The sequence below is a fragment of the Sabethes cyaneus genome, chromosome 3 (genome assembly GCF_943734655.1).
Source record: "Sabethes cyaneus chromosome 3, idSabCyanKW18_F2, whole genome shotgun sequence".
Lineage (NCBI taxonomy): Eukaryota > Metazoa > Arthropoda > Insecta > Diptera > Culicidae > Sabethes > Sabethes cyaneus.
In genome coordinates this window covers 28,040,943-28,113,031 of record NC_071355.1, presented here as the reverse complement: position 1 = coordinate 28,113,031, position 72,089 = coordinate 28,040,943, and the positions used below count along the sequence as shown (strand labels likewise).

Genomic DNA, 72,089 nt, shown 5'->3' with positions numbered 1-72,089 from the left:
CGAATGTTGCACAATATCGGTATGAAGCTTTCCGCTAACGTCTTTGGTTTGGTTCGTCTTCCGAATCATTACTTAGACGTTTATGTATCGGATTCTACATGAAATCTGTACTTCGAGACCCGGTGGGAGTTTTATGGCATCTCTACTCTTTAGTGTAACTGAAAACTGATGTTAATTCGCACGACAGTATTCGGAGCTAGCGGCACCTACCGACTTTGGGAGTTTGGGAGGAGAACTTTCTTCTCACGCGATTACTGTTATTAGCGCTTCGTGATGTCTAAACCCTCGCCGTCTTTATAGGCAGCCTCGTTGCTCGAATGCCGGTCAGCACTTTTGATCGCGGGATGTCTGCCTTATTTTACGTGTTCGTTTTAGAAGAAAAACACATACACCACGATAATAGCAGCCCTAGGGGTGGATTTGACTACCCGCAGCAGGGTGGGGAAAGCTTTGTTCAAGTGTTGAGTGCCAGCAAAAAGCTACATCAAGCAACCATTTAGCCTCTTCAGTCTCAACTTCACAATTGATGGCGGTGAGATATGGAGTAGGACGGAACGAAACATGCCGTAATTTGCCGTTACCAGAGGTACCAGGCGATTATGCAACCGTTTCTGCAAGTTAATGTGACATATAAGTGGGTAAAATGCGGCGACAGTTGTTATGCTTATTAGAGTGAGAAAACTGTTGCCGTGCGAAATGGTGATGCCATCTTCATGTTAGGCGCTAGAATGTCAACACCGTTTGTGGGAATAATGCTCGGTGAGCATAGTTTATTTCAACTGTACTAAGTGACAAGAGAATTTCTCTTTAAGTACACAATGGGCAAAGGCTCGTGAAACATGACACTTAATGACTTTTCGTTGATTACGAAAATGAGCCATAAACGTTATGTTAATCTTTATAGATCCTGTATTTTATATCGCTCACTGCTCACTGCAATCCGCAAAGTATTTTTTTCTGAAATTGGATCATTATATTGCTTTATTGACTAATATACCTACTTTATAGGACAAAGTTTTTTAAAGAAACTTTACAATCGAAAGAATTTCTGTATTGATAAACCCATTTGTCTTCACGATCGCTACTGGCGGGCTGGTAATTCTATTTGAATAACAAGCTGAACTTTCACGCCGGTGCATTATCCAGTCAGCGTATGCGAAAAGCCTGCCGATGTTCGCTCAGCACTCCGGTGCCCCGGTGGTGGTTTGACTACCTTTTTGCGCACAGCTGGGGTTAACCGTTGGGCACAAAGGATCCTCCGAAACATGACTCGTTCGGGTGATGATATAACTTATACCTCAGCGCAATGTCTTTCGTCCGTCCGACTGAACGAACGAGGTAGTTTAGACCATGGTTGGTTGGAACTTTGCAGCCCAGAGGGTCTGCACGCGTATTCGAAATGTTGCCTTTCTAATAGCTGTTGATGTTTGTTCAGTTGGGTGCCGGTAGGACGGTCTATCCACTCTACGAAGCAAGAGGTCAAACAAGCGAACGCATCGGCAGCGCAGATCATGCGCGGGTGTCATTATGATATGGGTATAATGTACACTGGATCGTTAGCGAAAACATAGGTCAGCAGACGATCGTCACAATTATCAAAAGTAGTAGCGATACAAACGAATGTAGGTTTTATTGCCTTTCTTATGTAACTTCGGGACATAAAACAACTATGCCACTGGGTAGCAGCTGAATCAGATGCGATTCTGTTTTGTGACAGAGATTGAAGGTTTTGTACGGACGAGCATGTACGGTGTATCATGAGACCTTGTATGCGTAAATTAAAAAGCGATAATGCAGATGCTGTATAAATTTTATGAGAAGATGCTATTACTAATAAATTTTCTCCACAATTGATATCATTTTGTACACTTCTTTGATAGAAACGCGTACTTACGTTAAACAAAACGCTTATGTACATTAATTGTCATGTTGTAAACAAGCCTGTTAAACTAAAGTACTTTCTGAGCTTCAGGTTAAGCAATACATGTTGGTATAGCATGCAAGTCAACGAGTACTTTGAAGAGATTCCTTTTTTGAAAACTGGATATTTTGTTTTTAGCATCGATGCATGAATCTACATGATGAATGTGCGAATCTCGATTGACATAGGCTGTAAAAGTTAATAGGATCGTCATTACACTATTACTTCGCAATTGTCCTATAAAAGCAGAATGTCAAATTTCGAAATCGGAATGTAGTTTAGTTATTTCAAACAGTGGGAGGTTGTGGAGAAGAGATTCGGCGACCAATCGGATAGTTGTAGACTTATAGAACCCTTGGGAAGGACTGACTACCGGTAGAACTTTTGTAAAACGGTAAGGAACCACTAGCAACGGCACTTCCTTGGATAATTTCCTCAGGATTGGGGAGGGGAAGAAACTACCGGAGGAGTGGATGCAAGGTATGGTACCTTTTTCCAGCACAGAATCCTACACAAGTAGGGAAATTGTGTATAATGTGCCCGCCCTAAGAATAAATGGATATATCTCTGTTATGCTTCCCCAAATTAACGTGACAACTACGAGTATATGTTGATATTTAAGTTGACAACCAATTGCAATTGTTTATTTCATTTAGTATTGTGGAATAAATATGCTAGGAATTATTTAATAAAAGCACCTAAATGTTGTGTTTCTCGTCTGCGCGGGGTAAAATGCCCCACCTGCGGTATAATATGCCCAATGCGGTAATTTGAGTATTTCTACCAGTGACAGACCAGCTCTATTTTGTAGAAAGTAAAACTATTTCCTTTGTTTTCAAAATATCGTATTTTTATATAAAATAAACCTAGTTTCGACCTTCTGGTGCACTTTTTCTTTACTGCATGGGGCACATTATACTGCAGCTGTGGCATTTTGCACCGCGTAGTTGAATTACCTGGCATTTGGACGTTGGTAATAAATTATTCCCACCACGGTTACTCTACAATACTAATTGAGTTAAATAATGGCAATTGGGCTGGTAAATGGCTAGGTAATGCGTACCATCGGTGCCTTGTGCACTGGGCATAAAATAGACCCCACAGTGGTTCACAGCCTCTTACCTAGCAACTCCTACCCCAACCTCCTCGTGGTACCAGCCGGGATACGAGCAACCTCGGGTGGAGATCGGGTAACCAACCCCGGTGGAAACCAAGGTCGTATGCTGACAGGGGAGGAGGGCTCCTTCGAGCTACGTTGGCCCTCCGGCGATACTGTGGGGTTGGTTGCGGGCTTTGCAAGCCTGAACCACTAAAAAAACCAAAGCAATGGACTCCGTAAGTAATAATAATAACTCTAATCGAAACAATCGGCAAAGACCCAGGCGACGAAAACGGACTAACGATTGGAAATTAGGAACATGGAACTGTCGGTCTCTAAATTTCCTCGGAAGTACCCACGTGCTTTCCAAAGAAGTGAAGAGCCGCAAGTTCGACATCGTAGCGCTGCAGGAGGTATGCTGGAAAGGAACGATGGTACGTACGTATAGGGATGGTCATACCATCTACCAGAGCTGCGGCAATACACACGAGCTGGGCACAGCTTTTATAGTGATGGGCGAGATGCAGAAGCGGGTGATCGGGTGGTGGCCGATCAACCCCCGAATGTGCAGATTAAGAATCAAGGGCCGATTCTTCAATATAAGCATAATGAACGTGCACAGCCCTCACCTCGGAAGTACCGATGATGACAAAGACGAATTCTACGCGCAGTTGGAGCGTGAATACGACCGCTGCCCAAGACATGATGTCAAAATTATCATCGGGGACTGTAATGCTCAGGTTGGTCAGGAGGAGGAATTCAAACCGGTGATTGGACGGTTCAGCGCTCACCCGCAAACGAACGAAAACGGCCTAAGACTTGTCGACTTCGCCGCGTCCAAGAACATGGCCATACGTAGTACCTTCTTCCAGCATAACCTCTACCATCGGTACACCTGGAGATCACCCAACCAGACAGAATCACAAACCGACCACGTTCTGATAGATGGTCGGCACTTTTCAGACATTATCGACGTCAGAACCTATCCGGGCGCTAACATTGATTCGGATCACTACCTAGTGATGGTAAGGATACGTCAAAAACTATCTGTTGTAAACAACATACGATACCGCCGCCCGCCACGGTATAATCTAGCGCGACTGAAGCAACCAGAGGTCGCCGAAAATTACGCGTTATCTCTCGAAACCGCGCTGCCGGAAGAGGGAGAGCTGGATGAAGCTCCTCTTGAAGACTGTTGGAATGCCGTGAAAATAGCCATTAACAGCGTTGCGGAGAACGTCCTAGGCAGTGTGGCACCGAATCGACGTAACGAATGGTTTGACGAGGAATGCCAGCAGATATTGGATGAGAAGAACGCAGCGCGGGTACAAATGCTGCGTAGAGCCACCCGTCAGAATGTGGAGCGATACAAACAGAAGCGGAGGCAGCAAACCCGACTCTTCAAGGAAAAGAAGCGCCACCAAGAGGAGAAGGAGTGCGAAGAACTCGAACAGCTGTACCGCTTTCACGACACACGGAAGTTCTATCAGAAACTCAACGGATCTCGCAAAGGCTTCGTGCCGCGGGCCGAAATGTGCAGAGATAAAGATGGAGGTATCTTGACTGATGACCGTGCGGTGATCGAAAGGTGGAAGCAGCACTACGATGAACACCTGAATGGCGTGCAGGCGGAAGACCATGATAGCGGAGGAAGTGACCACATTGGTGCAGCAAGCGACGAAGATGTGCCACCCCCATCGATAAGGGAAGTTAAAGAAGCCATCCAGCGGCTGAAGAACAACAAAGCAGCGGGAAAGGATGGCATTGGAGCGGAACTTATTAAAATGGGCCCGGACAAGTTGGCCGGCTGTCTGCATCAATTGATTGTCAAGATTTGGGATACGGAACGACTACCGGAGGAGTGGAAAGACGGGGTTATCTGCCCTATCTACAAGAAAGGTGATAAGCTGGATTGTGAGAACTACCGAGCCATCACTATCCTGAATGCCGCCTACAAAGTGCTGTCCCAAGTCCTCTTTCATCGACTATCGCCAATAGCGAACAGATTTGTGGGAAGTTACCAGGCCGGCTTCATGGAGGGTCGGTCTACAACAGACCAAATCTTCACCCTGCGGCAGATCCTCCAGAAGTGCCGCGAATTCCGAGTCCCCACGCACCACCTGTTCATCGATTTCAAAGCCGTATATGATAGCGTAAACCGACAAGAGCTATGGAAAATTTTGGACGAAAACGGCTTTCCGGGTAAGCTTACTAGACTTATCATGGCTACGATGGATGGGATCCAGTACTGTGTGAGAATCTCGGGTGGATTGTCGGACCCATTCGAATCTCGCAGGGGACTTCGACAAGGAGATGGTCTTTCCTGCCTGCTATTCAACATTGCGCTTGAAGGTGTTATAAGGCGAGCGGCGATCGAAATGCGGGGCACGATTTTCAACAAATCCAGTCAATTTATCTGCTTTGCTGACGACGTGGATGCTGTCGGCAGAACATTTGAGGCGGTGGAAGATCAGTACACCAGACTGAAACGCGAAGCAGAGAAGATTGGATTGCAGATAAATACGTCTAAAACGAAGTATATGCTGGCGGGCGGGACCGAGCGCGACAGGGCTCGCTTGGGCAGCACCGTGGTAATCGACGGGGATGAGTTCGAGGTAGTCGACGAGTTCGTATACCTTGGCTCGCTGGCAACAGAGGGCAACAATACCAGCCGTGAGATTAAGAGACGTATTATCAGCGGAAGTCGGGCCTACTACGGACTCCACAAACACTTGCGGTCGAACAATCTGAGCCCCCGTACAAAGTGCACACTGTACAAAACGCTAATTAGACCGGTTGTCCTCTACGGGCACGAAACGTGGACATTGCTAGAAGAGGACCTACGAGCACTCGGAGTTTTCGAACGGCGGGTGCTCAGAACCATCTTTGGCGGAGTGCAAGAGAACGGTGTATGGAGGCGAAGAATGAACCACGAGCTCGCGCGTCTCTACGGCGAACCAAGTATTCAGAAAGTGGTTAAAGCTGGACGGATACGTTGGGCAGGACATGTTGCTAGAATGCCGGACAACTATCCTGCAAAAATGGTTTTCGCATCAAATCCGGTAGGAACAAGACGAAGAGGGGCACAGCGAGCGAGGTGGCAAGACCAGGTGGAGCGAGATCTGGCGAGCACTGGGTGCCCGCGGAACTGGAGATCAGTTGCCATGGACCGAAACAGATGGAGAAATTATACTGCGCAGGCCTTGTCATAAGACGTTAGGCCAATTAAGTAAGTAAGTAAGTAAGTAATGGCAATTGACTTCAACTTAGATCTGTTTACCTATGTTTAGAGCAACATTTGCAAAGGGGGCATATTGGCCTGCTTTTACTTATTTGAAAAAATATTAAATGCTATAGCAAATCAAGCGTTTCATACCGTCATTTTTGGCAGGGATGTCTTTTTGAAGTTTATTTTACGCAATCAAATCGCAACAACCGGTTATTTACAGATTTCGACAAGAAAATATCTTATGGAAATGACGCCAAAAGTTACATCGGAAGCTGCTCAGAAACAAATTTATTTTTGTTTTGTTTTTACAGCACAACTGTCATAGTAGGCTAGTTCCATCAAATACTATGCACACTTCGAAAAAATCATGTAAATTTACGTTTTTTGACATGCACATAAATGGAGCATCGCAAATCATATAAAATTACGTGTTATTTCACTTAAAGGCTGATTTATTACACTTGGATTGATGTAAAAATATATCTTTAAAAACGGGTTAGGCTATTTACGTTTCATTTGATGCAAAAATATGTCTGATTTTGGTTTACGTCGAATGTGAGATTCATTTTTTCGTTCTGTGTGGTTTTGCATTTTAATTTCGCTTGTTTAGGGAAAAACGAAGGGGGCACATTGGCCAGGGGGGCACATTGGCCAGGGGGGGCACGTTATACACAATTCCCCTACACCTTGAGGTCACCAAATCAGACAGAATCTCAGATCGACCACGTTTTGATCGACAGTCGGCACTTCTCACTCAGGCATTATCGACGTCAGATCCTATCGAAGCGCTAACGTTGGCTCGGACCACTACCTAGTGATGGTTAGGATGCGCCTAAACTCTCCGTTGTGATGTGAACAACATCCCGTACCGTCGTCAGCCTCGGTTAGTTCTCGCGCGGCTGAAACAGCCAGATGTCGCCGCAAACTACGCGTATTCACTCGAAGTTGCGCTGCCGGAAAAGGGCGAGCTGGACGAAGCTCCTCTCGAGGACTGTTGGAACACCATCAAAACAGCCATCAGCAGTGTAACGGAGTGCTCCATCGGGCACGTGGCACGGAATTCAACGGAACGATTGTTTTGACGATGATTGTAGGAGGGTGATGGATGAGGAGAACGCTACACAGGCGGCCAAATTGCGCAGTGCCACACGTCAGCACAAATCTTTCGAGAGAAAAAGACCTACCTAGATGAGCAGGAATATGCAGCATTGGAGCGGTTGCATTGTCGTCAGGAAACGCGAAAGTTCTACCAGAAACTGAACGGATCCCGCAAAGGTTTTGTTCCGCGAGCCGAAGGCGAAGTTAAGGAGGCCATCATGCAGCTAAAGAACAACAAGTCAGCTAGGAAAGATGGCATCGGAGCAGAGCTTATTAAAATGGGAACAGAGAAGCTGGCCATTTGCATGCTCCGGCTAATTGTTAGAATTTGGGACACGGAACAGCTCCCGGAGGAGAGGAAAGATGGGTTTATCTGCTTGATCTTTTAAAAGTGCGACAAGTTGGACTTTGAGAACTATCGAGCGATCACCGTTCTCAATGCCAGCCATAAAGTGCTGTCCCAAATCAGTTTTTGCCGACTATCGCCAATTGCGAACAGATTTGCGGGAACTTATTAAGCCGGCTTCGTCGAAGGACGGTCTACAACGGATCAAATATTTACACTGCGGCAGATCATTTGTTCGTTATCTTCAAAGCAGCATATGATACCATCGTCCGGAAAGAGCTAAGGAAAATTGTTAGCCTAAAACTGCTCAGCGGTTGGGGAGGGGATATGCAGATGGGAGCGGAGGTAGGTGTCGTAGCTAAATTAATACAATCATTTATTTCACTCGTAGACAGCGAACGCCGAATTAAACCATTAATCATGGGTGTTAATCTTACCAGAGGAAAAATATAAGCACTCGACCTGATGCTGTCGAGGACCAATCAGATAACCATTCAAAATTGCGAATGAAAACTCAACGACGAGGACTGACAACTCCGTTTTGAGTTCGGGAAGACGAATAGCAAATCAGACGTAAAATTGGGGAAAATGTTGCTTTTTGTGGGAAAGACTTGTTTAAAACTCTTATTCTACTGTACTTGCGCTTTTGACTTTGCTGCTGTACCACTAAGTTGGTTTTGGTTTCTATACGATGCTCCTCTACATTCGGCGATGATTCCACCAAAATGCTAGGTCTGTCCAGGCCCCCGAATGGTTCTCTTCTAAGCTGGCTTCAATAGCCCGTGGACGGTCGATCTCCCTGGTCGCGGGCGGTGTGAATAACGTCGAACGGCGCCGATGGTAGACGTAATCGTCCCTTGCCGCCATTGACGATCAATACGGTGGCGATTAACCAAGGCACTCCGTTTACACCTCAACTTTCCTTAACTCGAACTGTGGAATAGAACTGAGAACAAAAAGGCCCTCTAGGACCTATCGGAGGGTATCAGGTACAGTATCACATTAACCATAAACTTAGGTTTATGTACACCAGCAACAACTTTCAAACTTTTAAACTTAATTTACCTTTTGTTTCTATAATTTGGGTTCACTAATATGGTTCTTTAGTTTCCCTTTTGTGGGTTTTGTATCGTAGCACTTCAATTAAAATTATTCTTGACTATTAGCTATTATTGTACACCATCCATTCGATTGTATTTTTTTTATTCTATATTTGAGAGGTTTTCAGCCTGCGGCTGGTTCGCCTCTTCGCGATTATATTCTTTTACAATTCCACTTTAAACTGAACATTTTTTCGTTGCACAATGAAACAACGTTACATTTGTTTTTACATCACAATAAATTCAAAAAACTTTTATTACGACACACCGTGCACACCTCTAACTTCGTTAGATTTTCGAGATCGAATTCAGTTTGAGTTGCGTTTGAGTTGTGTTTGCGTTGACCCTTTTTAAAGCTTCTCTATGTTTGAAATCGGGCTTTCAAAAGCTTTCCGATTTCAAACAATAGGCCGTTTTTGGTAACAATTCCCTCGGCAGTGTCACCCTGTGGTATTGAATACCTTAGTTGTATTTTCGACGGATCTGTAAGCGACTATGTGTGAGTAACCCGTCCGCCCAAAGGCTTGGAGGGTTATCACCCATACTGTTGTGAGTCTTCGTGGTTGTATTTAAAAAGCTTTCTCCCGTGAGTTACCGCTCCGTCTACAGACATGGAGTGTTTTAACCCATACGGTCATTGTGTTCCATTTGGTAGAGCCATCCCGCCTGAGTTATCGCTCCGTCTGTAAGACGTGGAGCGCTATCACCACACAGATGACAGCTCGCCCAGCGATGGATACTCGCTATCCACATCGGAGCAAACTTTCCTCTCGGAATCATCTCTCCGTCTTGGACTTGGTGACTTGGAGAGCGCTCACTCCAATTGTCGACAGTTTGCTCAGAGGTGGACTTAGGAAGGGGCGTTTTCGAGCAGATTGAAATAGCATTCTAAATTGGCGGAGACAATACAAAAACTTGTAAAATCATGGACGAGAACAGCTTCCCCAGAACGCTCGTCAAACTGATCCAAACTTCTATTTTTTTTGTATGCCAGAAGGGCATTAGGTTAGAAGGCAACTGCGACAGTCTTAATGATTGTCTTTTGTGGCAGGCCCCGATTGCTGTACACAGTTTACGGATCGCTCATACCCATTGATGGAGTAATCCTGTGCTCCAATTCGGTACTACATGGTTTATAAAGCCAATGACCGTTTTGGGATTACGGCTCCATACCTGATATGGAGTAAGAAGAAAACTTCCTAAGAAGTTGTGCCTTGATAATGCAAGAGCTCCGCAATAGTTTACACTGGCTGGTGCACCATGGTGCGCTTCTAGTGTGGACTGGGAGTGCGCCGTAAATACTAAAGATAGAGCAATACTTAGTTCAGCAATCTTATGGATAATAATTTATTCTATAAATGCCCCATATATAATATTTTCGAAAACGTCTGACGATAAGCACAACGTCATCGGCATAAACAATGGTCTCATAACCAAGCTGTGATTGCTTGTGAAGGAGTGCGTCGCCACCAGTGACCAGAGCAGGGGGGAGAAAACTCCTTCCTGTGGACATCCTTTTATCACCGAAATCGTGACCGACGTATCTCCCAATGATGGTGTAATTTCTCTGCTCGAGAGCATTGCTTGAATCGAGCTCATTGTAGTGTGGTCGATTCTCTTTTGACAGAGAGCCGTATTAATTGACGCGAAGGACGTGTTATCGAAAGCGCCTTCAATAGCAAGAAAAGCACAAAGTGCTGCTGTTTTGCAGTCGGATATTAGAGTTCAGGACGGGTTACGGGTCTAATGCAATAGTCCCAATGACTTGACTTCGATGTTGTAAGGCCATCATCGTACCTTGAAGCTAACTGGTCGGTTAGCCCAGTTTTGCTTCTTAAATATATACCTATTTTTCATATATATTAATATTATTAAACAAAAATTTTACGAAATGTTTTCCAATTTCTGGAGTAAAACAATATGCAAAAATATTTATTAAATATATCGTACTTTTATCGTTACATCAAGAACAAACCCTCGTTGTTTCCCAGACCATAGCCTCCATCTTTTAAGTATTCATGGATATTTTAGACAGTTGCATTGGTCTAAGTCAATTAAAGACAATTGATTAAGTCATCACTAAAGACGTAAATAAATAAATTTTGGAAGCCTTACGGGCGAGCTGAAATTTGTTTTCACATCTTCGAAGGATTAACTTTTTTGTGAGTTGACCTTTTAAAACCCTTAAACTTTGTGATGGGACTCGAACAACTTGAAATCAAACGAATGTTACCTGGCAGGTTGTCAGTGTTTTATGCATGAATAATATTTAATATACGTAGGTATGTTTTATGTATTGTGATACAACCCGCGGCATGCAGGAAATTTGATATATTAACTGCGTTTACTGCCGTTCACTTAATTACTAGAGCTTCATCGGTACCGGCTCGAGTCGGTTGTAAAGAATTTTTTTTTCGATATTGACTAGTTATCACCGAGACGCACTTGAAGTGGTACTGTCACCTGTAATTGCTGGCGTAAATTAACTTAAATAAACTATTTTTTTCGGATGATTGCTTGTGTCTCTTAGCAAGAAGTGGCGGCTGTAAATATTGTACAGAAGTGGCAGCAATAAAATAAAATCCATGTTCAATTATTACGATTGATAAGCTCTTTCGAAACCGTCAGTTTCGAAAGTCTGTAGCAACTATGTACACTGTACCGTTATCAAACGGCACTCATTTCGTTCTATTACCATATCAGATGAGCAGCAAAGAGGCCTTTTTTGAGCTTGCCTATATTTAGATCAGGACTTACATGAATCTACATGAAGAGGATCATCAGTCTTGGTTCGTCAGCGTAAGCGCACAATCGTCGCACAAAGTCGATTAAAACAGAACGTCGCCGATGTGTCTATAACGTACTATCAATGCAAGCAATTGCACTAGAAGGAGATTGTTTATACTTTTGAGGTGTTGGCAATCACTCTTTATAAAAAGAAATTATGACCACCCATCGGAGTAATTAAGATAGTGATTTGCAGTGATTGTTACGTGAAGTTTCAATATACCTAGTGTTTGGAACAAACTTTGTGTGTTTTCTATAGTGCTAGGATTGAGACAAAAATAATGGCTAAACAGATCACCGAAAATCCGTACGGTCAGTTTTCGACCGAGGACTATACGGTGTTTGCGGTGATGTTAAGTGTGTCGGCGGCAATCGGGGTATATTTTGGTTTCTTCCAGGGGAAGAAACAGCAAACCACAGAGGACTATCTTCTGGGTGGTCGACAGATGAAAACTTTGCCGATTGCGGTTTCATTGATTGCCAGGTGAGTTGATTCATCAAATTATAATCCAGTGGTTTACAGTGGTTAGGTTTAGGGATGCATTATTCCGAGTTGGGATAACTCTGGCGGAATCAATTCTAAAACTTTGTAATAGTGAGCAGAAATTAAAAATATCAATTTAGGTCAACACAGTGCAAATTACGAATTCCGATATTTTCAGTTTTGATTAAATTAAATCATCGTTCAATTATTTTATTGAGTGATCGGTTGAATGATGATAGGGCCTGTTAATGAAAATAACATTTGAGTTCTAAAACATCATACAAAAAAAAATGTTGGTAGAGTAAAATTATAACGCTTTACTTTTCATATTTCAATGTATCAGGTATGCATTCTTGTGTTATATGTTTGTTGTAAGACAATTAATTCAGACTAATTTCTTAATGTGTATATTTTTCCGAGGTTGCTTCGGATTACTGTTGATGGATATTTGATGAATAGCGACAACTTGCTAAATCGGGCCAAAAAAGCACTCAACCTAATATTGTTCCACAAAGGGCTCTTCTTGGTTTATGGTTTCAGAAGTTTCGAAAGCTGTTCACTGTTCAGTCCACAACTGCAGAATATTTACTAAACGAGGAACTTTTTCGGGAACTTCAACCTTTTTTTTATTTTGCTCTTCGAGGACACTCAGCCGATCGTAAAATTCTCGTCCAGAAATTTGTCCGAAAACGGTACGGCGATACGTTTCATCACAATGAAACAATCGTATTTCGCCAGTATTTCTCGTAAAATTGCCTCGAGTGTTTCTTTGCCATCCGATTTAGTTTCGCGTTACAGTTCGATAAAAGCTATGATCTGAAATTTCTTCGCTTTTTGAACATAAGTTTGCGAAACTCCAGCAATTTTCACCGCGTCCCTCGACTATAACTTCAGGTATCAATTCGAGAATAGCCGCTACGATCCTATTCAGTGGGACCCGATGGAATCCCTGCTGTTGTTTTTAATAAATCCGCTTGCAGTTCCATTCTGCTGTTTTTTTAAATAAGACTTGTGTGCAAGCGAAAAATTCCCGGAATACGGAAGATTTTTTTAAAAATTTTATACACTTTACATCGGTGATGCATTCGTGTCTGCGAATATGGAAGAAGTCTTTTATGTTTTCAATGTTCAAATCTGGAGATCGACAGAACGTTAGAAATTACCGTGGTATCACTAGCCTGACACATTCCACCCGTATCCGGTGGGTTTGGATATTTAAATCTTTATACCCGACCATCTCTATTGCACATATTGAACATTAAAGATGGTCCCGTACCGTACCCGATGGGTTAGGACCGGGTTCGGGTATCTGAAAAAATAAATTTACGGGTTCGAACCGGGTACGGGTCGAGTTCGAGTATTCAAATTTTCATACCCGACCATCTCTAGTACTAATTTGCTAGAGTTTACTTCGTCGTGCGTATTGCATATGGAGAAGAAAGCACACATTGATGTCATTTACACTGATCTAAAAGCAGCTTTCGGTCGTAATTTTGCGACTTGGTGCTTCGAGTCAATTCGTGGTATGGTCGATAGGGGCTCAACCAACGCGGTAAAATCCTACGCGTTAAGCTGGGTATAAGTATATCTTCACTATTTACTAATAATACTGGACTTTTGCAAGGAAGCAACATGGGACCCTTGCTATTCATGCTGTTCTTTAATGACTCTGTTGCTCGCATTTGGCTGTATATCAGTATATGCTGTCGACCTAAAATTGTTTTAATTTATTATATTATATCTTCGACTTGCAGTTGTACAGACTATTTGATTGAGTCTAATAGTTGTATCCTACGCTAATAAACAAATTTACTGATATCGAAATCATACACGTCACCGGCATCATTGAAGACACGGTAGCATATGGGCCAAGGTTCGTTGTACCCGTATTTTGTACTATAAAAAGGCTGCCACAGAAGGATATGATTCCGGAGTTGCCTTCGGGGGACACGAATATTTACCTGTATTTGTATTTGAATGCAACTGTGAACAGGTTGCTTTCAGTCCAAATATCCAAATATGGTGCTAGTTGTGGGAACAGGGCCGTAGCCAGAAATTTTTCTTAGGGGGGGGGGTTTACAGAAAAAATTGACATAGCATAACCTTAGAGACTTTATTCAGGAAATGGGGAATTATTTTCAATCATCATAAGCAATTTTGGTTTATACGCCGGATTCTTCATTTGACAAAAAAAAAAATTGTTATAAATTAATATACAAGAAGGTAAATGTTGAAATTGCGCCTCCCAGTTGACATCATGGTACGTTGTATATTCAAACTTTGGCTGGGAGAGACTATCAAAGTCAATAGGATCGAGTCCCTTCCAGGCGCGGCAAAAGTCGAGACAAGTTGACAGCTTAACCTGCATGCTTTTCAACATCGCCCTTGAGAAGATGAACCGGCGAGCAAAATCGAAACGAGAGGCTCAATTTTCAGTGAAGGGGGTTGATACTCTCCCTGCTACGTCGACGCTCACCGATAACTCAAGGTTTTGTAGAAAATAATCAGACAGGCTTAATCGGGGATAGCGCTACAACCCTACAACGGACCAAATTTTCACCATTCAACAGATCTTGTAGAATTGTCGGAAATACAACGTACCCACGCATTATTTATTTTTCTGATTTTAAGGCAGCATATGATACAGTCGATTGAAACAAGCAGTAGCAGATAATGTACAAATACGGTAAATGTTGACCATTCCACGGATGGTAAACGTTGACGGTGACGGGCTACAAGTGGTAGATATGTCCGTGTATTTAGAAACGCTGGTGACCGCGGATAACAACGCTAGTGAGGGGATCTTATGGCGCATTCAAGCAGGAAATCTGCCCTACTTTAATTGACGCTCATCATCCGCCTGTAATCGTTAGCTTTTACCGGAATCTCCAGCACGTATTCATTGATGATTCTGATCCTTCCGAATTCGACTTTCAAATTCGCGGCGATTATGATGCGATGAATGCAGACCTGCAGACAATTGACTGGACATTGATTATAGACCTTTCCATTTATGTGTGTATTGGTGCTTGAAAATGAGGCAAATAGGCATTAGCTCTTCCCCTAAATGAGGCAAATATCGTGTATATACACGCGTATTCCATGTTCGATAGTGTGGGTGCTTGAGTTGTCAGAAGGCTATATTACCTACCAAATGAGACTAATAGCGCATAAATCGGTTTGGCCATCTCTGAGAAACGTTCGACTAATTGGCACCTTGAAAAAGCACATTTTAGGCATAACTTTCGAACCGCTTGATTGTTTTCGATAAAACTCTCCTAAAAAAATCAGAGGGGTTGTGTACAAGACACGACCGCATATATAGGTGACGCAGGACTACGTAAGTATCTTTGTAGTGATAGTAGCTTGTATTCATGCTTGTAATCATTCGATTCTTCATGTATACATGCTATATGCAACATATATGCATGCTACACGCGTTGTATGTAACATTTATCAAAGTAGTAACATTGCATACGTTCAATTCTCAAAAGATTGTGCATTTGAAAACACTTTAACAAAATCAAGAACACAAACTTTTGCTTTCCTGCTACCTTACTGAAATTAAAGATTGTTTTTATTATCCATGGTTGCCCACGTTGAAGGGATTTTACCAATTCAATCCTATTTTATCAACAGCACATCTTTTCACTACAGTTCTAATGAAACGGCAAGCATGCGTATTCATACAGAGTCGTATTGTAACCGAACACTACAGCTGTAGCACATTTTTCCAACACAGATATCAAATTCGCCGAGGTTTAATCGTCTCGCAGTAAAGAATTTGCGATCTGTTGGGACAACGAACTTGTGTCATTTTTTCTGGCACACTTCCCTAACACAGACATCAAATTGGACTAGGTTTAATCGCGTTCGTAAGAAATCTGTTGGCATGAGGGGGCTTTGTCACTCTCTGGCGTAGTTCCCAAGCAAGGACATCAAAATGGTCTAGGTTTAACCGCGGTGTTAAGAAATATTGTTGAAATGAGGCGACTTCGTCACTTGTTTTGGCTTACTTCCCAAGCACAGATATCAAATTGGTATTGGTTTAGATCATCCTAAAGAATCTTCCAACCAATCACGAAGCGAGAATTCTGGTAAAACATAGGTTCATTATTTTCAATTTTTCAATAGTTCAACATCAAGAATCCATACTTTTCTTCATTTAGGTCAATTATTAGAAGATTTTCCGATCGATTGGTGTAAGAATATTGAAAATCGATCGGAAACCCGCTGAGCTATTAGCGCTCAAAACCTTTCATTTTTCGTGACGCATTTTTCGATTTTTTGGAATGACACCCTGTCTCAAAACTTGCCGTAAGACGTAGTCCTACGTCAAAAATTTGCAGTAGCAAGAGCCTTTATTTGATAATAAAATTGTTGAAATCGGTTGAGCGGTTCCGGAGAAAATCATGTCACGTAATTTTTACATTTTTGCTTATAACTTTTAAACAAAATGTCGGACCGCAAAACAATTCAATAGTGATCTACAAGGTGATAACACCTTTCAAAAAAGCGTAAAAAATAATGATTTTCATAAAATTTTTAGTCGTCGTTTTAGTCGTGTCCCCTAAACCCTTCTTTATCAATAGACTTTGCAGCCGGCTATTAGAGTACAGGATGGTTACGGGGTTAGTGCAAAAATCCTACTGACTCTTTCTTGCAGCACCGCCTAGCCGAGATACGAACATACGACGACTGGCTTGTTAGACCAGCATCGTACTTCGAAACCAACTAAGCGGCTCTGTTGACAAATTCACTTTCAAAATTTACGAGGCAATCAAACGACAAGTTCCCCGAATGCGCTCACGTCGTAAGCCCGCATGGGGCAACGCTGAACTCTCCCGCCTTAATCGTTTGCGGAAATCTGCTCTTCGTGCGTATTATAGAAGCAAAAATTCTTCCAATCGTCTACGCTTTACAAGAGACTCTACCGAATCTATGCACAGAAAACAGAGTGCAATCTTTGGCTTACGCCGTTTTTTTTTTGGAAGTTTGTAAACTCAAACCTTCTTGTGTGTATCTGGAAAACGCTGAAGCTTCTACCGTAAACCGTAAATGTGATCTGTTTGCTCAATATTTTTCAGAAATGTTCAGTAACGAGTGCGCTACTTCAGAAAGTATAGCAACAGGACTTCATTTTGTTCCGAGTGATGAGATTGTAACTGAAACGTTCAACGTTACTGGTGCTGAAGTTGCTGATGCCGCTGGTAGAATGATATAGTGCTATTTGGCAGAATGATAGGGTGGTTTTGAAATTGCCAATCGCTTTATTATGCAATCTCTCCAAGCAATGTCACCAATTTCCTCGTATTTGGAAGTCTTCCTTTATGCTTCGTGTGTTCAAGAAAGGCGACAAACGGAATGTTTTCAAAAGTTTTCGAGGCAGTTGTTTATAAGCATCTCTGGTTTCATGTTAAGAACTACATATCTACGTCCTAGCATGGTTTCTTTCCTGGAAGATCCGTTTCAATTAACCTTCTGGTGGTCACCTCTCTAAGCCTGCACGCAATAGACCAGCGTTGTCAGGTTGATGCAGTCTACACTGACTTGAAGGTAGCATTTGATCGCGTGGACCATGCAATTCTGCTGGCTAAACTTGATAAACTGGGTATGTCCGCTGGCAAAACTCGGCAGTACCTCAGGGTAGCACGTTAGGACCTCTACTGTTTTCTTTGTTTATAATCGATATATCCCGACTATTACCGTCCGGCAGAAGATTGCTTTATGCGAATGATGCCAAAATCTATATCGTTCGCTACTCCAACTTCAAACTTCAAGACTTCAAAAACTGATTGACCGGTTTTCTGAATGGTGAATGTACCGTCATCACGTTCTCCCGAAAAACGATTACCGCATCGATGATCAAGTTTTGCAACGTGGTGATAGGGTTACTGATTCGGAGTTATTTTGGATGAGCAAATAACGTTTAGACAACATTACGGGATGATTATCAACAAAGCAACTCGACAATTGGGAATGGTACTAAGGATTGGCAAAGAATTTCAAGACCCTGGAACATTGCGTGCTTTGTACTGCTCGCTGGTTCCTTCGTTAGAAACAAGTTACGCTGCGTGGGTCCCCCACAATGACTACTGGTCTCATCGAATTGCCACTTTGAGCGTGATTTGGGCAACTCAGTGTGGCTTGTCCCAGCCAGCATTCCATTTAGACCAATGGGTCAGTTGAAATTATTTAATAAATTTCAATATTAATATCAATGAAATACATACTCATTTGACTATGAATATAATATTCACAATTCTTAAACACCGATGTCAATCAAACTACAAACTACAAAAGTAGTCCCGGTACTTACCTTCATTGATCATAACATAGTTTGGTATCTGGTCTAATTTTGGAAGAAATAAAGTCCGGTGATGCCACCCACAAATATCAATCAGTTCACTTTTGTGCAAACATTTATTGATTTAACTTTGTTACTTGCTCGAACAATTATTATTTGAATTTTATTCAGCCATATTCAATTGTATTGACCAGATTCTCTTTTCAACACCTTCCAACAGCCAACTATCCGGTGTCTCCATCATGTCTGTCCCAGCGGAAATGTACTCCTACGGCGCACAGTACTGGATTATCGCGCCGACGATGCTTTTCATTGTGCTGATTATCAACTATGTGTTCGTACCGGTATTCTATAACAATCAAATCGTCAACTGCTATCAGGTAACCGCTAGGATAATTTTAGTATCTTTTTTAAATAATGCAATCCTTTTCTTCACAGTACCTCGAGGATCGGTTTAGCCCGACGGTGAAAAAGTTCGTTACCGCAACGTACGTTCTGAATATCTATCTGATCCTACCGATTTTCATCTTCATCCCTTCGTTGGCTTTCGCCCAGGTTACGGGCACTAACGTGCATACGATCAATGGAATCGTGTGTTGTGTGTGCGTTTTCTATACCATGCTCGGGGGTATCAAAGCCGTCGTGTGGACCGATGTAGTGCAAGGACTTATCATGTTTGCTTCATGTTTCCTGGTGGTGGCGATCGGCGTTTATAAAGTTGGCGGCTTCTCTGAGGTATTCACGAGAGCAGCGGCCGGAAATAGGCTTGAACTATTCGAGTAAGCAAATCCATTCATAGACGCTGACCTAGCTGATAACCTTATACTTGTTCTTTTACCCCACTAATTGTTCTACAAACAGCATGAATCCTAACGTCATGGCGAGGCAGACGTTCTGGACTGCCAGCGTGGGGAATATATTTCTGTGGACAGGTTATCTGGGATTGAATCAAAGTTGCGTCCAGCGAATGGTAGCGGTACCGAGTATAAAGCATGCACGGGCAGCATTATGGATTTTCTGTGCTGGATTCATTGTTATTACCAGTTTAAACTGCTTCACAGGAGTGGTTATTTTCGCTAAATACTTCGATTGCGATCCAATTAAAGTGAAGTTGGTAGAGAAAGCTGATAAGCTGTTGCCATTCTTTGTACAAGACGTTGTGGGTAATCTAAAAGGAATGCCTGGGGTTTTTATTTCGTGCGTATTCAGTGCTGGATTGAGGTAAATATTATCTGTTCAAATTAATCATTGGAATTCCCCATTTATACGTGTTGTTTGCGAACATTTCCAGCACAATGTCTGCCAATCTTAATTCTATAGCCGGAATAATCTATGAGGATTACATCCGGCCATTTAAACTGTTTAAACATTCTGATGCTTCCGCAAATTTCACTATGAAGCTATTGATCTTATTCAGTGGATTGTACTGCATCGTAATGGGTTTGGTGGTGGAACAGTTTGGCCACATCCTGCAGATGGTGGTAACCATCGCCAGTGTCACGCAGGGAGCAGTGATGGGCATATTTTGTCTTGGTATGCTCTGGCCTTGGGCCAACAAGCATGGAGCCTTGTGGGGATCGGCAGCTAGCGTGATTGGGGTTTCGTGGATCATCGTCGGTGGAGCCGTCACAAATGGAGCCCTCAGTTACCCACCGAAACCTACAAGCGTGGACGGTTGCGGCGACTATGGGTTCAACGTAACGCAAACGTTTTCTCAACCGACGCTTCCGGAAACCAGCCAGGAATTTTCTATTTATAAGATCTCATTCGTGTGGTACTCAACGGTCGGCACATTGCTGGTATTTCTGGTCGGTATGCCGGTTAGTTACTTAACAGGTTCACAGGATTTGAACCAAATTTGCGCTAAGCTGATAGCGCCCGTGGCACAATGGATGTTGCCTCATGAGATGACCGCCAGTGAACTTACAATTGAAACGGACGATGAGTAAGCTTAATTTGGTTATCGATTTGGTGGGGAAATTTATTATATTTTTTTTATTATTGTAGAAAAATTGAGGACCTCCAGATTAAGCAGCGATGGGTATTGCCCCCAGCGCAGGAGCACGATGGGAACAAAATAAGTAGAGTTGGTGAACATATATTATAACACATCTTGATGCAAAGTCTGGTAGTCTAGATAATTGTATAATTTGATAGGCAATATTAACTGACTTAGTATACTTAAACTTACTAGTAATTGTGCAGTCTATTGCCGTAGAGTTAACTTTTTTTAAAAATAATGAGATGAATTTTTCTTGGGTAACTTTCGATGGACTTTATCTGAGTGATAGCAATGTGAAAATTTGCTTACTATGCAATATTATCAACGGTTATTTTTTCAACCAAAAAGGATTTTGTGTTGTAATTTGATGAAATGAGCATGACTGCGTACAACTGCTAAAAATATTAAAAAATTTAGTACAATGTACTCAATGTAATGAATACTTTTATTAACTGGTTCCTATTCCACAGTTCTGATGATTTAATAAACAGAACTTTTGATAAACAAAAGTTGCAGTTCTCTTCTTATCTCTTACCTACTTACTAACCTAATTGGCTTGCCGTCCTAAGACATACCCTGATGAACAATGATGGATTTGAAGCAAACACCATTTTTTAGAGTGTCCGGCATTCTAGCAATATGCCCTGTCCATCGTATCTGTGTAGTTTTAGTCTTCTAGTCACAATTGCTTGTGAAGTCCACAGTAAGCACGACTTCTGCTGATAATACGCCTCTGAGTCTCACGGCTCGGTTGGTGTCATTGTCCGCCGGTACCAGTGAGCCAAAATATTCGTCAACAACCTCAAACTCATCGCCGTCGATCGTTACACAGATACCCAAGGGGCGTCGGTCAGCATGCACTTTATTTTAGACGAATTTCGCTAAGTTTATAACACCTTGTAGTACTAGTTAATGATGGTATGTTAATCATCACCTTTTGACAAAGCCCTCTGTGTGATTCGAATGAACACCATAATCCAGCCGAAATCCGAACATAGCACTGTGCACCATTCATCGTAGTTTTAAGTAGCTTCCTTGGGAAGACATTCTCGTTCATGATTTTCATAGCTCTTTTCGGTTGATTGTATCATATGGAGCTTTGAAGTCAACTAACAAATAGTGCGTCTGAACTCTGTATTCACGACCTTTTCGGTGGATTTGCCGCAGTGTAAGTATTGTACTGGCTACGCACTGGCTAGAGCGCTGCACTGGGTCATTGTCAAGATTTGGGAGGATGAGCTACTACCGGAGGAGTGGACGGAAGGCATCGTGTGTCCGATCTACAAAAAGGGCGACAAGTTGGATTGTTGCAATTACCGCGCAATCACACTGTTGAACGCCGCCTACAAGGTACTCTCCCAACTTTTATGTCGTCGACTATCACCATTTGCAAAGGAGCTCGTGGGGCAATATCAAGCGGGATTCATGGGTGCCCGTGCCACCACGGACCAGATTTTCGCGCTTCGGCAAGTGTTGCAGAAATGTCGCGAATACAACGTGCCCACGCATCATTTATTCATCGACTTCAAATCGGCGTACGACACGATCGATCGAGATCAGCTATGGCAGATTATGCACTACTACGGATTTCCGGATAAACTAACGCGGTTGGTCAAGGCGACGATGGATCGAGTAATGTGTGTTGTTCGAGTATCAGGGGCAGTCTCGAGTCCCTTTGGATCTCGAAGAGGGTTACGGCAAGGTGATGGGCTTTCATGTTTGCTGTTTAACATCGCTTTGGAGGGTGTGCTAAGAAGAGCGGGTATAGACACGAGTGGCACGATATTCACGAAGTCCGTCCAGCTTCTTGGTTTCGCTGACGACGTTGACATCATTACACGTACCTTTGAGAGGATGGCGGAAACGTACATCGGACTGAAAGCTGAAGCCAAACGGATAGGACTTGTCATTAATGTATCGAAAACAAAATACATGAAAGGAAGAGGTTCTAAAGAAGTAAATGCTGACCTCCCTCCCCGGATTCATTTAGACGGTGATGAAATCGAGGTGGTAGAAGAGTTCGTGTATCTGAGCTCACTGGTTACCGCAGACAACGACACCAGCAGAGAAATACAAAGACGCATTATGGCAGGAAATCGTGCCTACTTTGGACTCCGTAGGACGCTGCGACCGAACAAAATTCGCCACCGCACGAAGTTAACAATCTACAAGACGCTGATTAGACCGGTAGTCCTTTACGGCCATGAGACATGGACTATGCTCGTGGAGGACCAACGCGCCCTTAGTGTTTTCGAACGGAAGGTGTTGCGCACCATCTACGGCGGAGTGCAGATGGAAGACGGAACGTGGAGGAGGCGAATGAACCATGAATTGCATCAGCTGCTTAGGGAACCACCCATCGCTGCCACCGCAAAAATCGGTCGCCTGCGATGGGCTGGGCATGTCGTGAGGATGTCGGACGACTGCCCGGTTAAAAAAGTTCTCAATAACGATCCGACTGGAACGAGACGGCGGGGCGCGCAGCGAGCAAGATGGATCGATCAAGTGGAAGGCGACCTGCGGACCCTACGTAGACTACGTGGCTGGCGAATTGCGACCATGGACCGAGTAGAATGGAGACGACTTCTTCGTACAGCAGAGGAAACCACGGCCTGGAGCTGATTAAGTAAGTAAGTAATAGCGAATTCATAAATTAACCTGGGTTCATGCTAACTGGAACCCGAAATTTATGAACGATACGGGCAGTTTGACAGATCGACCCGTAAACCGTAATGCTAGACAGTTTTAACCTGCGCTTCAAACTGAATGCTGTCAGTTTAACCGAAATGCAATCTCGGTTAATTTATGAACGCTTTGACAGCACTTCGATTAAAACTGAGTGCTAATCGACCTGAGCCAGGTTAATTTATGAATTCGCTATAAGTATTGTATCCGTTGTTGACCATTGTTCAACGACGCCGGTTTGGTAAATTCCCACAAATCTGTTCTTAATTGGTGATAGTCGTCGGAAAACGATTTGGGACAGTACTTTGTAGGCGACGATCGCTGATTGGCTAGATAATCCTTTCTTTCAACTCCTTCAAAGCTTTCCCAGCTGATTTATTGTTTTTTAGTAGCATGATGGCCTCCTTAACTTCGCCTATCGTTGGAGCTGGCATCTATTCCCCCTCTTTGGGGGTCGTCGAAATCGCTTTCCCCGCCTGGGACCTTCCCGAACAATGTTATTGCTTATTTAAGCTCTATTTATCTTTAACTTCACAAGCCAAAAGCGATAACTTTGTAAGGAAAGGTCCTAGAGATTTGCTATCTTTTGCAAAAACGTGTATTTTGAGTCCTTCAATAATCACCTACAATCATATATTCCTGTAAAATGCAACCAACATAAGCTAAGTATGAAAAACTTAGTTTTAAAGAATTTCCAAGGAAAATGCTCTATAGCTCTGCACTCGATAGAGATAGAAATGTCATTTCTTTAGCAAAATTGTTTATCTTTATATTTTCCATAACTTTGCCGAAGAAACCATGTATCTATCTAGGAACACAAAAAAATGGACGTGCATCGAGCCTTTCGCGAATGCGAAATACATAAAACGTGTGCTGGCCGTACTCTCATTTGAGTGGTTGGGGACAAGCGGAACTAATACAAGTTAATAGTGCTCGATTTAAGCTTTAAGATGAACCGCTAATTTTATAAATCCGCTTGCCCCATTTTACCCCATGGGCTCGTGAAGCTATGGAAAGTTAAAGTTTGAATATGCGATAACTCAGCAAGTAAAGATCCAAGAGATTTGCAGTCTTATGCAAAAACGTGTATTTTGAGAACTTCGATAATTGCCTAGAACATTGTATTCTTGTAAAATGCACCTAACAAAAGCTAAGTATGAAAAACCAATTTTTAAGGAGTTTTAAAGAATATGCCCTATAGTTCAGCACTCGATAAAGATAGAAATTTTATTTCTTCAGCAAAGTTGCTTGTTTTTACAATATTTACACTTTACTATTTCTATATTTCCTAACACAAAAAAAAATTTTTTTTCATTATAGTAAGCGATGACTAACTTTTCACAGTTTTAGTTTAAGGGGGATGTTCATACGAGCGTGGTGAATGACCAACTGATTAAAACCACATTAAACAACAATAAAAAAATGTTCATACGAACAAAAGTGCTGAAGATCATAAATGATAAAATGAAAGCCAAAGACACTAGGAAAAAAGTTCCACTTTTCACCCTTTTGGACCACTGTGCAGTCGTTCCGTTGATTCCGTGCTACATTCCCGAGAGAGCTCTCCGCTACACTGCTGATAACGGTTTTGATGGTGTTGCAACAGTTCTTGAGAAAGGCTTCGTCCAGCTCGTCCTCTTCCGGCAGCGCAGCTTAAGGCCCAGACACAATGCATACGGATTTTACTGCGTTGCGGCAATTTGACAGTTTTTCCATGGGGTTCTGTCAAAATTCCGCAACGTAGTAAAATCTGTATGCATTGTGTCTGGGCCTTTAGAGTGAATGTGCGTAATTTACGGCGACGTCTAGCTGCTTCAGCCGCGCTAGATTTAATCAAGGCTGACGTCGATATCGAATGTAGTTCACATCGGAGAGTTTTGGACGCATCTTAACCATAACTAGGTAGTAGTCCGGGTGTAAGTAAAGGGGTTCACTTACGGCTAGACTCGAGCATGAAGACTTACCAGAAATCCCAGGGGGCGGCCTATCTAACCGATTTTAACGATCGTTGCTTTCCCTGGACGCGCGTTTGACGGTTTGGCTAAACACGTGACCGTAGCCCTATGGGAGGATGACTTTTGGAGGCGGGGGCAATCTATAATAGCATCGGATCGTCGCTCGACGGGAGGATGCTTGTCGGTGCCTTTGGACGTTTATCAACGGTTCACACTACGAAACAGTGCGTCGGCGAGAGAATTTCACTTTGGCGCTGGTACATAATTCCCTACCACGTGGCGTATACGGCTTACATTCGTGGATTGGCACACCGGAAGGTAAACGAATGCTTTGCTTATGGACACTCGGATGGGGGGGATTTAACCGTCGCGCACTACACGGCCACACGACCTACAGAGGCTCATTTCACTGTACAGGACTTCCACGTACCTCGTCCGGAATAACGGATCGAAGCTGAGGGGTGGTTTAAACACTTCCGATTTAACTTTTTCACGGGATGTTCATGGTTATATAAACCTCTAACGAGTTTATCTTGCGACCACGCACGGCACTCCGCGTTATAACTATAGCAGGCTTCACAACCATACTTTACGACCGAAAAGGTAACCGCGTGGCACTTCGAAGCATAGCAGAACAGCGGAGACACGTCGCTTCGACTAACCGAACAAAAAGCCCCGACTCCTTCCGATAGGCTAGCAACGCCCTCTCGCAGGCTTAGGCAGGACTCCCCAGCGTTACGTATCTCCTCTGCTCTCGGTCGACCCGTGTGTTACAGTCATTGACAACCGCGGTGTCTCGATCGGGAATTTTATCTTAAAAACTAACAATTCTTTTTCCTACCTCCTGATATGCAACACAAATACAATTTTCGATGTATTCATTTCACTATGGGACATGGTCACATGTTACACGGGTCAACGTTAGCACCTTGATAGGGCCAGACGTCAATGATGTCTGACAAGTGCCGACAGCTGATCAAAACGTGGTTGATCTGTGATTCTATCTGACTTGGTGACCTCTGGATGTGCTTGCTGGAAGAAGGTACTACGCTCGATTAGCGGGTGTGCGCTGAACCGTCCAATCGCTGGTTTGCCTTCCTCCTTCTGAAGATCTTGATATCATGTTTTGCGCAGAGGTCATATTCACGCTCCAACTGCGTATAGAATTTCTTTTTGACGTCATCGGTACTTCTATGGTGAGGGCTGTGCACGTTTATGATGCTTGTGTTGAAGAATCAGGCTTTGATTTTCAACCTGCACATTCGAGGATTGATTGTTTCCCAACTACCCGTTACCGCATCGAGCCCATCACTATGAAAGCTGAATTCAGCTCGTGCATATTTCCGCAGTCTTATTGTAAATATTGTGTCGCCAGCACTAAATTGGACTCCCGAAAAAATCGCAAACGATTTTTCTTCCGTACCATACATTAAACCTAGTGACCAATTTTGTGCTGGATACACAATAGTATGTCCATCTCTGAACGTATGTACCGTTGAACCCTTCCAGCACACTTTCTGCAGCAGGGTCGAAGGGTCCTCGAACTTACGTCGCACAATATGTTGGAGAGCACTCGAGCGCTTCCTTGGAAGTAGAAAGTGTGGTATCCTGTCATCTATTCGCGTTGACGAACGTAAGCTGCTGCCACCTCTAAAAGTTTACTGTAGGGGTGTAGCGGAATGGGAATTCCTTAAAGAGCGCAAGAGATCGAAACATTTTGGCAGATTTTCACCCACACGTGCATACGGGCATTTCTATGAGTGTGCAAGAGATCGTTTAATGCCGTCAACGCGAATACTATATCGCACGCTATATCGTAAGGTTTCGCCTGAAGTGTGTAAAGGTATGTTTGGCACGATACTGGGGAAATATGCGGTAGCATGTAACTGGTCGGTTGACAGCACAGAGTGTGATCGAGCGTGCAGTGGATGCCCGCGAAAAGGCAGTTAAGTGAGTGGATTCGCTATGTGCGCGAAACGGTGCTGCCACCTTCCCAAGTTTGTTCTATTTGTGAAGTCTGTGCACAGGTTTGTTAAAGAGTGAAAAGGATAGACAAAACTTTGCACCAAATCTTCACAAACTTTCCATATGGCAGTTCCATGAGAGTACAAGAGATCGATTTGTGCTTACATAGCGAATAGTAGTGGATGTTTGGTCAGATGTCACAGAAAGTTCAGCTGTTCCTTATCCCAAGTTTCCAATCCATAGTGTTTCCGTTGCTTGGGTCTATTTCGATTGTTCCAGTCCGAATTTCTTTGTTCCTTGTTCATTGCTGCTTAGTTTTTTAAGGTAGCGGCTTGTAATGCCTGCAACACCAACTTCCATTTCGTCTCGGCTGTACAGAACTTGCGTGGTTATATGGAAGTTGTTGGGATGACGAGCCCGATCCTCTTACAAGAACTGGGGACATGTTGCCGGCAAACATCAAATTTCGCTGGGTACTACACCAAGTAGTAGTAGGTAGTGTAGGTCTACTCGTGGTCGAGTTAGAAGCGTTCAGCGAGCACATGCGGAATGTTACTGCCGCCACCAGTGGCATAACAAACTTCTACGTCACGCTGAAACCTCCGAAGGACGAGAAGCATGAAAAATCTAGGACTGTCCAAGATTTTTCATCCTTGCCGTCTTTCGGAGGCAGTGCGACGTAGAAGTTTGTAACGTCACGGAAAATCCATTCGTCAATACGCATGATGTGCACGAACAAAAGTAAGCATCAACCAACCCACCTGGCGAACGGCGAAGGCATCACCAGACTGCTACGGGCAAAGGAGAAGAAGTAAGCGAGAATTGTCCTAAGTGCAGCGTTACCGCCATACCCATGCGAGTTGTGCAGCCTTCAAGAAACTCTCGATAGTCGGACGGTGGAATTTTGTAAAGGACCACAAGCTATGTCGTCGATATCTCGTATTGCACACTCGCTGGCGGAGGCGAAGTCTGCGGTTTCAACAACTGTCAGAAGCGACATTACTGTTTAGTGCATAGCGAGCCGGAGAAGAAGTCGAACGGGAATTCCAGCGATGCATGCTACCATCAACATCCACCGGCATCCGGTGTCATAAACTTAGTTCAAAATAATTCCTGTGGCGCTGTACGGGCAGAACCGTCCTGCAGTGAACAACTACGTATTCTTGTACGACGGCTGGTTTGTAACTCTCGTAGCACAGGCGATTACAGACTCCATTCCGAGTTTGAGAGCGCAGATTCGGTCATTGGGAAAGCGCTGTCAGTGGTGTCGCATGTACAAGGCCATGCCTGCAATTCCAAAGATGATTCCCGTTTCTTGGTTTTGAACCACCCCTTTCGTTCGACCTTTCACCTTCGTCGGTATCGTTTACTTTGGGCCATATCGATCTTCACGTGCCTGACTATCCGAGCTATACACCTCGGGGCAGTGCACAACTTAACAACCGATTCGTGCAAGAAGGCTGCTCAAAGGTTCATCACTTGCAGGACCGAGCCGAAAGAGATATAATCATATAACGGAACGAATTTCAGAGGCACCAGCACAAGCACCAGCATAGAGCTCGATGAGGAGTTGCGGGATATCAACCGGGCTCGTGTGTAGTACTTTCATGGACACGGACACTCTATAGCGGTTTAACCCACCGTCAGCTCCGCCTATGGATGGATACTTGGAGCGGATGGTGCGTTCGGTAAAGACGGGGCTTGGAACGCTGCCTACACCGCAGAAGTTAGACAACGAATCGCTCGTTATATTTTTGGCCGAAGCTGAGCACATGATAAATTCCCAACACTGGACAGTGGTCAGCAGCGGTCGTTAACCACTTCCTGATGCTTAGCTCTAGAGGTGTTCGCCAGTCAGGCAAAGCGCCGGCTGATGCCGGGAAAGCGCTGAAGACTAGTTGGGGATTGCCAATCCTAACTCAGAGGTTCAAGTGGTTCTGCGATGTGCCACCGATCAAGGAAGGAGCGTTGGTGGCGACTTGCGGAATTAAATTCGAATAAAAATAAAATTGTAGTGTTGGAGATTGTTGAAGTGAATTCAATTGCGTAATACCAATACGTGACTATTTATATGCTTATTTGATATTCATCAGAAATGGATGGAATTTGCTTCTGGAACTCCGCAACGCCAGCCCCCACAGTAATAGCAACTGATAACTGAGAAGAAATTGGATAAATTTTTATATACTATTCTATTTACAACAGTCATGCAGTCAACAGGTTAATATACCCTGTGTAAGTTAATAGTGCAGTAAAAATGCCAGAAATATTGCAGAAATACCAGTAAACGGTTGATTTATTTGATATGATGTGGAAATTAAGAATTTAATAATTCAAAAATGTTTAGGTTTTAGTTTTTAAAATACCTACATATTTTCAGAGAAATTAAGTTGACACGAATGGTGTTTAGTTTTTATCCGAGAGATTTTATCTGCAATCCGTTTTATTACAGCTTCTGATAAAGAAACGGACACGCTCAAGTCGTTTTTTACACCCAGCATACGTTCCGCGTAAATCAAAACCAGAAATTCGCGAAGATCGCGTAAATTCCGAAATTCGCGTAAAGAACAAACTGCGTAGAAATTCAAATTTTGTGTACTTTTGGCACCTTTTGGTTTGTCTTTGCCAAATAAAAAAAAACTTGAAACAAAATGATAAAAAATTTTGAGCTTTAGTCCAATACATTTTTTGAGAAGCTTATTAAAACGTTCAGTGGTTCAAAGGCTATAAATGAGTTTTGAAAGAAAGAAAGCTTGAATTAGAGGGCCTAACATCTTCTTCTTCAGCAGCATAGAGCCTAGCTCGTGCTGTTTCAAGTACCCGTCTCAATTCAACTCGGTATTGGGAAATCTCAGAAGCCGCAAATCGCTTTCGACCTGGCCGAGCCATCGCGCACATTGGGTCCGCCTGTTCCTGGTGCCGGTGTGGTTGTTGAAGAGGACTATTTTCGTCGCACTGTCGTCCGGCATCCTTACGACGTGTCCGGCCCATCGTAGCCTGCTAACTTTCGCTAGATGTACGATAGTAGTCTCCCCAAGCAGTGCCTGTAGCTCGTGATTCATACGCCTCCGCCCGTCTCCGCTTTTAGTTTGTACTCCGCCAAATATCGTCCGCAGCACTTTCCGCTCGAACAAGGCAAGGGCGCGTATGTCCTCCGTGAGCAGCGTCACGGCTTCAAGTCCATAAAGAACTACCGGTCTAATAAGAGTTTTGTACATTGTTAGCTTCGTGCGGCGGCGTACGCTCTCTGATCGTAGTGTTTTACGAAGGGCAAAGCAGGCCCAATTTTCCGCTTGGAAGCGCCGCTGGATCTCCTTACTAGTGTTGTTGTCCGCGGTCACCAGCGATCCCAAATACATGAACTCGTCTACCACTCCTAGTTCGTCGCCGTCAACGGTTACCGTCCGTGGGAGACGCGCGTTTGTTTCCTTTGAGCCTCTTCCTTTCATGTATTTGGTCTTCGGTGCATTTATTTTTAGCCCAATTCTCCTAGACTCCGCTTTCAATCTGGTGTAGATTGCCTAACATAGGTTTGAGATTTTTTAGGGAAACAAACACTCAAAATTTGAACAAATTCGGAAAACTTTTAAATTTCGGTAGTACTTTTGTTCTTGGAATTGCACAATATGCACATATGCATTCATTCTTAAAATTCTTCTGTTCTACCGTATTTACGCTATATTGCAAGTCATTTGTTACGCGAAAAATTAATTTACATTTCCTACGCATTGCGGTTGTTGTAAGTGTAATCGAAACCGCCGAAACCAATTGGTCTCGAGTGCCTTGATACGTCCTTGATCAAAATGGCAGAGCTTTCGGACATTAACTTTCGAAACCGAAAGCTCAACGCAACAGTAGAGCCACTTTTTGACGGGCCAGCGCAACGAACGAGACAGCTCGAAATCGCTCACGCACACCATCTCGTTCCTCGCACTGGCTGGCTGGCAGCCGCCGCGGAACAACACACCGTTGAACTCAACATAACATACAACATACAACCAAGCATTACAACGATATGCCAGCTCAGGAGAAAAACGCAACCAATTTCTCTGGCTAAACAATACCACTCTCTGATTGGGTAAATAGTCTAGCGTATTGTCACATTTTTTTACAGGTGGGCACTTCAGTACTGTTTGCCCGTGCTGCTAGAAAAATTGGATGTGGTTGTGGAAGGAACTATTTGGACATCAGAATTGAATTTCGTTTACTGAACGGTAAGATTCTGATATTAATATGTATATTTTAGTGTAATCCAAACAATAGAAAATTACATAGTGCACCATATTCTGTTTTTGAGTCGGTTTTAAATGAAGATAATAGAATTAATAGATTTATGAAACGGTTTGGCAAAATTACCAATCAATATAGGAAGATTACCAGCTGCACTGCTAGCGTACCCCGTATCGGCTTTTTGCAGGCAACCTCCTTTCGAGTTGTCGTATCCTGCACTCTAGCAGCAAATACAGCAAATACTGCTTTTCTTTCCGTCCATCCATCGCACAAACTATGGCCCCTGAAAAAGACTATAGTTCGAAAAAATTCGAGTTTACGATTATTTTGTGTGTTGTGTCCGCAGTGAGAGCTTCGCGAAAAGGAAAACGATTTTTTCTGTGGAAATAGTGCATTTTAGCGGGCGAAACCGGTACTAAGTGCTAATCGAAGTTTCCGGGTACGTTTTTCCGATCGTTGGGTCGGGAAATGCGTTGAGCCGGGCAGGTTTTTTGTCGAAGCAAAAATCCAGTTCCCCGTTCGTTCGCGCGGTGCGTGTGTGTCGTCTCCATCGCAGCACCACTTAAACCTGCATGTGTGTATAGGATTCGGGAGAGCAGCATAATACCAATACAATATCCGAAAGCACCCCGAGGTTAGCCAAAAAGCAGGGAAAAACTAGTTAGTTTTTGTTCCGGATTTGACGGTATAGTGATTATTGTCAGCGGCAGGACTGCTAGCATAGACCTAGATGGCGAGCGAAAGGATTCCGGCCATACAGGACAAGCCTGCCGTAGTGGCGGTGATGTTTTGATCGTGGAATCTTGCGGCCACGACTAGCGAGAAGAAGAAGCCTTGCTCTACCTGGCGAACAAGCGAGCTTTGGCTCGATCCATTTGGAGTGTTGGTTTCGAAACTAAGCGCGAAAGGGATAGCAATAGCAGTGCAGCGCTGCGCTAAGGACTCCTCTTGTACAGACGAATCCACACGGTGCACGGTGGAGTGCTTCCGGGATGTAAGGAAATCGCACCGAAATGCGTATGCCGTTCGGAATGTCTGATTCGAAATTATTGCATTTGTAAGTAATGAATATTTTTCATATGAGATAATAATTTAAGCGGAATAATTTGAATGTTCCCTGAGTCGATTGCTTTGATAGTGGAAGTGTATTTGCTTTTTCGAACATGGATAAAATTTTAGGTTAACTCCGAGGGATGTGTTGTCAGAATTATTTAATCCGTATATGTAGCAATCAGCAATGCAATGGTATATCAAAAAATTTTTGGAAGAGATGCATGCTTGCATTAGTGGATATACTTCAGCTTGTGTTAATATGCCACAAATTATGCAAAATTACTGTCTTGCATTCAAACCAAAAAAGTTCATTTGTTTTTGAGAATTCCAGAACTGCTTTCCTTTTAATATTATCGAGTAACGAACTCTGAAAATTCAAATGTACATTGCCGATCAATAAAATCTTTTAAATGCTACAACGGCTAAATGTAGTTTGAATTAAACTGTGCTATTTGAATATTTCTGGAAGTATACCAGTATTATTTTTTCAAGTAGATTGGTAGGTAGCTGTTAAATTGGTGTCAAAAGACAGTTGAAGTGTCTATTTATGGACATTGTCAAAGTTGTTCTTTTGGTTTCTCAGAATCACTGATATATCTTCAAAAATAAACCTATATCTAGGGTAAGCTTCTTATAGTTTTCTCAATCTTAATTTTAGTGTCCGAATAGTAAACAATATGTCCCTATAGTCATTTAATTTGGGTCTCTGGTCTTTCACTTATATCATATTTATTCAATAGTAAAACTAGTGTACTAGTTTACTAATAAAGTATTAGTTAAAACGGACTTTATATACTATATGCCTATGCTATATGCTATATGCCATTATTAATTAATAAATGTTGAGAAATGTTCATTCATACTTTTACCTGTATTACAATAAAGTTTAGCTTTCTGATTCACAATATTTGTACACAGATCTCATTTGAAAATTTACTTGAGGCTGAATTTTTTTGTCAAACATACAATGCGATAAATTTCAGTAGTGGTCCAAATCCAAATGCAACCTTAATAAGAAGTACAAAGAAAAAAATTATTCACTCAGAAAAGTGATTCTTGGAAATCGCAAACTTTACAGCCAGCAAGATAGCATTGATATTTTGTTAGGATTCATTAATTCTTTTCTTTCTCTTATTAGTTGTATTTGACATCATTAATCGATGTCTTTTTTACGGCAAGTTTTGAGATAGGGTGTCATTCCAAAAAATCAAAAAATGCGAGCGTCACGAAAAATGAAAGGTTTTGAGCGCTAATAGCTCAGCGGTTTTCCGATCGATTTTCAATATTCTTACACCAATCAATCGGAAAATCTTCTAAGAATTGACCCAAATGAAGAAAATTATGGATTCTTGATGCTGAACTATTGAAAAATTAAAAATAATGAACCTATGTTTTACCAGAATTCTCGCTTCATGATTGGTTGGAAGATTCTTTACGATGATCTAAACCTATACAAATTTGATATCTGTGCTTGGGAAGTAAGCCAAAACAAGTGACAAAGTTTCCCCATTTCAACAAGATTTCTTAACACCGCGGTTCAACCTAGACCATTTTTATGTCCTTGCTTGGGAAATACGCCAGAGAGAGCGACAAAGCCCCCTCGTGCCAACAGATTTCTTACGAACGCGATTAAACCTAGTCCAATTTGATGTCTGTGTTAGGGAACTGTGCCAGAAAAAATGACACAAGTTCGTTGTCCCAACAGATCGCAAATTCTTTACTGCGTGACGATTAAACCTCGGCGAATTTGATATCTGTGCTGGAAAAATGTGCTACAGCTGTAGTGTTCGGTTATAATACGTCTCTGTAAGAATACGCAAGCTTGTCGTTTCATTAGAAGTGTAGTGAAAAGATGTGCTGTTGATAAAATAGGATTGAATTGGTAAAATCCTTTCAACGTGGGAAACCACGGATAATAAAAACAATCTTTAATTTCAGTAAGGTAGCAGCAAATCAATAGTTCTTCTTGTGTTCTTGATTTTATTAAATTATTTTCAAATGCACAATCTTTTGAGAATTGAACGTATTCAATGTTACTACTTTGATAAATGTTACATACAACGCTTATAGCATGTATATATGTTGCATATAGCATGTATACATGAAGAATCGAATGATTACAAGCAAGAATACATGCTACTATCACTACAAAGAGACTTACGTAGTCCTGCGTCACCTATATATGCGGTCGTGTCTTGTACACAACCCCTCTGATTTTTTTTTTAATTTTAACAGATGCTCAAAATCAACATACTTGTTTTATTTTTTTTATTTTAGTTTTGCTTTATTTTGTTGATTGATGTGCGATTATTGTGGGTTAGCAATGCTTTTGAACTTTTCAATCTCGCAAAAACTTAACAAGAGCTATTCATATTCAAAAATTGCTAAATTTCAGTCCACTGTTATTAACCTGTTTGAGAATGTAATATATTCTAGCACAGCGGTTCTCAAACTCCTAGGGGTTAAGCAAAAGTATTAGGGGGTCGCAAAAATTGACATCAATGGCAGACAATTTGATTCTCATATGTTCTTTGCCTTGAACATCGAATTCAACAACTGTTAGCGGAGTCAAAAGAGGTGTCACATTTTTCGAGTTATTGTTGCATTCACCGGCAGAATTTGAGACGAAGCCTGGAGGATGACCGATGAGTGGAGAAAGCCGATAACCAATATTGGGCGAGCACCTACCAGTATGTCTAAGACTGCAACCCGTCTATGATACGTCGAGCTAGTAGCCTGTTTATATTGTATACGGGGCAAGAGCGCCTAGATTAACTCCGTAGCTGAGAAGGAAAAACAGAGCGTGCTAGTGGACTAATGCAAAAATACTACTCAAGCACAGAGGTGGCCAGTTGCTAGACAATCGTACGGATCAGCTTAATTGTTGGGCTGAACAATTTAAACAACTCTGCGAGTTTCAATTATCGCTGACAAACAAAACCGTCACGTTCACAATACATCGCATCAACCGCGTCAACTCTGAGGCGGCGTCATTAAAGCAGCAATTGAACGTATGAAGTCTAACAAAGCATGAAGATAGACGGCATCTCAATCGAGGTACAGGAAGATAATTTGTCGGTGAAAATATCTGTAAAATATCTTTAGCAATGTCTGGGAAATCGTGATATTTTCGGAGGACTGGTTGCATGGCATATTAATAAAAATCCCTAAAAATGGAACTTATCTGAAGACGTGAACTGGCGCGGTATGTTGCACTGTATCCAGGAAAAAATTGACACTTACCATCCGGTGGAAGCGAGAGGAGCGGTACGCCAGCAACGACACACGGAGTTTCTATAAAACGGTGAGATGCAGGAATTTTGCCATGCCTGTGATGTGCAATGATAGTGCTGGCAGCCTGCTTACCGACAAAACGGCGGTAGCAGCCAGGTGAAAGGAGCACTTCCAGACACTGTTTAATGGAGAGGTAAACGCGGAGATCAGCAGGGACAGGATAGGAATTGTAAGCGATGGCCAAGCTATGGAGCCTTCTACACAGCAGGAGGTTAAGAAGGCAATCAGTGAGCTGAGAAACGGTGAAGCTACAAGACTCAGACCGTTAGCGGAATCCTTCGTCTTTCGATATCATCACAAACAACCGTAGAGCAGTGGAAGAGTCCTTCAGGCCCTTTAAAAGGGAAGCGGCGAGATTGGGACTCACCATTAACACCGCCAAAACGAATTACAGGATTGCTGGCAGAGAACGTGGGAGACCAAGTGGTGTTGGAGCCGAGGTGGAGTTAGATGGGGAACGATATGAAGTAGTGGAGGAATTTATATACCTTGGTACACTCGTGACATGTAAGCCACGAAGTGAAACGACGAGTTGCAGCCGCGAATTGGGCTTTCTACGGTTTACGTAGCCAGCTGAAGTCCCGTAGTTTGCATATTCGCACAAAACTGGCGCTGTACAGAACACTAATCCTCCTGGTGGTTCTTTACGGACACGAATCATGGACGCTGAAGGAAGCTGATCGACGAGCGGTGGGTGTGTGGTGTCGAAGTCGTTGCACGTTCAACTGGTGTTCGTGGGAATTAGAGAACGGCAGCCCAGGACCGACGGTACTGGAGGACCATAATTCTTTCGGCGCAGGATCGGTAACGGACCGTTGCCACTAAAGTAACTATTTGGTGGCAGCAAGCTGGATTCCGTGCAGGCTGATTATGCGTGGACTATATCTCGACGTTCCGTGTTATGCCGAAAAATCTAGAATTAATCAAAGAATTCTAGGACTAAAGATTTCTCAAAAAGTAAATCTTGAAAACGCCTTGTTAACATTCTTAATTGGAGCCATTGAAGAGAATTGTTCTAAGCAATTGAACAATGAAATGACCCCGGCTTAGCTCTATAACTCCCAACTGCGATCTTATATGCACAGTAAGCTTGATGATCACTGTGATAGCTCCAAGACAGCAAGTCTCACAGTCCACGTCGCAATATCGACACTGGCAAAGCCTCCAATTTTACCTATACTGTAAATATGTGGATCAAAAAGGCCAGTGATGCCTTCATGGGTCTTTGGATAATTTGGCGCTCAAATACCAGATACTTTCACCTAACAACTGCCCAGTTAACTTCGAGGTTCGATACTGGTCAAAATAAACAGTCTTATGTTAGAATCTCGGCTGGGTGTCTAGGTGGAGATTCTAACATACGACGACTGCCGTGTGAGACCAACATTCGTCTTGTCCTTGGGCAATACTTGTAAATTGGCGGCATGCCACAGCAGACTTTTGTAAACATTCGTTCACGTTAATTTCCGATGCTATCGGAATCCAATGGTTCAATGCGATGGTCTACTAATTTCGTTTAGCCTTCCACTACTTAAAAACATCTTCAATGCCATCATCCTGGAAAAAGCAACTGTAATACTAATTCCAAAATCGAATAATACTATTACTCTTAAATGTTTTCGACCCATTAGCGTCCTTTCAGCGATCTGCAAGATTCTAAAGAAGATTTTACTTAAATGATTCGCCGATCATCTAGACGTCTCTAACCCGAAGCCCGAAGAGCCGAATAACAATCAGGTTTTCGACACGGATTCGGATATAGTACTACAGCAACCTTGGCAATCACCGATGTACTGTAATGGTGCTAGTTGACCTTTCGGTAGCCTTCAATTGCGTCAACCATCAAATCCTCCAACAAAACCTGAGCAAAGCATTTGGGTTTTCGGTGGCAGTCTGTGATTTGATCTGATCCTTTCTCGACCAACGCAGTCAAGTTGTTAAGCCTGTACAGCAACAGTCTCCCGAGCGTTCGCAAAGTGTCCTAGACCTTAAGGCCATCGAAGTTTGCACCAAACATAATTTACTATCCGAATCCACAAAAAAAATACCATCATTTTTTGCCAAATGGTGTTTTCCACAAAATAACATTCAGTTCAGTTCAGAAATTAATTCAGCTTTCAGAAAATGTTGGTGTTCATTATGGATAAATATCGGAAAAGGATCCCTCAAATTAATAATGTGAAGAATGTTCCGGAAATAATTTTTTCCGGACTTCTCGTCGATTACAGAGTGGGCTGTCCACAGCTACTACGAAAATTCGCCCAAGCTATTACCGCACTTAATGTGATGTAGTGCACTTCTCAAGATTTCAATAAACTTCAAACAGCAACTACGAAGCTTCAAATCAGTGGTGCGTTTTGTTTTTAACTTACGTAGCCGCGATTTTATGGCGGAAGTCCGTCATACTATCGTAGAAAGGGATCTGTTAAATAATTATAACTACACGCGTGTTTCGCGGCTGTCTACGCGAACTATCTAGTTACCTGCCTCAGCACCTTCAACCAGGGATAATCGACCCGGCAAGCTCATTTGTTCTCCCACTCCCACGTCCCATAACCTTGAGTGGAAGGAGTGTGCTCATAAGCGAGACCGCAATGCGAAATCGGATAGTTTTGGCCGTTAGGCAATTACCATCCTTAACTTTATTCAAAACCACCTGAATTAGAGATAACCAGAGATGGTTCGATCACTTTGACTCAATTTTTGTTCGTTTGACAGTGCCGGCTCAATCGAGCAAAATTTAACATGTGATGTGTAATGTCAATGTGTCATGTAAGGTACATTTGTAGAACTAGTTATTATGTACAATTTTACTGAATAAAGTTTTGCTGCATCTCTTGTAACGATACTACAATGCTGGTAACTCATTAGTAACTAAGTGAACGTTTACTGGAGATAACATGATGTATGCTAAAATAAAATTTTAATCTTTACCTTAATCTTTGTTTAATCAGTTAATGTTTTTATAAACGTGTTCTTCTTGACCTGAGTAAAAGTTATGTAACTAACAGGTTTTCGTTAAATTAATAATGATACATTACAAATTGAAGTTTTTTCTATTTTATAAGGTGCAAATCAAGTTTTTGACGTGTCTTAGTAGAATACGAATCCTGAAATTAAAGAAAAGAAGAAAACTTTTTCCAAATTAAATTGCACTATTTTTTTTTCTTTAATTTAAATTAAAAAATGTTACCAAAATTCTTTCCTCAAACTCCTACCACGAATCTGCCAGCACTGTCATTGACATCTATTTCTTGTGCTCGTCTTTCATTCGCACTTTTTTCCGTCTTCGAATTTTTTTTTGTTATTGGAATCAAAGCTTCCATTTTTGTTTTCCTCTCCCTCTCACTGTCGAAAGTAAAATATTTCTACTCGCACGTTTTCATTGAATTCGTACAGCAGCAGCGGTCTTCGGACGGAATGGAATACTGCTGCTTGCTAAGACGGCTACCGAGCCGACCGAGGAGGAGACCGACTGCGCTGAGGTCAATCATTTATATCATGTTGGTGTTTGCGCGGAGAGGTGTACAAATTTATTACTCACTGGTATTTTTTTTCTGCACATTTTTTTTTTCAATATTCATTCTTGATACAGACCAAGGCAAGAAGCACACAGCAGCAGCGCAAGATAGTGCGAAAATGAAAGATTCCCTATCGACCAAAGACCGATTGGAAGTTGATGCTGCTTTGCTTTCGGCTTGTTGTCTTGAGACGAAATTCGTATGATGAGGGAAACAAGTAATGATTTGTTTTAGGTTTTATTTTTACAAAATGATAAAATTAGAATACGCGAAATCGTTAGATTTCAAGAATATAGCACATGCAAGAGAAATTTACAAAGATAATAATTTTTATTCTGAATATGTATGGTTATATATTGGAAAATATGAATTAAATTAAATTCATTTTTTGTGCCGTGCCGCATCGAAAACTTTTGTTAATATTGATTAAACAATGAATGCCCTTAAATTTGAACAACTTTTATTTTATGCTTTTTTGTTTTTTCTTTCTCACCAAATGACTTACAATATTCATCAATCACTAATTGATTCAATTTTATCTCAGTCAATCAGTTTTAAAATGGTTGCTATATTGTTTTTTGTCTCGAGTTAAATTCAGTATTTTTTCAAAGATTGACACAAGGTTGTCTATCAAAACAAAATAAAAAAAAAATTAATAAAAACATAGAATTTCAAAAAGCATTAGTTTATACAGTAAAATTTAATTTTTAAACGAATAATTATTGTTATCAAATACGCTTTTTAATCTACTGAAGATTTATTCAGAATTTCATAGCAGCTCAAACAACGCTTGTAGATTTTTGTTTGCGTCTTCTATTCATTGGAAAGCTGCTTAAACTAATCGTATTTTTCTCTCGTTTGTTTTTAGATCATCGGTTCGCAGCGAATATATCATACGGAAAGAATGGACTAACATGTGCAGTAAACCATTCCTCGCGGACAGTGCCCCGGCTGGCCCAGTGAAGAAAAAAAGTCCATGCCAATAAAAGTGCTGCTCTATTCGAACGCTCAGAAATGCTCCTCAAATTAAACCATGTTTTTTAATGCTTCAATAGTGTGCACCGAAACAAAACACAAAACAAGTTGTGACAGTAATAATAATCCGAAGAGCAATAACAGTTTACAAACCAACAACGCACGTAGAACAAAACTTGTAGCACCCAGTGTATAGTGAATGTGTAGCTTCTGTTCTATAGATTCGTCGGGAGCAAAATTAGTAATACGCTCAAAGTGATCGTCTGTGACAATTTTTCGTATAGCGCGATTGTTCTTTAGCTGTCTATGGTGTGTGCTTGTATATAGTCAAGTTATGACACACAATTTAGGAATGGCATCGTATCGATTACCAGGCTCTGGATTGGGATGTCCGCCGGATTTCAAATCACCATCAGAGTCGCCCCAGCTACCGATCTCGGCGCCTAGTCAGCCGAAGAAGCGAAGAAAAGCCTCGAATGCGAATAGTGCGAACTCTGCGGCCTCGCAACCGACGCCGACCCCTTCACCTCAAGATCTACTGCCACCCCCACCGACGGGATACGGTGATACCATTGTGGCATCGAATCCGTTTGATGATACGCCCACGCATACACCATCTCCTCATCTCGGACACATGCATCACGGAGGCCCAGGAATGATGGGCCACATGGGTGGTGGAGCGATGGGGCATGGAGGTCCAATGGGAATGAACCATATGGGTATGCATCCACATCACATGGGCGGACCAATGGGACATCATGGGCCACCACATGGTCCACCCCACGGAGGACCGCATGGAGGACCAATGCACGGAATGCCACCTCATGCAATGGGTCACGGACCCGGTCACGGATCTCCTCATCATGGTATGGGTCCTCACGGTCCAATGGGTCCTGGTGGTCCACAAGGCCCTCCAATGCGAGGAATGAGTATGGGTATGGGCAGTCCTATGGGACATCCCTTGCATATGAACTCTGCAATGGGACAAATGGGCGGTTTGGGTCCTCACGGACCCATGCAACGAGGAGGAATGAGCCCTATGGGTACAATGCCAGGTGCGCAAATGGGAGGTCTTAGTCCGATGGGTGGCATCAATCAGAACCTGTCCCCAATGGGACCAATGGGTGGAATGTCACCAATGAGTCAGCAGCAAATGAATAACAAATCCGTAGGAAGTCCAATGAGCGGCGGAAATATAGGCAGTCCGATGAGCTCTATGCCTGGTATGGGGTCGCCTCATAGTGGAGGACAAGGTCAAATGTTGGGTAGTCCTATGAACACGAGTGGCGGTCACATGAACAATGGTCCTATGGGACCTCCAATGAATAGTCCTCTTGGAAATGGACCTCCAAATCACGTTCCCATGGGTCCGCATTCGGCAGGCCATAGTCAACCGGTGTCATCGGCTGCACAAACCGTCGGAGGGCAGACCTCGCCGAACATGGCAGGCGTCAATAGTAATAATAGAATGAACTTACCCAACGGTGCAATGACAAATCAGCAATCAGGGAACCCCAATCAATTACCTCATCAGCTGGGCCATCAACAGCAACCGAATAGTCAGCAGGGGCCAGGTCAATCCCAACAGCAGCAAGCAAATCCTCAACTACAAATGCAAGTGAGTCAGCCTAACCAGTCGCCTTCGATGGCAGCAAATCAACAGCAGCCTCCGAATCAATCTCCTGCCGCTCAATCACAGCCTCTGCCACCTCATCCGCCTCATCCTCAACAGCAGCAACAATCGCATGCATCACCGTTGCCGCACCAGTCACCTCATGCTCACCACCAGCAAGGTCCCGGTACAAACAGTGGTTCCGTTGGTAGCGGTCCCGGCTCGGGTGGGTCGGGTCCAGGAGGTCCGGTAGGACCACAGCAGCAACAGCAGATGAATCCGGCCGGTGTCGGTCCTGGAAGCAACAGTTTAGGTGGCATGAACCCCGCTGGTATGGGCCCTGGTGGAATGGGTGGCATGCCATCGAATCCCATGGGTGGAATGAATCATCATCCTTCGCATCATCCCGGCAATCATCTCGGAAACCACCCTGGAAATCATCAACAAAATCCTCATATGCCACCTTCGCTAGGTGGTGGAGGAGGTGGAGGCAGTGGAGGTCCAAACAGCATGCATCATCACATGGGAATGTTACCACACGGAAATATGCTACCAGGCCATGCAGGGCATAGGCCAATGGGTCCAGGTGGCCCAATGGGCCCCGGCGGTCCCGGTGGCATGGGAATGGGAGGACCCCCAATGGGTGGCCACATGGGTCATATGGGCGGTATGGGTGGTGGCATGGGCGGTAGCCCACTGCAGTCTCCACACATGATGGGAGGACCGGGAGGTCCTGGTGGGCCAATGGGTGGCCCCGGCGGACCAATGGGCGGTCTGGGACCGCCGGGAAATGGACCACCACCGCCGAATCATCACCATCACATGGGTATTTTTGGCCCGAAACCGATGCCAGTGACATCCGGGAAGCTGTACCCGCCGGATCAGTCGAAAGTGTTCAACCCACAGAATCCGAACGCACCTCCCATCTATCCGTGCGGGGGCTGCCACAAAGAGGTGCATGACAACGATCAAGGAATCTTGTGCGAATCTGGGTGCAACTTTTGGTTTCATAGGTAAGTGTGTTTGTTTGGATTTGCTGTTTTTTCTTGTGGATAATTTGATGGAAGGTCAGACAATTTGGTTCCTTATTGCAATATATACTTCCAATTGGGTATTGATATTGACAGAGACTTGTTCGGGGAAAAGTAAGACTGCGGTCACCAAAAATGGTTTCCAAGTTTTGATGATATACTACAGTATGCAGCATTTATAACTACTACATTACAAAGCACTAGTCAGGTAACCAATAAGCATTACAAATGCAATTTAAATGCAAGTCAATAAGCATTTAAGTCACCTTAAATGGAACGTGAATGAGCAAAGGAAGCAGAAGCAAACGAAATATATTGGAGACAACAGACTTGAACGTATACCACGAAAAGATACCAAAATTACTGATCAGCAAGAAAAGTAATGACCAATATACTAGTTCGCTCCAGACACTCGCGATTTGACCATAGAATAAGAGAAATCAATCATAATCGAACATCAAATACAAACGAATAACTGAAAACTTCCTTCATCGGAAAATGAAGTAATTTTGAATGGAATTCGTCTACACTATACAAAAATGTTTCTTATAAACATCTCTTTTGATTTTTCAACGCTATGTTCTAGTAGACTTGCTGTAACATGATTTTTAATGGACCTGCGTCGTTGAATCTCCTTACACGTATTATTTTGGGCGGAAACATGAGATACCAAATGTATAAACTCATCAACCTTGAAATCGTTGAAGAGAGAGTTCATATATTTGGGATCCCACCACCGCCAATTGCCACTGTTCGTGGAAAAAGACTGATCTTGCTATTTATATGATAGTTGAGTTTCAGCACAATCCTGCTAGCCTCCGTTTCAAGTGTGGCATAGATGGTTTCCACCATCTCCAACTCTCTGGTAATAACGTCAAGGTCAGCCTTGGGAAGTCTTGCTAGGAAAAACAACTTTGTTGCGTCGCTGTTGATACCATGCTTGATGCTTTTCTAATGCTCATCTCAAACTTATGCTCTTTACAGTTTTTTGTCATTCTGCTTAAATAGTCTGCCGGAAAGTGCCAAGTAGATGTGAAATATGCAAATTTGTTAATCTTACATGTCGTATTTTATGTGACAAAATCTGTTTGGAATAATGCAAAATGTTTTATAATCTATCATGGGTTCCTCTAGGAAGCAACTTAGGCTCATTGCCTACCAACTTATTCATCAATGATATCCTTTCAAAATTCCTTGTCTGCTGGAAATTCTGGAAATTGTAACTTATCGATCAATATGAAGTGTACTTACTCGGTTCGGCAGAACAAAAAGATGAAATCAGAGATTTCCACTGCCGACAGTTTCTCACCATGGCTTTCACCTGTCGCCAGGACAGGTTGTCAATAGCCCGGACGTCGTAGGCTAAGCTGCATCGCTATGAGCTTCTAGGTCTTTCCCTACTTCGTTGTTCTGGCGGATTGGGATTCCATTCGTGTGCATCTCTGCCGATCTTGTTCGCTCTTATGCTCAAGGTGTGTTCGACTCGTTTCCACCTACGTTTTTGAATTCCGCCGTTGATGTCATTGACAATGGAGTTCCTTGTTGGTTATCCAGTTGTCAGGCTACTAGGCACGAATGATATGAGCCGTTCCGAATTTTATAGTGGCCTATTGACCGTTCAGTAAATTTTACAGCAGATTGTTTTCTGTGCAGGGTATAAAGGGCTTCAACATGCGAATACACAAAAATCCCAACTTTTGTCAAAATGTGCGAGTTATTCACACCAATGTACATAGACCACTATGATTCCATATATAATTTACCTGCAATCCTTAAAACGTTCTGCACCATTTTCGAAACTGTTTGAGCTCGCCCTGTTTGAACCAGTATTTGCATTTTTTAAACAGTATAGCTCTGATAACCAACATGGATTTATGCCCAAACGCTCTACGACTACCAATCTCTTGACTCTTACATCCTACGTGATAAATAGTTTCGATGCTCGGTCGCAAACAGATGTCATTTACACTGATCTTTCCGCAGCTTTCGATAGATTGAACCACCAAGTCGCTATTGCTAAACTGGATAAGCTTGGCATAGGTGGTCCGTTGCTGCGTTGGTTCCGTTCATACTTATCCGATCGCCACTTAAAGGTGAACATTAAGGGCAGTCTCTATGGATCGTTTACTGTTCATTCTGGAATGCCACAAGGCAGCCATCTTGGTCCTCTAATATTCCTTATCTACTTCAATGACGTCAACTACCTGCTTAAAGGTCCGCGACTCTTGTTTGCTGACGACCTCAAGTTATACTCAAAAGTCGAAAATCTATCCGACGCCGCTGTCTTTCAGGAGGAACTATCGACCTTTGCCAAATGGTGTGTCGACAACCGCATGCTGCTTAACCCCAACAAGTGTGAAGTCATTACATTTTCCAGAAAGCTGAGCCCGTTCGCTTTTGACTACAAGCTGTCAAATACGCCATTACGTCGCGAAAACCGCGTCAAGGATCTGGGGATACTGCTCGACTCTAAACTTGCATTCAAACAGCACATCGCGTTCATCGTGGACAAAGCTTGCAGGAACCTTGGCTTCATTATGCGCGTCGGCAAGAACTTCAACGATGTTTACTTGAAGCTTGAAAGCTCTTTATTGTGCATTAGTCCGCTCCAACCTTGAATACTGTGCTCCAGTTTGGAGTCCCTACTATCAAAATGGAGTTAGCCGAATCGAGTCAGTGCAGCGGAGATTCATTCGTTTTGCTCTTCGGAGACTTCCGTGGAATAACCCTTTCCAGCTGCTAAGCTACGAACAACGCTGTAGGCTCATCGACCTAGACTCTCTTCATGTTCGTCGCGATGTAAATAGAGCAACAATTGTCTCTGATTTATTGACCTCACGAGTGGATTGCCCGTACATATTGGAAAACCTTGATATTCACGTCCCGAGTCGTATATTGCGCAATAGACACTTTCTACACGTGCCGAATCGACGTTTTTACACCAGCTTCGAATTTGACGTCAGCCGTAACGTGCTGAAAAATCGGTTTTTTATCAATAGCGCGTAGTTTTTAGGTTTTATCATTTGGGCCACAAGGCCTGTTGATGTACAAATAAACAATTAAACACACTGGTCTAATCCATAGGATTTCTAAATGTCAATAAATGATGCAAAACCTATCGTAACCTTTTTTGAAAATTTTTATTGTTTGCAGAGTACATCTATGCAAAAAGATACGATTCATGCAAAAATCTAATTTTTGATAAAAAGGTCAATAGACCACTATAATTCGGGACGGCTCATATATCACAGGCAGCGATTACCTGCAGTTTTTGCGTTGTCTCCGGTGAGACCCACCACGTTTCGCAGGCGTACAGCAATACGGATTTAACGTTTGAGTTAAAAATTCGCGCCATGTTTCGCTGAAAGGCTGAAAAGGCAGCCCTGGCCTTCCTGATCAGGCTTGGTACCACCATCGATTGTTGTGTGGCCAAAATATTGAAAGGCGTTTAGCTGCTCAACTTGTTGTTCCGCTACTGTGAATTTGATGGGATTGTCAGTGTTTATTACTATAGACTTAGTTTTTGTTACATTGACTGTGAGACCCGCTATCTGGGAGCTCTCGGAGAGGTCATCTAACTTGCTCTGCATATTGATTCGGCGTTTTGCGAGTAAGACACTGTCGTCGGCTAGGTCGAGGTCCGTTAGCTGGCGTTGGAGGATTTCAAGGTAATTCTCGATTTGGTTTACATACTTTCAATGGCTCCAACTAGTATTCCTAAGATCTAGTTAATACTAGTATAACTAGTATCAGCACAACAGTTGCAGGGTCGTTGCCGTCGAAAGAGTGGCAGTGTCTAGAGATCGAAGCCATTCATGGTACTGAGAACACGGTATGGCATAAGTGGGAGAAATGAAATGTGCGTTATTGTACTTGCCAGGAATAGTGTTCTGGAAGCCTCGTTCTCCGTGCACACACGTAGGGTCGAGACGATTGATGAATGCTAGCGGCGGAGACACGACTATGGTGGAGGAGGCAAAAGCCTAATAAAGTTATACCGTATATAATTTATTTACCTATTAGTTTTGTTTAATCGGTATAACCAGATTAGCACAAATTCTATCAAACTGCTTCAAAACGTTCTTCGGGGCTACCCGAATATGTTTTCGGTAAACGACCAACCAGTCAACATTAGGATATTGCCTGTCAATTTAAGGTTAGAGTTAGCATAGCACAAACTCAGGTTAAAAACGAAACAAGAGCTACTCTCACTTGATTCGTTTTCCTTATGGTAGATCGATTTGCGAAACTGCTACAAATTTAATACAGCGAACATCTCTTGTAAAGCAATCTAGCGATAACAGCGACAGTACTAATTTAGCAAATATATATATCTAATAATGTGACACCTTGTTAAATCATTACTGTATTTAAAATATGTCGTCGTCGCATAGAGCCGGGCCATAGGCTCGTGCTGTTTCGAACAGTCGTCGTCGCATAGAGCCGGGCCATAGGCTCGTGCTGTTTCGAACAGTCGTCCATTCAGTTTGATTCGAACAGTCGTCGCAGAAGTTGCAAATCACTTTCGAACTGATCAAGCCTCTTGCACTTGCAGATGTACGATCGGACTCTCTTAGCAGTGCCTGTAGATCGTGATACGCCTCCGCCACTCTCCGTTTTCAGTTTGTATTCCGCCAAATATCGTCCGCAACAACTTCCGCTCGTACACGGTAAGGCTGCATATGTACTCCATAAGTAGCGTCACAGCTTCAAGTTCAATAAGAACTTCCGGTCTAATAAGAATTTTGCATATTATCAGCTTCGTACGGCTGCATATGCTTCTTGACCATAGCATTTTGTGAAGGACAAAGTAGGCCCGAGTCGCTTGAATGCGCTGCTGGGTCTCCTTAGTAGTGTTGTCCGCGGTCAGCAGCGATCTCAAACACAAATTATTTCCTTTGAGTCTGTTCCTTTCTTGCATTTGGTATTCGTCGCATTTATTTTTAGGCCAATCCACCTAGACTCCGCTTTCAGTCTGGCCACGATAGTTGCCGCAGTCGAGCGGATCACCCTTTTTGTAGATGATATAGATGTAGACAAATCACTCCTTTCATCCATTCCTTCGGTAGCTTCTCCTCCTACCAAAGTGTAATGTCGACGCCGCGCCAGCGTTTTTCGGTCATGTATATGAAGCTCTCCGATAAGCGGTCCTTATCAGCGGCTTTGTTGGTCTTCAGCAACCTGATTTTTTATTTAACCTTTTGGATATCAGATACTGGGACATTACTATGTTCCTTGGACACTCCTAGCTTAATTTCTGTTTCGTTTCCTTCTGCAATTTCGCCTTTGAGGTGTTCATCGAAGAACTGCTTCCACCTGTCGACCAACTCGTGGTCGTTTGTGACTAGTTTCCCTCCCTCACCGCCACATGCCAGGTATCGGTGTATAGCTCTTACGAGTTACGATGCGAGTTTGGATCACCTTCTCGTTAAACTTGTGCCAGTCATTTGTTCGGCATAATTGTTCTAATTCTTTACGATCTCTGTCCACCTTTTGGCGCTTTTTACTCTTAAGGATCGTGATCAACTGGTTCCTTGCTCGTCGGCATTTGCCTAGATTTTTCCTAGTATTCTTCCGCTTCGCACATGTTCCCATCAAACCTATCATTTTGAATACCCCGAGGATGGCCGGGCGTATTTTGTCCCAAACGTGTTCGAGGTTTGAAGCACCTAACTCCTCGGAAGATGACCAGGCTTCATCAAGTATTTGCGCGTAGTTCTCGGCAGATTGCAGGTACTGTAGCTGCCTGAGGTGCAGCCGAGGAAGACGGCCTTGACGTGTCTGGTATTCCGGTGATAATTTTGAGCACACATATACTGCTACTAGGTGATGGTCAGAGTGAATATTCGCACTCCGTAGGGAATGTATGTTCGTGATGTTAGAGAAGAACCAACCTTCTATGAGAACGTGGTTAATCTGGTCTATTGTACACTAGTCTGGTGATCTTCAGGTAGATTAGTGAATTTCTTTGTGTGACAGGGAGCAGCGAAGTTTATACATCGTTGGTTGGACGGTATCGTTCATGTCAGTGTGCAGGCTATGAGGTCCTATCACCAATCTATACATTTTTCTTCCCTACCGACCTGGGCGTTCATATATCCGATGACATCTTGATTTCCCGTGGGAGCACCCGTCCTGCCTCCAGCCTCGGGTAGAAGGCTTCCTTCTCATCGTCGAATCTATCTTCTTGCGGGCAGTGCACATTGGTGATGCTGTAATTGAAGAAATGGCCTTTTATCCTCAATAGACACAGTCTCTCGTTGATCGCCCTGACTTTACCACGCGATCCTGCATTCTGGTTGTGCCACCGCTCTGGTAAAACTGAATCTTCCCGCCGAGGATCCGCCAATCCTCCTCTGCTTTGCGACAGATTTCCTGCAGAGGTTGATTTAGGTTGCTCTACTAAGGCCACGCTACCGAGTTTAATATCATAAAATATGTGATTTCTTTAATTGCACTTAAAATCTACTCATCCAATTATCCACTTTACTATAGTAAAACAAGCCATATCCATTTATTTTGTACAACTACTCAATAATAACCAATTTTTCTGTTCCAAAAAATTTCCAGAACGTGCAGCGGTCTAACAGAATCGGCCTTTCTCATGATTCACCAAGAGGTGTACGCCGAATGGTGCTGTGACAAGTGTCTGTCTTCCAAGAACATACCGCTGGTGAAGTTCAAACCGTAGTCGCTAACAGAGCTAACAAACAGCAGACAACAACCAACCGACAGCATCACATCGCATCCACTGGAACGCGACATGGAAATGGATCGATCGGCGAGAAAGCGCAGCTACCGAATCATTATTGTTTGTGCTTGTTTTTCTTTGCTTATTTTTCTGTTGTACGCGCTGAGTGAAAAATCCTCTGTAAATAGAGTGTATGCGAACGTTTTTATTTTTTGTAGAAATGGAGCAATTGCATGATTAGTGTGCGAGCGAGGTGATTGGATGTTTACATTTTGTTTTGTACAAGAATAAAGCCGAATCCATGGAAACTAATAGCTAATTTCTGACTGCTTACCATTTATGTAAGAACCGACAAGGAATACTAAACAGCGACATACTATAGTGTTCTATCAGAAAGCAACAGATGGGAAAGAAAGCAAATGCAGTAGATAGTTGAATACGAAATTTAAAGTGTATGTATAGCGACAATGGAAGCAGAGCGCCATAGTTAAGTTGTTTTTTAGTTTCTTTCCCAATAAATAGTACACTGCTGTATGATCGTCGCATTTGCGAGACAAGTACTGTAAAAATGAGTGAAAAAATAACGCAAAAGCATTTTGCGAGCAATGTTTTCTACGGAAGTAAAAGTTGCTTCAGTAAAAAAAAGGACGATGAAAAATATAATACTTAAGTTTTAGCGCGGTAAGGAAATGGAATCAAAAATGGCCTTCTCAAATATATACATAGAAAGTATGGTTTAATTATTAATAAAAAAAAGTAAAAATGCAGAAAAAATAACTGATAAGTAAGTGAAATATTTATATTATTTAAACGCTATCCCTGATGAGCGAAAATGTTAGACAGTAGCGTACTTTGAGTAAATGAGGATGTTCTATATGATATGTATTTTTTCTCGAGAAAATTTATCTTTGAAGAAGAGGAGAACTGAAAAAAACACGGCACACAGTTCTCCGGGAAGAAGAACGTTGCATAGTGCTTGATATTTGAAGGCGTCTAAAACATGAAAGCTGGTTAATTAAACTATTCGGCCTGGAGAATTTAAGCTATCTATCCTTCCTTTAGTTCGGTAATCAAATGGCGTGTATGTGTTGTACGCATGCAAGCAAAATCCGAGAATTTCCGCTAAAAGTTCAGAAAACGCCCAAAAACGAATGCAATATAGACTGTACCGCTTTGAAAGGATAGACCTTCCTTTAGTCAAACGATGGGCGCGATCGTTTTTAAATGCCATAGTTTTCTTTTGTGCTTGTCGAAAACAACCAGTGACACAATCAGAACCTATTCGACCGTTTGTATGTAGTCGCCGTTCCTTTATCGAAAGGAAACTTAGAGCTGCCAAACAACGGCTCTAGGCAGCAGCATAGATCGGTTGAATTATTTTATATTGAATTTTGTTTATTTCAACAATTACGTTAGTCTGATTCGAATCAGGAATAAAAAATGTAAGAAAGAACACGGGAAAAAACAACAACAAAGAAAACAAGAGAGATTATAAACTTAACAGCAACACGCTTATAGCCTTCAAAGTTTTTTTTTCTGACATTTACCCTTCATTTAGTTTAATTTTCGTTTGTAATTTCTTCACGTAACGCTTGCACAAAGTGCACATCGGAGTGTTTTGCAGATTCTTATCTTAAATTGGATTTCAATTCAGACACATCCTAATTTTTGAAAGAAAGCTTTCAAGTTCAAATACATCCGATAGCCGAAGGAGCGAATGAAAAAAAAAATGATAAAATTAACGAGCGCTGCGTTGTAACAGGACATTTTTAGTTAATTCTTTCTATCGTAAGGTGTTTAATTTGCCTGTACATATAGGTCTTTAGTGAACATTATTTGTTATTTTTTACTATAACCAATAAATTTTAATCAATCTACCGAGGAGTTCTTTAATTACATTGTTAACAAATCCATGGGTTCTTCCTTCAAATTACATTCCATATCGCAACGTAGTAAATCATTTCAATCGGTTCATAGGCATGATTTCAGAGAAAACATTGAGAAATAATGGAACCATTTACCATTTATACAGGCTACAGATAATGCAGCAGACAGGTGGATCAGACAGGCCCCTGCTGAGGACGCCAGTTCTTGAGGACGCCAAAATAGGCCTGAAATTTAGTAAGCCACTAGCAATAAGTACTGGATAAGGGGCGCTAAACGAGGCATCCATGGGACCCTAGAAAATGATAAAGTTCAATGAAACACTGCACTGGTTTAGGAAATGGGGTATGAGCAATACCAGCTCAACTGGCAAAACGGTTTGACTCGACTATTTTTGATTGGAATGAAATTTTCCCGATGTGTTGGGTACCAAACAAGAACTCATATTCACCTAAACTTGATTTTTTCGTCAAGAGTAACTTTTCAAAAGAGCTTATTTAGAAATGAGATTACATTTTTTCAAATAATCATATCTTGAAAACTACTTATTTGATCAAAATGATGTCAAAGGAAAAGTTGTAGAAAATTAAGGCTGTGAACCATTTCGCGATATTTTTATCTTTTTGGTTAAAATTTGACAGTTCGATGGTTTTTCGAAAATAACCCTGCTCGGGAACATGGTTAGTTATTAGTTTTAACAAAGTTCTGAGAGCCAATGAGATATGTCACAGGTGAGGATAGAGCTTCGATGTGTTTCACTGATTTTTCCTTGAATTTTTTTCACCAATGTATGGATGTTTAACATATAACAAATTTGTTTATAAAACTTATAAAATGTCATTTATCTGAAAACCATCCCCACCGGTTTGCCTAATTGAAGAGTTTTCGATGGACACTTTCGGATTTTTTTTTAAAATCTTTGGAATATGAGTTCTTGTTTGGTACCCAATAAATTAGGAAAATTTCATTCCATTCAAAAATAGTCGAGTCAAAAATGGCCTTTTTTAAGCGATTTGAGCTGGAATTGCTCACCTGGAGATCACCTGGGGTGACATTGCGCATCTCGTTTCGAGTGATTTTCGTTCGAGACGCCCATTTGTTTAACGTGGTCGGAACGAACGAAAATCACTCGAAACGAGATGCGCAATGTCACCCCTGATCAAGATGACCACGTTGCTATAGATGACCGGTCCATCATGGACATACGCTCCCTGCGGTGTGCGGATATTGACTCTGACCATCACCTAGTAGTAGTAGTACATGTCAAAGCCTTTCTCTTGTGCTGAAAATCAGGCAGTTAGATAAACCACAATCTGCCAAGAACTACGCACGAATGCTGGATGAGGCAACTTTGCGATGGCGGACACAAGACTGGAAGCTACGCCAGACTGAAAACGGAGTCTAAGAAGATTGGTCTAAAAATAAATGCGTCAATGCGTCGCCTCCCACGGATGGTAACCGTGGACGTTGACGAACTAGAAGTAATAGATGAGTCCGTGCATTTAAGACCGCTGGTGATCGGTGGTAACAAATAAGCAGAGCATACTTTGTTCTTCGCAAAACGCTACGATCAAGAAGCATACGCTGCCGACCGAAGCAGACAATGTACGCAAATCTTATTAGCTCGGTAGTTCTTTGTGGACTTGAAGTCGTGACGCCATGTTCAAACGGAAGGTGTTGCAGACGATATTTAACGGTGTATGGGGGTTGGTAAATGGTTACATAATGCACAAAACAGACCCCATAGTGATCCTTAGCCTCTTATCCAGCAACTCCCAACTTTACCTCCACGTGATACCAGCAGGAATACGAACTGCTTCAGCGGAGATCGGGTAATCAACCCCAGTGGAAACTAAGGTCGTATACCAATAACAGGAAAGGAGGCACAGTGTTGTCTCGACACTATAAGATGGCAGCTCCATCACGACACTCGGTACCGTAATCCCTAGTACGGTTACCTATCTAAACGCAATAAACTGAAACTAAAAAAGTCAAGAAAATTCTACTCGGATCATTCGGCATGGACAAAGGCGACGAAATAAGGACATGGGATAGAGACTTGGTACCTGGAACTGCAGATCGCTAAATTTCGTTGGTAGCGTCGGGGTTCCGCCCGATCAGTTAGAACCCCGAAAGTTTGGCATCGTGGCACTGCAGGAGTTCTTTCGCAAAGACGAGAAGGTGTAGAGGATCCGTGGCGGCAAAGCCCAATTTTTCCAAAGCTGTGGACGATCAACGAGCTGGGAACGGGCTTCGTAGCTTCGTAGCGAACGCCCGGTCGGAAGGAAAGCAATGTATAGACCAGTGATCGGGCCACATAGCCTGCACACCGATACGAACGATAACGGCCAGCGATGCATAAACTTTGCAGCTTCCCGAAGCTTGATGATCAGAAGCACTTTCTTTTCCCACAAAGATATCCACAAAGCCACCTGGAAGTCACTTGACCAACGAACCTCGAACCAAATCGACTATATTCTCATCGAGGTCCGGACCAACATACGCTCCCTGCGGAGTACGGATATCGACTCGGACGTCGGACCATTAGTAGCGGACCAACTAGTAGCAGTCGACTGTTTATACCTCGCGACAAAGCCGGCCTCCTCGGTTAAACATTAGGCAATTCAACAACCCGTCAGTTGCTGAAAACTACGAGGGCGTGCTGGATGAAGCTCTGCTTTCCTTTATGGAGCTAGATGCGTCGACCCTCGAAAACGGATGGAGTATGATACGCTCGGCCGTCAACGAGGTCGCAACCGTGGTGCTAGGTGCTCGAATGCCCGAAATGATTGGTTTGCTGGGAAATGCCAACAAGCGACAGAGAGGAAGAAAAGAGCTTAGAAAATCTATCTAAGCATATCCACGAGGGAGAATATCGACCAGCACGGAATGAGTTGGCCACAATCCTGAGGAGGAAAAAGCACCAGAAGGAGGACAGAGATCGTGAGGAGCTAGAACAACTATCCCGGGCTAATGACACCCGCAAGTTTTACGAGAAGGTGAACCAAACTCGTAAGGCCTACACACCAAAACCTGACATGTGTAGGGACGAGGGAGGGATATAATTATAAACGAGCGCGAGGTGGTCGATAGGTGGAAGCTCATCGGAGATACAGCAGAAGGAGATGCTACGGAAGTTAACCCAGGAGCGCCTACAAACGACAACAGCGTGCCGGCTCCTGATCTCTAAAAGATCCGGCGAGAAATTCTTCAGCTGAAGAATAATAGTGCCGTCGGAAAGGACCAACTCCCGGCAGAACTCTACAAAAATGCCCAAGAACCGCTACCAACGGCACTTCATTGGGTAATTTCAAAGATTTGGGAAGAGGAGAAACTACTGGAGGTGTGGATGGAAGGTATAGTCTGTCCCATCTACAAAAAGGGCGACCGGCTAGATTGCCCACGCATCATATATTCGTGGATTTCAGGGCAGCATATGATACAGTTGAACGCGAACAGTTATGGTAGATAATGCACGAGTACGGTTTTCCGGATAAACTGACGCGGCTGATCAAAGCTACTCTGGAGGGAGTGATGTGCTATGTGCGCGTTTCGGGGACACTCGAGTCCTTTCGAATAGCGCAGAGTTGCGGCAAGGGGATGGATTGTCCTGTATGTTATTCAATATCGCTATTGAAGGTGTGATCCGGTGAGCGAGCATCGAAACGAGAGGAACGATCTTCAGCAAGAGTAACCAACTCCTAGCCTTTGCAGACGACCTCGACATCATTACTAGAAACCTTGGGACGGCAGAGGCAATCTACGCCAGACTAAAAACGGAGGTTAGAAGGATAGGGTTACAAATCAATCGGAAAACCAAATATATGGTAGGAAGTGGCTCCAGAGAAAGCAACGTTTGCCTCTCACGGACAAGTGAATATTGACGACGATTAACTAGAAGTGGTTGATGAGTTCATATATTTGGGATCTCTGGTCACCGCCGACAATAATACGAGTAAGGAGATCTAACGACGGATTCAAGCTGGAAATCGAGCCTACTTTTCTCTCCGCAAGGCGCTTCGATCTAGTAGCATACGCCGCCGCACAAAGCTGACGATGTATAAAACGCTAATCAGACCGGTAGTCCTCTACGAACTTGAGACAGTAACCTTCCTTACGGAAGACAACCTGCATTTGCGGTATTTGAACGAAAGCTGTTGCGGACTATTTTTGGCGGAGTACAAACGCGGAGAGTGGCGGAAGCGTATGAATCACGAGCTTCAGACACTGTTTTGAGAGATTCCCATCGTACATCTGGTGAATGTTGGGAGACTACGGTGGGCCGGCCACGTCGCAAGGATGCCGGACAGCTGTGCAGTGAACATCCAAAATTTTACTGTCTACCTCCGATAAAACTGTTAACAAATATGTGTTTAACAATAGAAAATTGAAATTCTCTCGAAATTTTCTCAAATTATCAAGTGTTTCGAGTTTCTACTATTACTAGTACACCCACTATTACTGGTACATCCACCCTAATGTGTAATATTAGAATATGGATGTACACAAACACGCTACGCCACACTCGCACACATCTTTTTCCAGCAATACATGTAGGGGAAGGGCGGTAAAGACGGACACCTTAAGGTAAAGACTCAATATCTACTCAAATATAACTGTATTGATCCCAATTTTCGTATAAACTGAACCTTTAAGTCTCTGTCTAATAAAGTTACAACGTGTGCTGGAAAATTTCTTCCAAAATTTATGCATTTTTTAATATTATAAACATCATGTATAAATCAGAGTTTCTGCGCATGGGCGGGAAAGACGGTCACTTGATATGGGAAAGACGGACATTCGCAAAAAGATGTCACGCGTCGTTGAATTATCAGTATTAAGAAAGATTAACATATTTCATAATGTATTTAGGAAAGAATTGATTTGGGAAACCCCCTTCCCGATCCCCCCTTTGAGCGAGAAAATAGAATGGTTCCCTTCAATATTTTAATTGGTGACGAATTAATCGTTTCTAAAAGTTGGCTCATTCCAACTGTTCTATGACTTCTGGTTACTTTTACATATATAATATGGAAGTATTTGCAATGTTAAATCGTTTTTGGGCGTTGTTGTGAACCCATTTTGTTCAAAATCTGTGTGTCCGTCTTTCCCTACCATTGGGTGTCCGTCTTTCCCGACTTGGATACCATTTTTTCAAACTTCAATAACTTTTTACTGAATATTCAAAAATTCACTAGGTTTCCAATGGATATTCAGTGAAAGATCAAACTAACGCAATGTCGTCGGTTTAGCATGAACATGTTGTTTTTTAACGATTTACCAGCTATTTTCTTCACGCACAAAATTACATCGGTTAGCGTATATACGCATTTTTTCTTTGTTTTGCTTATAAATTTGTCAGTTACGCTGCTAAAAATCGGCAGTTTATTTCAAAAGTGTTAATTCAATCTATAGAAACATTTCCCATCATTGATTTACTTCAAAAAATTATTGTTTATGAAATATGACAAGTGTCCGTCTTTCCCGCAGTGTCCGTCTTTACCGCCCTTCCCCTACACACAGTTTCAACTTTTGTCGGGAGGGGTGCGCTGTTGGTTCTATTACTTGTCATTCGTAAGGGCTCGAGGAAGAGATGCCTATGCTAGTTTTCTTGATGGAATGTTTTTGCCAGGACTGAGTAAAATGGAGAGGAATTCTTGATACGGCAAGAGCCCCCGCGGCTGGTAAAAGTAAGTAAATAAGGGGGTGGCATATGGATCAGAGATCCAGGTACTGCGTGGAGAGATTTCTATCATACATCTAGCGAATTTCGGTAGGCTACAGTGGGCCGGACACGTCGTAAGGATGCTCGGTGACAGTGCGATGAAAAAGGTTCTATTAATCAACCCCGCGGGAACCAAGAACGTAGGGGCCCAAAGATCGAGTTGAATGGAGATGAATCCGCGTTATTATTCCAGCACTCAATAATTAAATTTAAATGCAAGTACGTTGTTATTTTGGTTGGTTCGATTCGAACAGTCCATTTGTTACAGTCCATATTCGATTTGTACAGATACAGACACCCAGGTGACAGGGCTCGGTACCACATCCGGAATTATTTATCGATGGAAAAGAATAAACAGAAGACTTGAGCAACCAAATTACTTTCAAATATTCACAATATATTTTATTACACTTAATTTCAAGCTCTGGCAGAATTTGATTAATTTACTCTGAAAGAAGGCTAAACCTAGTCGAACAATCGCAGTGGAGACGCTCCAGTCGTCACGGCACGAGCGGATTCTAAACGTCCAAGCACAATCCGCCCAAACTCAATACTAGATAACCTTATCGGATGCCGAGTATAACTGCCGGGCGTCTATGCTGTGCCGTTTGACCACATTGGTGACCTGGCGTGCCATGGTGGACTTCGTGCTCCGATAGTTGGTCGGCTGCGATGCCAGCAGATACGGCAGCGGGGGTCTGCTGGGTGGTGCAATTTCCGTGCACTGCATCCAGGAGGCAGTATCGTTGATCGTCACCAGACTTTTCAGCTGCAGCTTCTGGCTGGAGCTGCCGGTGGTGGCATTACTGCCGTGATGGTTCGACAGAACCGGAAGACTTGTGGTTGTGCCAGACGGGTTCGATTGTTCCTGCTGGAGCAGATCGTTAGCTACCAGCTTGGCGAACACCTCTTTGTACTTGCGATGATCGGAAATGGTGAGCAATTTGTTCCGATTGAAGTTTAGATATATCTGCAAGACAAAAATTGGAGTCTAGAAGATCATCTACAACATGTTTACTTCCATAGAATACTTACATTCTGTACTAAACCGCAGGTTCTAATGAGAAAATCCCTCTGTGCCAGCAGTGCCATGCGCTCCCGCTCTTCGTAGTCTACAATGTAATCTGGGGTAAATTCGTCTTTCTTCTTGACTGGTTGTTTCGGTTTTCGTTTTTTCGCTTTCTTCTTGATCGCAGATAACGTCCCATCTTCACCTGCGCAAAGCGTCTTAGCCCCCAACTGTCCTTTTGGGTTGTTTTTATTTAACATGGCCTGATTGTGTTTATAGCGTTCTTCCAGTTCGATTCGCTGCTGTTTGGCACACTCTTCACGCTTCTTACTGGCAGCCGTTTCGTTGTAAACCGACGCTTGGGTTTGTGCGAGAAAAAGATGCGCATAACGATCGGGATCTCCGGGCGCTGGCAGTATTCGTCGAAATCCACCGAGATGAGTTTCTTCCCAATTGATTTGCTCTCCCCACGGTCCAAAGCGATCCTCCGAGTTGGGATCTTCATCGTCTCCGTTTTTACTATCGCTACTACTTTCCTTGCTGGTCTCCTTACATTTAGAATATTCGCGCAGTCTTTGCAGCAGTCTATTCTGTATACGTCGCTTATCTTCTTCGAGTACACGTTTCTTTACCTCTCCGTTCAGGTTCAGCATTACAAAGGTATCGTGTATCAAGGCTTCCTTTATTTCCCGATCGATAGCTTCGTCCGTATGGAACGAAGGAGAATGATTAACTTCTAAAATGTAGGGTTTCAATTTGTGATCGATGAGTATATCGAATCCTAGTATTTCGAAGCACGCCTGAATTATATCATGAGTCGGAAAGCTTGCCTGGTACGTGTGCCTCAGCACTTGCCATGCGCTGAGGATCGTTTTCACGATTACATCGTCGATATTGCTCCACAGTTCCGCAATGTCGTATCCCTCCGAGGTAAGGATGCGGTTCAAGGTAGCGAACCTCCGCTTGCTACCAGCCTCGTCGTCATTCGAGAAGCACCGGCTGTACTTGTTGACAGAATAATTGGTGAGGTGCATAAAATTGTTCGATGTGTTGGTGATGCACGGTTCCCGGTACTTATTGGTGGCGAACCGAGCCAGACCTTCCTTGTACACAAATATCCGCAATGGATCCGTCGAAGTAACCAACGTGTATACTCGCAGGTCGAACTTGTAGCCGTCGATCAGCAAAGGCTAGATAATAATAAAAGTTTATCAACCATCTTCTCATTATAATATAAAATTTCAAAATAACACTCACCCGATGGATATACACTTGACAGATCATCCGATCCCGGGGGTTGATCTCCTTCAGGTTCTTCGTTAGAAATATGCCCCTGCCCTGCGAGCCCTGGTCCGGCTTCAGGATGTAGGTCTTGCTTCGGTGCGTCCTGCTGTAGGCGATCGCTTCTCCCAAGCTGAAATGACCGAAAAAGACAGCACTTCAGTCACATTTGTTCGGCGGTCCAAACGGATCGTCTTAGCAACAAACTCAGCCGGAAAGACCCAGGTCTTCGGGAAAATCTGGTACTCGATCGGGAACAGCTTCAGCATTCGGTTCAGGTTCCGTGCCAGCAGATCCTTGCGGCAGATCTCGAACATTCCCGGGAAATGATTGATTTTCTGAAACCGTCGCATATCCCGACAAAAGTCTACGCCGACCAGGGAGTCCGTCCAGCACACGTTCCAGTGTTCATTCTCGCTGACCAGCCGGTAGCCAAGCCGTCGGCACATTCGCGGTATGATGTCGTAGCGGCTGTTTAGTATACAAATACTGATCGGTGGTCTGCAACGAAGAAGTTCAGAGGAATAGAAACGCGCTCAAAAACGCACGAGTTGCATGCATAGCATGTGACAGAAGCATGAAGTTAACAGTTACAATCGATCAATTTCTCAGTAGTGTAGTTTTTGATTACATAATTGATCGATAATTCAACGATTTTCGTGAGTTATTGGAAAACTACCGGTTTTGCGCTACGTGCGTAGTGAGGAAGGAAAATATCTTACATTCTCTTCGATTTCTTGTTTCTATGTAAAACTTGCTCGTTTCTGGTGCGAGTTTTTCTAGTGCGACTGCGAAAGAGATATCAACACAATCAATATATACGGTATAGGAAGTCCTGGAAAATTATAATTAGAAACCAATATACATATTTTCTTTCCTGTTGTGCCTTTAAAAGGTCGTAGATTCTGGGAAAAGGTATATAAAGGTAGAATAATATGATAATTGATCGGATAGATATAAAAGTAGTAATTAATTAGGCGGAATTACAAATAGAACTGAAAGTGGAGACAATATCAATTTTTCAAATATTCTAACTTTAGATTACCAATCACTTAATAACCACAAAAATACTTAAATTTAGGATATTCAGTAGAATATACTGATGTACAAATTTAGGAAAAATTTGGTCCTGCGTACATATTTGCGAATTGAAATATAACCATGGTAATTCTGTGTTCGAACATGGAGAAGGGATATTCCAATCCAATCCGTTATCGCAGCAGGCTCACGCAAGTATTCTTCCAATTATCAAATGTCTGTCACCAACTAAAGCAAAAACAAAGCAAATTCAGGTGTTTTTGCTTTTCTGATTCCGGGTTCTAGGTCAACATCTGTTTCGGGATATAATGTGATTCAGTGGGTTTTTCAACGCTGGGGGACCCACCGCAGTCTTTATCTTATCTTATCTTATCTCACACTAACGCAGCCAATACTTGAAGGCATCCTGGAAAATGCCGATTGCTTAAATCGGTCATTTTTCTTGTCAACGGCCAGGTCAACTGCGCAGCATGTACCGCAGAGAGAATTCCAAAGAATTAAGTGGAATTAAAAATGATACTTAATTCCATTCAACTCATTGAAATCAAGGGGAAGGAAGAAAGCGTGACCTCCCGTACCAAACGCTTCCCTTGAAGATATTGATTAATTTACACATTACAAATTGTAGTCGTTGGGAGTATCTTTGCTAATAAAGGTTAAGTGATACTCCGGACCCTCGGGGATGAACTTATGGCATTAACCATAGTCTGGCTGCAATAGGCCAAGGTTATAGCGCCTTTTTTTTCGCTCTCTGAAAATTGAAAAATTCCGTCTACCTGGCATCATTTTAATTACTTAGTAAAAGAATAAAATTTAGAAATAATAAAATATATGAATGCAGGAAAATCAAATAGATAAACGAGTGAAGTTATGAAACGGCCTCACCGGCATTTGTTTCTTCGTCCATTCCATTAAATCCCGCCACTGGACAGCATCTTCGATTAAACCTGAAACAGTGGGGGACCCACCGCAGTCTTTATTATGAAAACTCCAAAACCTCCCCACCGGGCTTTTGGAGCCAATTGCCGTGGTCTTATATGTGGGAGTGGCGATACGTGCTAGACAAGTGTATTTTCATCGTTCCAATGACACCTGATGTTGCTTCATCACCTAGCAATTCGGCGTCTTCTGATACTACCAACGTCAACCTTGTTTCTTGGCGTGCCCGTCGTATAGGTTCGTGAATTTGATCATATGCTTTCTGGGTATTACCAGAATAATACCACCAATTTCACAATGGCGGCATCCCTATCCAGTAATCAGTATGAGTGCTATAGCATTTTGATCACAAGGAGTTAACCAGCAATCAATCACATGGAAGGGCTGATTGCGAATAATAACTCCCTGGAATGTGAATCCAATTCTCTTTAACATTGCTTCATATATAGGGTTTAAACGTATTTCGAAGACATGACCCTTCTTTATTGACAGATTTCGCAGCCGGGCGCCTCTATTTCTGGTGCTCGTGGGGTTCTTGAAGAGAACGGATTTCGCTGCACAGTCGTCCGGCATCCTGGCGACGTGGCCGGCCCACCGACCGTAGTCTCCCAACTTTTGCCAGGCTTTGTTTTGTTGTTTTGTTGGCTACTTTTGCTGAAGGTCGTTCCTCTCGTTTCAATGCTCGCTCGTCAGATCACACCTTCAATAGCGATGATCCGATGATGAATCTCATACTTACTGTACTTTACTTTTTCGGCGACAATCCGTTTAGCAAACCCGTGACGAATTCAGGAGCTGTCTCCACGTTTCTCAGTCTTGGGCTGCCGATCTCCAATCGCTCCCTAACACTCGCTGCCCCAGCATCCTCGTCAATAACGCTCGTCCAACGAGTACGGGGTCTACCTCGAAGTCGTCGGCCTATGTCAGGTTCTCTGCAGAATATTGTTTTAGCTGGTTTCGCATCCGTCATTCTTACTGCGTAGCCAGCCCATTGCATCCTGCCATATTTTAGACGTCTCACAATATCCGCATCTTTGTATACTTGGTATATTTCATGGTTCATGCGCCTGCGCCACACTCCTTCCAATATGTTGCCAAAAATTAATCGCAGAAACTTACGCTCAAAAACACCAAGAACTCATCGGTAACTCTCTTTTAACGTCCAAGTTTCGTGACTGACTTTTTACTTCACAGATGACATCGCTGTCACATGTCACTAACGTACCAAGGTAAACGAATTCCAGGTAAACCAGTTCAAAAGTATCTCCATCTATCGCCACCGCAGTTCCAACACCCGAAGAGCTACCACGCTCTCTACCAGCCACTATATACTTCGCATGGGCTGCGTTTATGATCAGCCCTATCCTTACAACTTCCTCCTTAAGATGCGTATACGCCTCTTCCGCATATCGATAATATCGATGTTATCCGGAAACCCTAGGAGTATGTGTGATTTCTTGATAATGGTGCTGCTTCTCTACACGCTTGCCCTTCGAATAGCACCTTCCAATGCAAAGCAATGTTGAATAGAAAATTTGATAGCCTGTCACCTTATAGCCATCTAACGTTACAAATGAGTTCGATATCTCACTCGCTATGCTGACACTTGATTTTGAACCAGCAAGGGTACCACGTATCAGCCTAATCAGTTTTGCTGGAAAACCATGTTCAAGCTTAGTCCGTCATTTTGTCTGAACTGAATCGAATGTTGCCCTAAAGTTTATAAATAATCAGCTGCCTTCCGTCCCGTTAAAAACGTGGCTGGTCTCTAGGTACGTTCAAAGGTACGTCAAAGTTCCTGACTAACGCTGATTGGATGCTGACATCCCTGCCCCTATGAAGGGTAGGAGGGAGTGTTCCTAGCCATGGCCTCACTGCTTGCATAGATCACCATGGAATCGTTAAGGCGACTACACAATACGAGCGGAGCCTAGAGTTGGGACCCATAAGTATGGATAAGTTTTTAAAAATTTGGAGGAAACGAATGCGGGTGCTACTGGAGGCAAAGATGATATCTTTGCCAAATATGAGTACCCAAGCAGCACCATTTGTTGTATGAAGGGTTACGCAACTATAATTGAAACATTCAAGTATGGTAAAAGTTCGCATCAGTTACCTTTATCGAACTGTTATGTGATTGAAAAAGCGCAAAAGGTGGAGCCTATATGCAACCAATTGTTACACATATGTTGTATGAAACATCAATGCGCATTATCTATCCATTCGCGACTACGATATTAAAAGAGATTTTAAGCCTGTTCGCACTCACACGAAATCTTATATGTTGCGTTGTCAAAGCTTGCGTGAAAACAAAAACAAAAATACTTTTTTCTCTTTTTTCCTCGGACAAAAACCAAACAATTATAAGCAACTTTGTAATCGCGAATTATGTTTAGTAGGAAATTATTTACATTAATATCCTTAATGCGAAACAAAACTTTAGTTTTTTGGACCTATTATGAGCTAATCTTCATGCCATTCAAAATTTATCGTGCAAAATATAATTTTGCTTTGTATTATTTGATGCGCCTCGTGAAAGTTATTAATTTGTTAATTTTCAAGTTTAAAGAATTAAACCAGTCAGATTAGGAATTCGTTTACGATGGAAAAAGCGGTGTAAAATCGAACTAGATACTGTAATCAAATAATATTTTAGTAAATGCCATGGATTCCTGATGAATGTTCGTGTAATTATTGTTAAAATAAAAACATTTCTTCGTTCAAAAATATTTTTTCATAAAAATATGGCGGAATATGATGTTACATTGATTGTATTTGTTTGGTTACATTTTATTTAAAAATATGCCGTAATCAACATGATGCAACATCATGTGACATTATTTATTTAGCAATGACATTATAATAACACGATGTTGCGATGAAGTTTCATGTTACTAGCTATAGACTAATATATTTGTGACAGCCATGAAAAAGTATTGGATAACCTGAATCTAACGTATTAATAACATGAAGTTGCTTATTTGTTGCGTGTATCAATACTGTAACCGGTGAAGTTTTTTGCAATTTAAACAAGACTAAATAGCAACATGGAAGATGTTGCAAGTGCTGCTTGGGTAAGCTGGCGAGATCACCGCCGGCAAAGACAGGTGATGCGAGATGATGCGATGTGATGCGAGATCGCCGAAGCTCGGGTCATAGCCGCTAAGGCTGTGGCCATGCCTAGTCAGGCGCGTACGCCGCTTGCCAAGCGCAAGGCGCATGACCATGAACCATGACCATGAACCAACGCTGGTGGCCAAGAGACAGCGAACCCTGGATCGCGCCTCTACCAGCGAACACGCGGAAGCGGTCCCGGACGGTGTTGCCAGGACCGGGGATGACGACTGGCGGATGGTTAGGCGTAAACCGCCTAGGCCGAAACCGAGCGAGGCTGCAGCTGTAAAGACAAAGTCAAGACGGGTCCATAAGGGCGACGCCTTAGTAGTGAAGCTGTCAGGTAATCTGTCGTACGCTGACCTACTGCACAAAGTTAGGGTGAACCCAAAGTTGCAGGAGCTTGGGGCCAACGTAGTGAAGACCCGCCGAACGCAGGCCGGGGACATGCTCTTCGAGCTCAAAAAGGACCCAACGGTCCAGAGCTCGAATTACAGGCAACTGGTTGGGCAGTCCCTGAGCGAAGCGGGCCAAGTAAAGGCGCTGTCGCAGCGTGTTCTTGTCGAGTGTAAAAACCTCGACAAGATTACAACGGCAGTTGACCTGAAGGATGCTCTGCGGGATTGTTAAGGTTGATGTGGCACCCACAGACTTCCGGTTGCGAAAGGCATATGGAGATATGCAAACCGCAACCTCAAACGTGCCAGAGGCAATTGCCAACAAAATGTTGGCGTCTGGCAAAATTAGGGTGGGCTGGCCACTTGCGTCCAAATGGCGTATCGAACGCTATTTCAGGTGTATGGGCTTTGGCCATCGGGCAGGCAAGTGTATGGTCCCCGATCAGGCTAAGTTGTGCAGGCGGTGGACAGTGCGTTGAACGTATGGGACTGCGGGACAAAAATCAAAACTGCTAGTTTTAGACATTTTATCAAGCTAGTGTAATGAAAAAAGTAGTTTGCGATAATCGAAGCTTGTATTTGCTTAAATCTTTCAAAATATTTACATAATGGCAAAAATGTTCCAAACGCCAAATTTTTACGCAAGCATTGCAAAAGTTTTTCATCATTATATGGGTTGCCGTTAGCTATATAACTACCAAAGTTGTTGGCGAAAGCGACATTTGTACTAGAAATACTTTGGTAAATTCAGTAATGCACTAGATGTTAGATTAAGCAGCACTCGAAGATCAACCTTGGCTGCATTTTCAGTAATTGAAAAGTTTTTCTTCAGTGCATGAAAGCTTGGAAAGCTATGTTTATTAAAGAAATATTTACTCGCTATATGACATAAAATCGTTCTGAGTTTAATTTTGAACAGTAATAGCACTAAGCTTCATAAACAGTGGTTTCTTTTAACAGGGATAACATAATATAGTAGAATCAACGGAAATCTGACGGTTTATCTGTGCTTGACGTTGATCTACAAATATTGAAATATCTTGCAGAGTTGCAGGTAGTTGCAGCTAAAACCTGTTCGATCTTGTAGAGGACACTTTGAGCAATTATTCTGTGTATATTTTAGCTTGGAAGTCGGTGGAACATTTTTTAAATCAGTAAGCAAAGTTGGAGTTCTATTTTTTTGAAGAACAATATCTATGTCGTTTCTATAGGGCGATTTTTTAGGAGTGAGGTCAAAATGAATTCCTTCTATAACCAAAATTTATTCTACTAACCTTGATTATTTTTCTCCATTTTAAAGATTTTGATTACACAAACTATGAAACTTTTACGAGCATGATGAATAACCTTCAACAATGAAAGCTAAATTTGTAAGTAAAATCCACTCTGCAACTTGACAGTTTGAACGCTTGTAATAGTAGTTGTGGCGCTTTCCCAAGCAAACTAATACTTGTTTATATAGCAGAAGGCATCTATAAACAATTCTAAATACTTAGTATACCCGATTAAAAAAAAGTGAAAAACGATTTTTGTCTATGGCTCAACGCACTGTGCGGTGCGGCGAAGACGGCCACTTCGCCAGGGAATGTAGCAATCCTCTGCACAGCCGAAGCGGGAAATAAGCATGCCACAGGTGGCCCACTGTGTGCGGCTTATAGGAGGGCTTTGCAACGATAATGGTTCAGGTTATATGGATTAACCTGAACCACTGTGAGACGGCACAGGACTTGCTTTGGCAAACGGCAGCCGAAACGGGGTGCGATTTTGCCATTATCACGGATCCCAACCGGGTCCCCCGGGGCGGCGCAAACTGGGTAATCGATAAGGGTCGGATGGCAGCAATTGCTGTGATGGGTAGATACCCGATCCAGGAGGTGGTTCGTGATTGCTGTGGTCGATGGCGTCTGCATCTCTAGCTGTTACGCTCCACCTAGGTGGTAGCCGGAGCAGTTTGACCGGATGCTAGACGTGTTTACCGACGAGCTCACGGGCCGCTAGCCCGTTATCATTGGAGGAGACTTCAATGCTTGGGCTGTCGAGTGAGCTAGTAGGTGCACTACCCCTAGGGGACAAAGCATGCTGGAAGCTCTGTCCAAGCTGTAGGTAACTCTGGCTAACGTGGAATCCATCAGTACCTTTTGTAGGGGGGTACAACAATCGATCATCGACATCACCTTCTGCAGCCCAACCTTGCTTGCCAACATGTACGGTACACTATACGGTACACGATTGAACGACGGACGCTACGGCCACGCGGGTTGAAGTCGACAGGGAGGAGGTGGAAAGTGAAGTCCTTCGACAAAGACCTGTTCATTGAAGCACTCAGCGCAGAGAGCAACCGCTCGAACCTGAGTGCTCGTGAGCTGATCAACGTCCTAGTACGGTCCTAGTAGTGTTACCACTATGCCCAGGACGGGGCAACCAACGAACGGTCATCGCCCGGTATACTGGTGGAGTGATACCATTGCCCAGCTCCGCTCCAGGTGTCACAGAGCGAGAAGGCTAGCGCAGAGGGCCCGGACCGATGTAGATGCTGAAGCTTGGGGGGTCGAACTTAGAGCAGCCAGGTTGGCGCTCAACAAGGAGGTTAGGCGTAGCAAGAAATCCTGTTTTCAGGAGCTAGGCCGCGATGCAGACTTGAACACCTGGGCACCGCCCCATACTAGGTGGCGATGAAAAAGATAAAGGGTACATCCGCCCCGCAGGAAACCTGCCCCCAAAAGCTGAAAGTCATCGTGGAAGGGGTCTTTCCGCAATATGATCCAGTTTGGTGGTTCCGACCCCGTACGGTCAATCGAATGATGTCCTCATTCCGGTCACGAATGAGGAATTCACCGTAATTGCCAGCGGTTTTAAAAACGAAAAAAATGCCCGGTCTTGACGGGATTCCGAACGAGGCACTCAAAGTGGCGATCTAAGCATATCCCGATATGTTTAGAGAGACGCTTCAGAATTGCCTAGAGGTATGCGAATTTCCAGACAAATGGAAAGTTCAAAGATTGGTACTGCTGGCAAAGCCGGCGAAACCGCCTGGTGATCCCTCGTCGTACAGGCTAATTTGCCTATTGGACACGTTAGAGCGGGTAATCCTAAACAGGCTGACGCCTGTGGTGGAAAGTGATGTCGGACTGGCAAGCTCGCAGTTTGGCTTCCGTAAGGGGAAGTTCACTGTAGACACCATAAAGTCCGTGGTGGAGAGGGCCGAGAAGTCTATGAAACGGAAAAGGCGAGGCGACAGGTATTGTACCATAGTCACAATCGAAGTCAAAAACGCATTTAACAGCACTAACTGGGGTGCGTTAGCGCTGCATAGGATGAGGGTACCGGACCATCTATGCAGGTTGCTTAAAAGTTACTTCGAGAACCGGACGCTAGTGTACGACACGGCGGATGGGGCGAAGAAGTACAAAGTGACACCGGGTGTTCCACAGGGCTCGATTCTCGGCCCACGCTCTGGAATGCCATGTACGATGGGGTGCTGAGCCTCGAACTACCCACTGGGGTCGAGATCACTGGCTTCGCCGATGATATCATCCTTACAGTGGTAGGCGAGTTCCTAGAGGAGGTGGAAATGCTGGCATCGGACGCCATAAGCATAATAGAGGGTTAGATGGCGGGCGTCATTCTACGATTGGCCCACTACAAGACGCAAGCGGTGATGATCAGCAACCGCAAGTCGGCCTGAAAGGCCAAAATAATCGTTGGAGGACAGGTGATTGTCTCCAAATGAAGTGTGAAGTATCTGGGTGTTATGACAGACAGCCATGTGGATTATGCTTGTGGTAAAGCGTCAACGGCGGTTACTGCGCTGTCCAAGATCATGCCGAACGGCTACGGTCCTAGCAGCAGTAAGAGACGCCTGATGGCCAGCGTTGCCACGTCGGTGCTACGGTATGGTGCACCGGCATGGGCCCCGGCTTTGGAGAGCGCAAGCGCAATCAGGCATACCTGAACAAGGTGTTCAAGCTGTTGGCATTGCGCGTTGCGTGCGGATACCGTACCATATCGTTGGATGGCATTGGGGTTATTACAGCCATGATTCCCATATGCATACTTCTAGGTGAGAACATTGAGTGCCATAGGCAGAGGAACGTCAGGGGCGCTAGGGAAAGAGTTAGGCTGGACACTATTAGGTGTTGGCAGGCGGAATGGGATCACACCGATCACGACAGGTGGACCCATAGGCTGATCCAGAGCATATCGTCCTGGATCGGTAGACGACATGGTGAGGTAAATTTTTTCCTTACCCAGTTTCTGTCGGGACGCCGAGGAAACGGCGGAGCATGTGATGTTTCACTGCCCACGTTTCACGACCACTCGGCGGGTGATGCTTGCGGTCGTTGGGGAAGACACCAACGCCGACAACATCGTGCAGAGAATGTGCGCTGAGCAGCGCGCATGGGGTGCCATCGATAGGGCGCCAACGGAGGTGATAACGGAGTTGCAACGGGTAGAACGTTTGCAACGACAGGGCCTGACATAGCTTAGCTATGGTCAGTAAAGGGCTGATTGGGCAGCCCAGGCCCTAGGTGAAGGGTAGTGGCGGTATGAAGTGACAATGGCAAGGGTGTTGTGTGAACTCACTTACGCAACGGATAAGTCGGAGTGCTTAGGCACGTCCTCCCTTCTGTTGGCACCTTGTGAATCCTATTCGGCACCGCGAAAGTGCTGTCTATGAAGATTTTCTCCCTGCATAAACAATACAAAAAAAAAGATGTTTTGATGGCAGAGTCGGTCAAACGATTTGTTGAAGTCAACGAAAACCAGCAGAAGAGAGTCCTAGAATTCGTACGAAATCCAGCTTGCTGCCGCCGTAGAGTAGCATCGATCTTCTCTTGGATCCGGTTGAGGGGTAATACAGAGCAAAGTGATGCCACACCAGTTACCGCATTCAATTAAGTCTCCGAAGTAATTTAACATGACAATACTGTATTCCAACGTAGTTTTTAAATCCAAAATGGTCGAACCATTACCAAGTCTTATGTACATAGACCACTCTGTTACGGAACAGAATGGTAATTTTGTTCCAGACCAAAAATTCAACACGAAAAAAGCAGATTGGAAACATAGATTTTTGATTTTTTTATTGTTTGCAGAGTACATCTAAGCAAAAAGATACGATTATTGCAAAAATCTCATTTTCGATAACAATGATCAATAAACCATTGTGGTTCGGAACGTTATTATTTACCGCCCGACAGATTCGAGTGAAATTTAAATGCGAAAGTAGTCTCGAAATGTCTTTTATTCTACTTTTGTATTCTATTAAGACACTCAAAAACAAACTTTAGTTAACTAACGATGAACCAGTAAAGATCAATTAAAACGATATGTCTATTTGAAAACTAACTTTTAAAAGATTTTAACAAGTTTGGAGCGCAGACTTGTTCAATGAATCCTAGGACGACGGTATCGTTTGAAATCAAAACAAAAAAAATCCTGCTGCATTCGATGTCACAATTCAGCATTCTGTATTGACAGAAACTGCTGTTTGAGTTTTTAGACTATTACCTTGCCACGAACATCCGTTTCCTCAGGTTAATAAAAGTACACCATGCGTCTCCATTCGGTTATTAAAACACTTAATTTCTTCGAACTTGTAGTTCAAAGACAAAAAGATCTATTTTACTAAATGTATGACACGTTATGCAAGCTTTTCGAAAAAACACAACAACTGTGATTTGTTTCGCACACCGCTTTGGCTCAAAAGCTAACGTAGACCTATGAGTTACATTTCGTTTTTGAAATTTATCCTTCCGAACAAAAGACAGTGTAAATTTTTATTATTGTAGCATACATTTGAGACGAATAGTTTAGGCAACTTTAGACTTTTTTGATTCTTGATTTATTTCTAACAGCTCTCGAATAAAAAAACACTAGAGGAACTGCTATCGGTTATCGGCTATCCGACAACCTATGACAGCAGCCAGAGCTAGTGCAAACTGTTCACAAACACCACATTGGCACTTGAAATGATATTTGTAACGTGCCCAATATGGCAATGAGCCCAAAATTTGAATTATATATTATCCAATCAAGGGAAAAGACATAAGCGCGCCAAAGGTTTTGCAGCAAATGCGTTAGGTATTGAAATTTTATGAATGAAATTCATCATGCCAGTGTATTGCGATAGGATTTTTTATGCTAATTTTGCCTGCTTATATACTTGCACTACTATTTACCATTTTTGTTCACACAAAACCGCTGATTCGTATAGAATACATAACAGTGCTTGATTGTTCAACCCTTCTGAAATATAGAAGTCATAGCGATAGCAGTTTCAGCTAAATGCATTCATGCAAGTTTGCCCTCACTGAATGCATAGGTGATTGATTATAAAGGAGGTGGAAGTTTAAAAGCTTGTTCAAAATATTCATTTTGAGATATCATTTTATGTACTTGATCTGAATAATTACTTCTTTGTCGGGAAACCAAATTGTGAATCTAACGATTCATTCTTTAACAAATTACGTTTGTTCTTTTATAAGTTGTTGAAAAAAGGATTGTTAGATTCGTTGTTCGTATTTATTGATGACCTACGATGAATCCCATTGCTCCGGAACAATAGACAGTAAAAATAAAAGTGTTAGTATTCCAGTACGCCAATCAGTTGACAAACAAGTTAACTAAATACAACGACACTCAATACACTACTGGAACGATAAAACACGACAACGGAAGGATCAAACAGTTCACACGTTCAACCATAGACAGGGCGGTCAAAGTAGAATCGGTTTACTCACTTAGGATCTTTTCGAGCGTCGTCAAGTGGTTCGACCGTGGCGTTACTATGGCAAAAACTTTTGGAATTTTTACCCGAATCACAAAAGACAGCGTAGGACCTATGGTTAACTTTCAGCAATCCCTGCTGTTTGCTGCTGCCGACACACTCCACTGCACTTTTCGACGAGAACGAAGTTTCGGTGGTGTCCATCTCGGAGTCCGAGCCGGAGCTTGAACTGGACCCATCCGTCGAGCCGGAAGAGGTCGAACCTTCCTCGCTGCTCTCATCTTCACTGGATGACTTCCGTTTGGCCAGTTTCGATGATTTGCTCACGTTATCTCGCCGAGGTAGCATCGTTTTACAGTAATTTTTCTAACACTAAAACTGCACTTGTACAAAATGGCTATCCAAATGGGCGGAAATCCTTAATAGCGACACAATTGGTTACGGTTATGGCCTAGATATTTTCACTGGAATGTTGTTTGTTCGGATCCATCGTTACGTCTGACATTGACATTTTTTTACAAACGATATGATTGATTGTTCAGGCAGACCTCGTAATAGCTGGGGAAGTAGGCTATGAACACTTTGT

At 43.0% G+C, this 72,089-nt stretch overlaps 3 protein-coding genes across 3 annotated transcripts; 2 read left to right on the top strand and 1 right to left on the bottom strand.

Annotated features, from left to right (window-relative positions):
* Positions 1-11,623: 11,623 nt before the first annotated feature.
* Positions 11,624-20,758, top strand: LOC128742982 (sodium-coupled monocarboxylate transporter 1). Its single transcript, XM_053839483.1, has 6 exons — positions 11,624-12,064; positions 18,592-18,751; positions 18,810-19,150; positions 19,233-19,592; positions 19,663-20,316; positions 20,379-20,758. Exons 1-6 carry the CDS (start codon positions 11,862-11,864, stop codon positions 20,476-20,478), a joined length of 1,818 nt encoding a protein of 605 aa, XP_053695458.1. The 5' UTR covers positions 11,624-11,861; the 3' UTR covers positions 20,479-20,758.
* A 10,779-nt stretch (positions 20,759-31,537) lies between these two features.
* Positions 31,538-51,210, top strand: LOC128740063 (protein pygopus). Its single transcript, XM_053835573.1, has 3 exons — positions 31,538-32,265; positions 39,945-42,676; positions 49,265-51,210. Exons 2-3 carry the CDS (start codon positions 40,386-40,388, stop codon positions 49,383-49,385), a joined length of 2,412 nt encoding a protein of 803 aa, XP_053691548.1. The 5' UTR covers positions 31,538-32,265; positions 39,945-40,385; the 3' UTR covers positions 49,386-51,210.
* Positions 51,211-57,547: 6,337 nt separating this feature from the next.
* Positions 57,548-71,851, bottom strand: LOC128739415 (tubulin polyglutamylase TTLL13-like). The gene is made up of 6 exons (XM_053834900.1): positions 71,517-71,851; positions 60,007-60,072; positions 59,492-59,785; positions 59,261-59,417; positions 58,030-59,193; positions 57,548-57,964 (listed from the first exon to the last, which is right to left on the bottom strand). The coding sequence occupies exons 1-6, from the start codon at positions 71,849-71,851 to the stop codon at positions 57,548-57,550; spliced, it is 2,433 nt and encodes an 810-aa protein (XP_053690875.1).
* Between the last annotated feature and the right edge of the window lie 238 nt (positions 71,852-72,089).

Coding starts and splice junctions, on each gene's coding strand:
- LOC128742982 (XM_053839483.1), top strand. CDS start 11,862: ATGGCTAAACAGATCACCGAAAATCCGTACGGTCAGTTTTCGACCGAG. Junction 12,065..18,591: donor GCGGTTTCATTGATTGCCAG/GTGAGTTGATTC, acceptor ACCTTCCAACAG/CCAACTATCCGGTGTCTCCA. Junction 19,151..19,232: donor AATAGGCTTGAACTATTCGA/GTAAGCAAATCC, acceptor TTCTACAAACAG/CATGAATCCTAACGTCATGG.
- LOC128740063 (XM_053835573.1), top strand. CDS start 40,386: ATGACACACAATTTAGGAATGGCATCGTATCGATTACCAGGCTCTGGA. Junction 42,677..49,264: donor TGCAACTTTTGGTTTCATAG/GTAAGTGTGTTT, acceptor AAAAATTTCCAG/AACGTGCAGCGGTCTAACAG.
- LOC128739415 (XM_053834900.1), bottom strand. CDS start 71,851: ATGCTACCTCGGCGAGATAACGTGAGCAAATCATCGAAACTGGCCAAA. Junction 59,786..60,006: donor AACAAGAAATCGAAGAGAAT/GTAAGATATTTT, acceptor TCTTCGTTGCAG/ACCACCGATCAGTATTTGTA. Junction 59,194..59,260: donor GTCAAGTGTATATCCATCGG/GTGAGTGTTATT, acceptor ATTATTATCTAG/CCTTTGCTGATCGACGGCTA.